Raw genomic sequence first — 72089 nt, 5'->3', positions numbered from 1 at the left:
AGCCACATACTTTATATATATGCCTTAACCCTCATTATAAATATTTAGGGATATCACATTTATTATTAAGGCATACTTAATATTTGGAATAAAACATTTTATTTGTACACTGTTGTGTAATGGAAAGAGTAGCATTTGATGAAGCTCTACAAGAGTGAACCCAAAGAAATCTAAATCAAGGCAGACGATAGACAAATCCACTTATAGGCAATGTACCATGAGTTGAATTATAGGGGCTTTGGTCTGTAGATCCATTTGGAGGAAACATATGGCAACCGAGATGTTGAGAGGTGCTCTCAATGTTTTTAACACTGAATGTATCAAGTAGTGTATAATCTCTGTCAGTCCCCAGGTTTAAGAAGTTGGCCCAGGAAATGGTTTTGGGGAAAAGGGCCAAGTTAAGTATCTTGGAAGTTATATAAGTTTTGTTGAAAATGGCAAAACTTATGCTATCGGTCCAAACATTCCATTGATTTCCAAAGTAATATCATCACTTAGCAGCCAAGCTGCTCTTTGCACACGGTTCCCGTTTCTCATAATGTCTTTGTTCTCTCCTTAAATCCTTATCTATATTAAAAATAATCAAGATATTTGTACTGTACAAATAATTTGGAAATATAGATAAGACCATAGAAACAAATGAATCAAGTAGCTCAATGCAGCTTATACATTTTGGACTATACATGATGACGTCAAGTGATCAGTCAAGTTTAGGGTTGAGTTAATGACCAGACCTGACTAAGGTTACACCTATAGGAGTATACATACACGTTCCCCATGCAACCATTTTACCATGCGCTGCCATTGGGTACAGATGAAACTTCTTTTTCATTTTGGGGGGGTTATTTTTTGATTTTTGGAGTGGCTTTTTTTCTCTGGGCCGCTGAATGGGACCCTAGGAGTTAAGTACAACCATTGTTTTTAACCCCTCATCCCGCTGGGCACTGGGTGGGGTGTGAAGTACAATATGGGGTCTGTGCCGCCTATATTTTTTATATTAATTGGGGGTTCACATTTAAAGACCACCAGCAGATTCTTTAGCATTATTACATATAGATGGAGAAGTAACCATAACATTAAAACAGTATAGCAAATATATCATAACATTAGATATACTGGTACAGAAGAGATGGGACTTGCTCATGTGAGCGTACAATCTATGTGAATGAAATATAGGGACAGGGACTTCTTGGGCGAGGATGATTTGATTGTAACAAGGTTGGTATGGGAAGTCAGAGATCCTAAAGTTAGGGAGAACGCATGGTTTCTTTTAGAATGCAGGTTGTTGGTGTCAAGAGGATAGATTGGATGCTTCTCCGAAAAGCTGGGCTCCAGGTGGGAAATTGTTACGGTACCGGTAAACTCCTAGATACGCGAGTGGGAAGAGATGATAACGGTTAGAGACGCAAGTCGTGGGAAGAGTGTAGAGGGTGGTGAGGAGAGTATTTGGAGAAGAGCAAAATATTGAGGGACAACGTGTTTGTTTTATTTATTTCAGGCTTTTATTATTTTTTTCAGGGTAAGGGGCGCTTGGAAGTCCCCCCCTCTTGCTACTTGCTTTTTTTTATTCGATATCAACTCAATTCTCCTTGCTTCAAACTTGCATATCATTATTCTGATATATATATATATATATATATATATATATATATATATAGAACAAAAAATAAGAAAACATTAGTAAGTATAATACCGGTATATGATTTGAACCACAGCAGTCATCAGAAGACTTACTTTTTGTTTTAAGTTCCCATCAGCCCCAAGACCCTTTTTTCAATTCCCTATTTAGTTACCTGTTCCTTTCCATTCCTTTCCACCACATCCATCTATTTCTCCAGCTCCTGCTGTGTTCATCTCTCGAAATCCGCTCGCTCCTCAGCTCTTTTAAATATTTTATAGTCTGGGCTGCCCCCTTTACGTGGCTGGTCCCGTCTCCTGTACTTGACCAGATGGTGGGAGCAGAAAAGTGCCTATATGCTTTTGCCCCTCTTTCTCTATATCTATAGATAAGTGGATATGTGTCCTCTAAAACACAGATTTATCCTATCCCTCATGGCCCAGTCCCTGCGTCCTTAACTATGTTCATTATACTTTCACCAAGTCCATTTCACTCTTTGTCCATCCATCTCTTTCAAATTGAATGAATTTAAATCAGAATGAATTTCATTATAACAATAAAACATACAAAGGGTTATGAATGAAGAGCACTTGTGATGTAAAGTAGTAAAAGTGATGCAGTCACCATAGCAACCTGAGGTCTAACTCACTGCCTCACTCTTACCTATTGGCATCAGCGCTGTTCTTTATCTGTATTTGTCAAGATTCTCAGGCAATACACATTTTTGGAATGATATGATTCTTAAAATTCTATGACATCATTTAGTCCTTAATTTCTAACAAACGGTGACCAAGTGTTCCGGCGTTATGGGAAAACGGGGACAATCATTTATAATATGGATGATAACTTCTCCTAATCTTCATTGAAACTGATTTAATTCTAACGGTTGCGTTATTTTCTGTCCATGTTTTCCAGCGGATGCCCGATACCTCCACGCCTCTTGTGACTCGATGAACGCCATTCAGGTTGGCCAAACCACAGCGGTTAAACCACCAGCCGCTCCTGCTGTTAGAGATGCTGCAGCTGCTCACGGTTTTGTTGTCGGCGGCACATGAAGGATAACAGCCATCATTGTCAACGTCAAAAGTACTGAAGGGCATTGCATTTTGGTTTTCTTCTTTCTTGCGACCGCGTATAGCATCGCCTGAATCAATTTAAGAAAAAATTATTCACAAACACAACTTAATTTGTTGCATATTTAGCTTCAGACTCCCACTTTAGTGAATAAACCCTATTATGGAGATGATAGTTAATGTAAACATATTTTGCTTGCTAATAAAACATAATAATACATAATAATTTAAAAAATACTCTGCTGTGGCTTCCTGCGTCATCTTGATGTCTCGTATAGTCTAACCCAAAAAGTCACAGAGAGGTATCATAGAGTGACGTCATTCCTTACTGAGGATGGCAGTGAATCCTTGTGTTTTATAGGGCTCTCTGTTTTCAGAAGCACAGAATAAAGTTTGTGTAAAGGAAGCAGAACTGGAAGTTGTATAAAGCACATGCACAGTGAAATACCATAGCCTAGGTACAGATCGATGGAGAGCAAACAAGGTACGGATCCTACTGAGATCAACTGTAGAGCCGTCCTGGGTGAAGTCAACAATCACTGTGGCAATGTTTGGTGAACAGCATAATCAGCCTATTGTTCGTTTATCTGTTGCTACAGTCAAAGTCTCAGGAAATTGTGTTTTTGCAACCAAATATACTGGTCATGGAGCTTAGGCACCTAACATACCTGGGCAGCAGTCGGCGGTGCACCAGCTGTTTGAAGACTGTTTTTTGAGCTGCCTGCAGGAAGCCTGACACGTGTGTCGGGCATTTGTGGGCCGACAAGAGTCTTAATTAAGAGTCGTGTAGTTTATGTTTTGAGTTCCTAGCTTCAACTTGAGGTCCTATACCTACCCTATACCGGATCTGAACCTGTCCCATTACCTGCCACTGCATCCTGACCTGCCCGTCCCTGATCATTGGCCCTACTACTGCCCAAAGCCTTGCCCTGTACCCCCAGCCTGATTCTTCTCTACAGACTTCTAGTTTGCCCAAGGTGCTAGATTATCTCTCGGTTTGACCCTGACCTGCCGTCTGCCTGTATCCTGAGAGTCCTGCTTGTCCATCGATTCCGTCTCCTACCCTGTAAACTGAATTTGCGACTTAATAGTGGGCAGCGCAAGGTACTGCCTATGTTTTCCAGAATCCTTGGACCAGATATCCCTTAAAAGTACCAGTCCAATCTCACGGAAAGGATAAAAAAAATGGATTTTGGCAACACGGAAATCAAACACATAATTATATAAAACTCAATAAAAATCTAAAACTTTAAACTGTGCTATACTACATTATTCTAGATTATATATATACGGCTGTCAATTCCTTGTGAAAATATATATAAATATTCTTACCCGCAGTTCCAAAATATCGGCCAACATGTATTATAAAAGAAGTCTTTTCATCTTCAAGCCAGAAGTTATTGTATGAAGCATAAGCAAACGAACCGTCTTCAGCTTCTAAGGCTATATTCAGCATGAAGCTGGTGTTTTTCTGATTTAAAATGCAGAACGTCTTCCGTAAACCCAGCCAAAATTCCCCTGAGGATGTCAAAACATTTACGTGTGAATGTAAAGAAAATGCAGTCTGGCATAATAGTTTTCCCCTCATGAAAGAAACAAATTTTATACAAATATCTGTGTACTGTTCAATTAAAGTGGATGTGTCACGCCGCCACTGGAGATGAAGCTGCAGCTTGAAACACTGCACCCTCTGTGACCCGTTTGCCTGGTGGTCCATCAGAGAGCAGTGCCTCTGTAACCTAAAGGATATTACTAAATACATTAATCACAATTACCTCTATATTATAGGTTGGGTTTTCATAAAATGTAACGCTTAACACCTTAACGTCCATTGATGGGTCAGGCACGTCATGGAAAATGGTCACTTAACGACCTATGACGTGCCTGACACGTCATGTCATTAAACAAGCTTAGAAAGTGATCAACGATCACATACCATTAGAACGACATTAAAATGCACTTGTCATTGAAAAATGACGCAGTACCCTCGCACCCTTATTGGAAGTCCCCGGGAACCAACACCAGTAGATTTTCGGTAAAATATAATATTTTTTTAGAATATATAATAATATTACTTCTTATATATATATATATATATATATATATATATATATATACATTTGGTAGCAGTTTTGCACAATGACATTTATTATTGGAACAAAATATTTAAGTTACTCTGATTAACGCCAATAACCTGCGTAATTTTAATGCAAAATAACGCCTTGAAAATGTTACTTTTTGAGAAAGTTATTCTTGCATGTGGCTTTTAAATCATCTGCGTGGAACAACCGTGAGTCATTGTTCCTAATAAACCGGTGATGAAATGTCTCGCCAAAAAGAGTGTAAAAGAAACTTTCTACTGCGCACGAAGGTGTCTGCCCTGAAGATACAGTGAAATGGGGAGCGATTGCCTAAATCCAGAGATACAACACTGTTACTCTCCATATATAATATCATTGTTATATTACAATCTGTGCACAGAGCGTCAGTATATTTAGCAGAATTTTTTTGTTAAATGTGTACGAATTGGCATTATTTCAATAGAACAAACCTACAAAGTAAGCCAGAACCGGTCATCTGGCAAACTGGGCTAATGCCAACTGGCCAGTGGCATTTACATGTACTGCTGCTTGCAAAACGATAATTCTATTAATAATAATAATAATATTATTACAACCATACCCAGGTATTGTTCTAAGAACAGAAATGTAGACTGAGATATATATATTGGGGCCACATTTTATATTTTTCCAATGGAAACTTCTAGAATATTCCAAATTCTTAGTGTAATAACATCAGTATTAAAGTGCCAGGCTTCTTCGCATACTTAAGTAAGGGAAATTGGGCGACCTTGTATGAAATCATTTGGATATATTTATTTTTCTCCTCCAATAGCACAAAAACAATGCAACAACTATATTGCTAACATGTATTTCAATAAATGAACCTTATTTTTGATACAGAATAAAGATTCGTGGATAGTGAAATATACCGGAAATGTCTCCAAATCCATCTGCGTAATCAAGCCAGGGCCTTTGGAAATTAACGGTGCCGTCGATTCTCCTTTGAATAACCGTCCAGCCTCCGCCTCTGTAATCCATATCACAAAATACCTGATAATGGTTGGCAAAAAGGAACAAAAAATGGGAAAAAATTAAATTCCCCATTTCCTTCTTATAACGTTCTTTAATTCCACCCTACTGCCCACAAGTTACGCTTAGTGACTGGAGGGGCAGGGCTAGCTGTGCAGGGAGGCGGAGTTAGCACCAGAGAGCCTTAAATGGGCTGGGAGGAGGAAGGGAAGTGGGGCGGAGAGTGGATGTGGCCAAACGCCCCTCCCCTTCCCAGAGAGAGTGGAAAGTGTCCCGGAGAGCCGGGGAAGCAGCGCTTCACACGGAGACCCCAGAACAAACCCAGAGAGTTCCCCGGAATGTGTATATAATGATATTGGAGTCATGTGATGACTTCTTTCTTCATTACCTCAAATGGAAAATGAGTCCCCTTGGGCTGGATTATATACGTTCCACTTGGAGTTTTTGAGACAGGGCCAAAGGTATCCTTAATATCTGTGCAATCGTACCCTAAATAAAACACATAACACCAAAACAAAACGATTTAAAGTATAATCATGTCTTTTAAAAGCAAAAAAAAAGGTGGGAACAGAGAACAAAATGCGACATCCTCTTAAATAAAGGGGTTTTTTTCATCCTAAAATATTAAATATTGACATCTTTGTAATGTCTGTTCTGTAAAATGTAGCCAATACAACTATAATGAGCAATTGATACAAACCTACAAATGTATACGTTGAGCTTATATGAGGCTTTAGCACTAACTAAGAAAAGAGTCGTTGTTGTTTTAGGGGAGCTTTAAGAGGTTGGAGGCAAGTGGGCTTACAATATTAACAACTGGGAGCCATATCTGTGCTGAGTAGAAATAATAATGGAAAATGATAAATCTTGTATTTTTGACTATACTATGAAGTTGTATATACAATTACATACGGAAATGCACATTTTAAGAAAAAAAAACATGTGTTTATCATCTATGACTGTGATATAAAAGACCTGTTTTGGTGAAATAAGAAAATTAGCTCGATGATTGCATTGTTGGGTTTTAAAGACCATGGCGGGCGATAAACGAAGCGTGAGATTGTCTGCCGAGCAATCATATTCTCTGTACTGCTTTAGCTACCGATACTCCGGTGAATAGCGACGTGATTAGCATCTGGATTAAACAGAAGATCGGAAGGGAGATGTTTATTGTGGAAAATAAGCCGCGCGGGCGAGTGCTGTGCTGGCTTTGAAATATTCCATGACTCTACAGCCTGGTGTACCTGTTAGATTTATGAGGTCTCTGTAGCCAGAATTTGGTGTATGTAGAGGTTATGGAAAAAAGGACATATAAATATAAAAATTGTGAATTAATTGAACCTAGAAATGCAAGAATCTTTGAAAATTGTATATAAACATACATGATATATGTAACCGTGATCTTACCGTGTGTTTGAACTGGTCTGAGGGGAAAGGGATCCATTCTCTGTTTTGAGACTTCTGCGTTCAGAAGAAGAACCTTATCGGTTAGTTCGCTCACCTGAAGGGTTAATAAAAGAGGGATTAAACACATCACTAATATACTGTGTAGTCATATAAGCTTGCAAAAAGGATTGTTCCATCATCCGAATTTGTTGTGTAACACGAGCAATATTTTTCTGTGCATGCGCATGTAGGGTCTCGTCGGACTCTCTGGAAGTCTTGTGAGACCCGGCACTGGACCTGGCTGACGGCGTTATTGAATGGGGACACTCGGCCATCGTATGCATTAAAGTTATTATTAAATGCCGCGAAACTTGTACCTTATTGGAAAGGAAATCCAGCGACCTTTGTTGTTCTTCTAACATGTTCTTCAGCATTGCCTTGGTGCTTCTTGCGTAAGCAATAAGGGAGTTTTGTAAATTTTCTGAAAGAAAAAAATGTCATCAATAGATTGATTTACTGAAGCAGAGGGGGATATTATTAATCATAGTGTATATTTTCTGTTTGGTTTGGGAGACTTTATGAAGATAAGCAGATAATAAAGATATCCCTGAAACTAATGGAGCCTGCCTGGTCATCCATGGACTGCCCAACCTTTTCAATTGTACTTAATGTATATATATATATATATATATATATATAATTAAAAGATTAATATGCGGGATTTAACATTATAATTTTATTAATCAAGTTAAAGAATCTTAGTGGTGTAATCAATATAGACCGCGCACAACCTCGGTACAAGTAAAACAAAGAAACTAAAAATAACAAGTAACCCAACATGCCGATTACCCTGACGAAGCCGAGTCTAACCTCAGCGAAACGCACGCCGGCTTATTTGCTATTTTGTTCCTTTCTTTGTTTTATTGATCCCCCACACCTAGGGAGGACCCACAGAGCTAATGTCGTTAGATAGGGAGATAGAGAGGAGCATAGCTTGAACTATTTGGATGTATCCTCTTTATCATGGAAAGTGAGAGACTTTAGGCATCAACTCCGAAACCTATTTAGCAATAGGGGGCTAGTAATTCCCGTTAACTACCTATTTAGTTCTAATTATTATTATTTATTATTGTTTTATATAGCGTCATCAAACGGGATATAGAGCGATATGGGCGATATCCCATAATGATCCCATACAAGCCGGAAGCCAGATCCCAGATTTACACCTGAAATGGCCATTGGTCCCACAGGACAGGGTGACCACAGGATGGTTACAACAGAAAATGATGGAGCAATAAACGATATGACCGGAGTAACTAGTAGCTGGGACCAGCAATAGTGAAAATACCCAGGCTGTCGATTAATTCAGAAGTGCACACAAGTAGAGTAGCCAAGTGGTAAGAAGTCCTTCCGGTAGCTTTGCCCCCTATCTTGCTTTTATAAGAACCTGAGATCATCAGATACAGTTACTACACACACACAAGTACAGGTCATAGGTTAGGGCAATGATAACCCTACATCTATTATAGTATTTCCGCTACAAAATAAGCCGCATTGTGAGGACCACAGCGCCCATCAGGACGTCGGTGCCTTGCGTTAAATCATACTTACTGCATATATAATGTTTCTTCTCTCTCACGTCTGAAGATGTCTCTTTGCACTGCTGGAAACATTTATCGTAAGAACCGCGAGGACTTCTTGCGCTGCTTTTCTTTTTCATCGGGGAGGTTACGTTTTTAAGAGTTTCTTCTACACTGAAGGGGGCCGCACCACTCACCTTAAAAAAAAGTTAGAAATATCTTTAGATAATCTAATAATTAATGATTAATTAATAATTAATCTTGGGGCATTTAAATCATTTATTGTATAGAACAGTAAAATGTAGGAGTGGGGGGCAGTGATTGATTTTCATTGTGAATGGCCCGTTTGCACCATTATAGTTAATAAACATATAGTTTACTTTATCATGAGGTGGTGATCAACACTTTCATAAAGGTTGTACGCCAAACCTACGCGAGTAAAGGAAACCTAAAAGCAAGTAGTAGACAACACCTTTACCGCGTGACTACTACTGGCTAGGCTTTGAACGTCTTGGTATGATATTGCTAAAACATGATAAATACATGGAAACAAACAAAAATAATAATGGCTTCTTGCAAACTGACAACCGCTACACATAAACAGTAAAATAATTGGCGGAGACTTCTGGAACATGCATCCCGTGCTCAAGTCACCATCTCCCCCTAATCTTTAACTTAGTTCAGTAATAATAGAGCTCAAAAAATGTTGATTGTTTCATATAATTAAAAGTCTTAAACCCCTCAATTATTCTAAAACAGTTTATTTTTCTAAAAAAGTTTATTATTCTAAAAAAGTTTATATTTTTAATCATGTTTGTATATATTCATCACTAGCATGGAATGTGACGGGCGCTCATGCTAGACCTTTTTGGTCCTTCTGAAACAGCAATCTTAATCTTATTGTTCTTTCCGCTTTCTACTTAGCCAATAAAATTTAAAGAGTCATTCAACTCAGCAACGGCTCTAAGGTGTACAGAGATGAGGATGAGCTCAGCCCACCACGGACACCAAGACCCCCAGCCATACAAGTAGAGGTTGGCGCATAAAACTAACAATGCCACTTATTTAATAAGAAGACATATAATAACTAATGTAAGTACCTAGGGTCTTTGTCTACGATAGTGTCCTAACTTTACCAGAATAACAGGGCGCTCCTTAAACACTGCGTGAAGGTGCACGGGGGGTCTAGTTACTCCCCCGCCCAAGAGTGTCTACTGACGCTTCATGCATTTCAAGGGGGGCACTGTGTAAATTTAGAGGGGCTATCATATCCATCAAAGTACATATGATGGCAGGAGTGTCCATTTAATAAATGGGTAAAAGACCAATCTTTCATATGTTTACCTATTACCAAAATATATGAAACATCTGGGTGGGGTGTCCCGAGGGTCCTCCGGCTCTATCTAATGCTGTGTCTGCCGACAGACGGTCTAGGGCTTATTGCCAATGCTTATAGTGAATATAAGATGCTCTTTGTATTCCAGATTGAATCTGTTTAAAGTAAATGTCAGGAAGTAAGCCAACGAATATATATATGTGCATCCTACACAATAAACCTGAGTTCAGCCAAAAGACGGAATACCTTTTTTTCCCAAAACCGAATCGTTTAATGTATAGACAGTGATTGAACTGAAAATTCATCTTTATGCAAGTTGGAACTATAAAAGCCTGTTTGTAGCCAGATGGACTTGGAAAGGACCCAACACAAATAATTGTAATGGCATCGATGTATGATCTTTGTTGGTGGGCCATTTATGATCAGGACCTTCAGGGTCTAGATGCGAAGGTGTGATGTGAACGTGGTGATTCAATAACACCAGCATCGGATTTACGTTTTCACACCACCCGCATATTAGCATATGTGAAAACAGAATGAAGTGAATTAGCGTGTGTGTGTGTGTGTGGGGGGGTAATTACTAATTACCTGCTAACGAGCAGTGATGTGAGTTACTTGCTATACACTAAACACTGATGCCTAGAGGATACGTGGTAAATCTTAAAAAACGATCATGCTGGGCAAAGGATGGGATTAACTTTTTGTGTTTATGGCAGTTGAAAATGAATGGTTGGCGATTCAAGTCGCTGGATAAACTCTAGGCTTGGATTCTAAACTCTGACGCCTACAAAATGTACATTGTAATCAATATAAAACCAAGGCACCTAAGTGTTTGAGATGCGCAGAGAATAGCTAGATGTAAGACCCTAATGGATTTAGCTATTGATGGTGTTGGACACCAATCAGTCATCCATTGTTCAATACCACTCAGCCACCAGCCAGCAGTATCAGGTCAGATGATCAATGAATAATGTCTATAAAAGTGTTTTTATCAAATAAAAATGCATATTAAGCCATCGTATGCTTCAGCTGGTGGGTCACCAGGAAAGCCCAAGCTGCAGAAGCACATCCGATGGCTGCAATGTTTACATTTAATAATGTTTGGCCAATGTTAACCTAGAGCTCTTAGCATGCGCCATCTACAATGTAACTGAAGGCAATGCTAATTCAGTTCTAAATCAATATCTGTGTGTAAAAGTATTTTAATCAGCAAACTTCTCTCCCACATTCTTTAGGGAAAAAGACAGGCATGCTTATACCATCATATTTCACTGTTTCCATACAAAAATAGTTGTACCCATAAAGATTCTTCTCCGGAGAACAAGAACTAAAACACTACTTGCACCTCGCACATTTTGGAACTATAAAAAAAGCACAATTATTTTGGGAAGGTTCACTAGAAATGGGTATTTTATAGTGTTAACGTACAGCACAGAACTAAAGCCAGATGTGTGTTTATCTAATCATCTTATGCAAGGATTCTAGTACTCAGAAAGAGTGAGAGATAATATACTTGTCCTTGAACATCTTTATCAGAATGGCAATGAGGTCTATGATTATGTGGTGGATACACGATATCCTCATACCCAGAAGTGGTGACCAGGCTTTTGTCCCTCAAGGATCATTGAAGCAAACATTGCTTTTTCCTAGCATCAGGGCTCAAGATTGAGAAGGCTTTTTTGACTTAGGGCCGAGTCTGGACTGGCCACCTAGAACACCAGGCAAATGCCCGGTGATGTGCTGGCTGGCATCTTATACCACATACCACCATATACTCACCCAATCTGCCTCTCCATGTGGCTGCAGAGGGCAGTCAGAGGCTATAGTCAATAGAAAGGGGCTTCCGGGGCAAACCAGGCTACTGCTTTTCTTGTTTTTGTGGATTTAAAGCTCAACACGTATAAGATACAGAGTAACACAGTAGAAGCAGTGAAGGAATGTGGCTCTTCAGAGGGATCTAGGTGATCACTAAATAATCATTCGGTTCACTCTTCTTGTTAATGTGGAATTAGCCCCCCTATGGACCATTTTAAACAGCTGAAATATCAAAACTAATATCTCTGGATCTAGTGTATGTAGAGCCCTCCTGCTTGCTTGATAACATTGGTGGCAGCTTGAAGGTTGCGCTCCCATGGCTTCCCTCAAATTCGTGGGGCCAGCGACAAAACTTACCATGCCGCTTCAGCCAGTGATGCGACTACAAGTGTGATGGAGAAAGCACCAACCGGCGATACTGCGGGGCTGGGGGCAGATACCGGGCTTGCCCCTGCCCAAGGTCAGCCCTTATGCACCTACCACCTCAACGCCCAAGGCAGCCACCTATATAGTGAATGAGTCACTCATTATCTTTAGTATATCTTTCTAATGACAGCATATATTACATATTTATATATAAAATCCAAACAAATATCACATGATTAAAGAATGTTGTAAACACAGTAAGCATTCCGACAGGTAAACTAGTGTTTTCGTGAAGTTTCCAGAAAATTTTAAGAGAAAAGTCATATACTGAGAAAATGGTAAACATACAGGATAAATACATATCATAAATACATATAAATAAGTAAATACCTATACATAGATACAGATATATTTATCTATTTTTATATAGATAAATATAGATAAATGCGTGTCCATTTAAATAAATATGCAAGGCGAAAGGATAAATTATTAATGCAATGGAAGCACAAGGGAATAAGATTGGCAACTCTTCCAAAAAGGAGCCTGAAAGGGAGACAGAAGAAAAACACAGAGAGATCTACACGTGATGCTCTACATGACGGAACACCGATTAGACCAGCAGGTCATACCGGGATAATTGGGAGCGAAGCCAGCAGACATTAAGGGGAAACAAAGAGATGCACTAACTGGACAAAGACAAAGCAGTGAAGGGATTTTTTTCCTGGTTGAACAACTGGTGATTTCTTACATGTATAATACTAAAAAACAATAAACCTGACATAACTGAATAGCAAGATGAAGCACCAGCCTATGTGTATAGGCTCAAATACTCGACCCAATGGGTCAACAAGTTCAACGATGCTGCTGGTTGGACCATTCCATTGGTGTTTATGTTGACGCTTTTCATATGTTGTGCCAAAGTCAGTCTTTATACATAACCCCCAGTGTTGGGTATAAGCAAAGCAAACGTGCCAGGTTCTAAATGCTCCAACTGGTCATTTGTGTCACAAGAACTTCCTTTTTTCATCCCAAGAAGAGTCTATGTTACTCGTTATCCGTTACCTTCATTCGGTGACTATTTCTTGCACAAGAATAATATCAGGCGACCGTAAACAGAATTCTTGTACCCATATTACAAATCTCTCCACTGGCTGAAAAACGAATGTTTCCATCACTGAGCTAATGGAATAACTGGTCGGTGTAGCTAATGGCAAGACTTTTAGAAATGGTGTAACATGCCAAACATTTACAAGCTACAATGCACCCATATATATATATATATATATATCAACCATATATCTGAATTATCCGTTCAACTTAAAACGACAAATACTTATTAGCAGATCTAAATATAATATCGGTGTGTGTATAGCGATACGCAAAAAAAGTAATATAAAAATAAATATAAAAGAATGTTCAAAATCTGTGATTTTTAAAAAATAAAGAAACCCAACACATGCTTTTCAATAAAACAAATATGTAATAAAAAACATTGCATTAATATAATAATAATAAATAATAATAAAAAATGAATCTTTTATTGTGTAGGAGAGGACAGAAAGAAATCATTACTTACCTTAGTAGTGGCTAGTGTGCAAAACAAAATATGAGCAAAAATGAATACAGCTGTCCAAAAATGCCTCATCTTTAAGTTGGAGAGATACAAATAGTTCCACAAACGTCAGGTTTCTTCCGAAAGAATAACAGACTGCAGATCCGTGCATAAATACTTCTTGGAAGAAGTAAAGGCTTAGAAAAACTATTACAGCAGCTTTCTCCCGGCTGGATTCAATAAAGAAAACGTCTCATTTACCAAGCTCACAGCTACACTGAAATCTGAATTGCATCGGTTTGCTCTTAATTGTTGTGGTGGGGTCGTAACGTTCGGCTATTGGACAGTCGCATGCAATTCAATTAGAAGAGTTTTGTGTGTTTGTGTATGTATTGTGATCCTTGGCATTCAATTCTGAAGATGTCAATGTGTTGTCTTTGGAGTAGCACTGTGAAAACATTTCTTGCATATAACAAGTTTGACTAATTTATTGCTCGTCAAATATTGACATTGTTTTCACAAATTGCAATCATGCCCCATAAAAGCAAAATTGCTACTAATCAGCTGTTCTTGTGGATTTTTTTGATAGTGAAAAAGCACGTGACTTTTTTGGTAACTGAGGGGTAGGAGGCACCAGGGGGCTCCATAATTATCCACAATTTGCTCTGCAAATTTTTTTCATACACTGTATGACCAAACGTGTTTGAGCTTGTTGGACATCCTATTCCAAAACCATGGGCATTAATATGGAGTTGTCCTCCTCTCTTGTGGGAAGGCTTTCTTGGAGCATGTCAGTGGGAATTTTTGCCCATTCAGCCAAAAAAAGCATTTTTTGAGTTCAGGCACTGACGTTGGATGAGAAGGCCTGGCTTGCAATTGGTGTTCCAAATTATCCCAAAGCTGTTCAGTGGGGTTAAGGTCAGAGCTCTGTGCGGCCACCCGAGCTCCTTCACACTAAACTCGTCAAACTATGTCTTAATGGACCTTGCTTTGTGCGGTGGGGCACATGGAATAGAAAAGGACCTTCCTCAAACTGTTCCCATAAAGTTGGAAGTATCCAATTCTCTAAAATGTCTTTGTATGCTGTAGCATTAACATTACCTTCACTGGAGCTAAGGAGCCCAAACAGCCCCAGACCATTACCCCTCCTCCACCGAACAGTCGGCACTATGCATTACGGTAGGTAGCGTTCTACTGACATCCACCAAACCATGATTTACCTACCAAAAAGCCTAAGTTATCACTCCGTAGAACATATATCCATATATGCGTGTGCTGAGTGTGCGTGGTCCAGCACGTGGCTGAGCTCTTGCTACTCCTTGACACTTCCACTTCACAAAAAAAGTACCGGGGAAGATCGAGCAGGGCAGAAATGTCACTGATTTGTGGCGAAGATGGAATCCTATGACAGCGCCATGTTTAAAATCACCAAGTTCTTCCGTATGACCCATTCTACAGCCAATGTCTGTCTATGGAGATGGTTGCCAAGGTACTTGATTCAGGTGTTCCCTGATATTCCAGTCAATTGTAAGTGGTATTACGGAAAGTGGAAGTGTTTAGGAACAGTAGCAACAAAGCTTGCATGCAGCTGCTCCTGGCCCCTGGTTTTGTGCTGATCAGAGCCGGCCTTAACTGTTCTGGCACCCAGTGCGGACTACTCCTCTGGCGCCCCCCCATCCCCTTCTCACTGCCTCCCCCCCACTATGCCCCTTCTCACTGCCTCCCCCCACTCTGCCCCTTCTCACTGCCCCCCCTGCCCCTTCTCACTGCCTCCCCCTCTTCCTATCCTTACTTACCTTGCTGTGGTGGGAGCGGAAGGCATGAAACACCGGCACCGCAATGGAGTCACGGAGAGTGAGGGGCAAACAAAAAAACCGAGCGGTCACACGTGAAGTTTTCAGCGACCGCTCGGCGCCCCTGCCTGGGACTTAAATTAAAAAAAATTCGTTTTTTTGTTTGTCTTAACTTAATTGAACATGGAGGATGTTAAATAAAGTAACCCCCCCCCAAAAAAACGATGTTTTAATTTAAGTTCCGGGCAGGCGCCCCTGTTGCCATGGCGCCCTGTGCGGCCGCACAGGTCGCACACCCCTAAGGCCGGCCCTGGTGCTGATATTAAATGCCGGTGAATCTCTTCAGCAGAGCGTTGGCGACACCTTGCACCTCAGCGCTATGACCCCCCCACTCTATGACTTTACGTGGTCTTCCGCTTCATGGCTGAGTTGCTGCTGTTCCTAAACGCTTCCACTTTCCAATAATAGCACTTACACTTGGCCGTGGAATATCCAGCAGGGAGGAAATTTCATGAACGGATTTATTGCAAAGGTGGCATCCTATCACCGTAAGACACTTAAATTCAGAAGCTATTTTTGTCACAAATGTGTGTAAATGCAGACTATATGGCTATATACACCTGTGGCAATGGGCCTGATTGAAACACCTGAATTCAATAATAACAGCCGTGTCCCAATACTTTTGTCCATATAGTGTATGTATTATGCCAGTTGTGGCGCTATTATCGTTTGCTGCCTCTAGTGGCCGCTCTTCTCGGTTTGGGCACTCTGGCTTGGGGTCATGGAATCGAGGGACACAAACAGCCCTCTCCTCTCCCCCTGTGCCAGCCTATCCCCTCCCCCTCTGTGCCAGCCTCTCCCCCTGTACCAGCCTCTCTCCTCTCCCCCTGTACCAGTCTCTCTCCTCTCCCCCTGTAGCAGCCTCTCTCCTCTCCCCCTGTACCAGCCTCTCTCCTCTCCCCCTGTAGCAGCCTCTCTCCTCTCCCCCTGTACCAGTCTCTCTCCTCTCCCTCTGTAGCAGCCTCTCTCCCCCTGTGCCAGCCTATCCCCTCTCCCCCTGTGCCAGGCTCTCTCCTCTGCCCTATACCAGCCCCTCTCCACTCCTTCTGTACCAGCCTTTCTCTTCTACCCCTGTACCACCCTCTCTCCTCTCCCTCTGTAGCAGCCTCTCTCCTCTCCCCCTGTGCCAGCCTCTCTCCTCTCCCTCTGTGCCAGCCTCTCTCCCCCTGTGCCAGCCTCTCTCCTCTCCCCCTGTAGCAGCCTCTCTTCTCTCTCCCTGTGCCAGCCTATCCCCTCTCCCACTGTCCCAGGCTCTCTCCTCTCCCCTGTACCAGCCCCTCTCCACTCCTTCTGTACCAGCCTTTCTCCTCTACCCCTGTACCAGCCTCTCTCCTCTCCATCTGTGCCACCCGCTCTCCTCTCTCCTTTCCCTCTGTACCAGCCTCTCTCCTCTCCCCCTGTACCAGCCTCTCTCCTCTCCCTCTGTAGCAGCCTCTCTCCTCTCCCCCTGTGCCAGCCTCTCTCCTCTCCCCCTGTGCCAGCCTCTCTCCTCTCCCTCTGTACCAGCCTCTCTCCTCTCCCTCTGTGCCAGTCCCTCTCCTCTCCCTCTGTGCCAGTCCCTCTCCTCTCCCCCTGTACCAGCCTATCTCCTCTCCCTCTGTAGCAGCCTCTCTCCTCTCCCCCTGTGCCAGCCTCTCTCCTTTCTCTCTGTGCCAGTCCCTCTCCTCTCCCTCTGTGCCAGTCCCTCTCCTCTCCCCCTGTACCAGGCTCTCTCTTGCTGTCTCCCACCCTCTCTCTCCTACTCCTCCGTCTCGCTGTACCAGCCTCCCCCCCCCCTTCACACCCTCTCTCCTCCTCTATGTCTGTATCCTAGTCTCTCTGCCTCTATCCCCACCCTCTCTCCTCCTCCCCCGGCTGCCAGTCCCGTTTCCCTGGTTTCCGTTGTGAAGGAAGCAGCGTCTGGTTGTTAAGATGGCGGGGCCCGGTCAGTGTGCGCTCCTACCGCATCCCAGACACACTTCCCAGCCCTGACCGTACAAAGACCCGAGCAGCCGCCGCACGAACCGTCTCCTCCTCCGAAAACCGGGACCGGAGCTTCGTTACAGGCAGCCGGGCGCCGTGTCCGATGTGAAGGAGTCTCGCTGTCCGTGTCCGGTGTCACTGACGGTGAGGGAGCCGGTGAAACGGGGGGGGGGGACCCGCAGCCCCCTCAACCTTTACTGACCCTCATACACCCGAGACAACGATCCCCCCCACACACACTGCCCCCCCATCACCGAACCTCTCCCCCCATCACTGCTCTCCACTCCCCCATCACTGAACCTCTCCCCCCATCACTGCTCTCCACTCCCCCCATCACTGAACCTCTCCCCCCATCACTGCTCTCCACTCCCCCCATCACTGAACCTCTCCCCCCATCACTGAACCTCTCCCCCCATCACTGCTCTCCACTCCCCCCATCACTGAACCTCTCCCCCATCACTGCTCTCATTTACCGTAATAGACAGAACACAGAGCTGTATCCCCAGCAGCACTTACCCATCTGCCCCCTCTGCGCTGCCCCCCTGAATGTCACCGAGTGCCCTGTATGTGGCCGTGTTGGCTTTTCACCTGTCGCTGACACTTGCCAAGTCGTAGTCAGCTGGACTCATAGCATTGTCACCTGGTTGACACATTAAGGACTCTTTGTTGTCTCCTGGAGATTTACACAAGGCGCTTGCGTTCCTCGCAGACCCTCACATTGAGCCCCGTTTCTTTATACAGCGTGCCCCCCTGCCTGCAATGAGCTCTGCTACTAACCGGCCAAACATTATCAGCTTGTCATACATGACCCGGGGCCGCGACACTCAGCACACGAGGAGAGATCTATAGACAACCGGACAGAGAAGAAGCATGCGGAACCAACACACAACGTCGTACTCGTATCCTTCCAAACGCAAGGGGACGCCGTGTATAACATCAGCATAGAGCAGACATGGCCCTAAAATCCCCTGTATAATACTTTTCAGATTGCACAGAAGGAACATTGAATATAGTCCTTTATATACATGTTACATCCGGAGGAACACGTTACATACAGCTGCATGTACAGCGCTGCATGTACACCGCCATTCAAAAGTTTGGGGTCACTCAGCTGTTTTCATGGAAAACAAGGACATTTCTGGCTGTACCATAATTTGTAAAAAGGGTTTTCTAACGATCAATTAGCCTTTTAAACTTAAACTTGGATCAGCGAACACAACGTGCCATTGGAACACAGGAGTGATGGGAGTGATAAAGGGCCATTGGAACACAGGAGTGATGGGAGTGATAAAGGGCCATTGGAACACAGGAGTGATGGGAGTGATAAAGGGCCATTGGAACACAGGAGTGATGGGAGTGATAAAGGGCCATTGGGACACAGGAGTGATGGGAGTGATAAAGGGCCATTGGAACACAGGAGTGATGGGAGGGATAAAGGGTCATTGGAACACAGCAGTGATGGGAGTGATAAAGGGCCATTGGAACACAGGAGTGATGGGAGTGATAAAGGGCCATTGGAACACAGGAGTGATGGGAGGGATAAAGGGCCATTGGAACACAGGAGTGATGGGAGTGATAAAGGGCCATTGGAACACAGGAGTGATGGGAGTGATAAAGTACGCCTATGAAGATATTCCATTAAAAATAGTTTCCAGCTACAGTAGTCATTTACAACATTAACCCCATCTGTGCTGGATTTCTGATCCATTTCATGTTATTTTAATGGACAAAACTTGCTTTTCTTTTAAAACAAAAAAGTTTCTAAGTGACCCCAAACATTTGAACGGTAGTGTGTATGTGTGCGCATGTATGTATGTATCTGTGTATATATATACATATATATATACATACACATACTGTTATTTTAATGCACAATGAAGGCGACCCCAAACTTTTGAAGGTATGTGTGTGCACTAGTTAGCACTAGTCTGTGTGTGTGGCTGTAACAATGGGTTAACAAGCTGTGAGTTTGAATTTGTTGTTCCCGTGTGTTATATTAACCTGTGAAGTATATTTGTATGATCAGAAGTGTAACGTCTCAGTTCAGATGCCACGACTGCCGTCAAACTGTATCCAGAAGTAACCTTAACCTTGACCGTTTACAAGACGTTTGAAAGCACCTCTGGGAACAGACTTTGAGGAAGAACGGCGGGTTCTGCTAGCCGAGCAAAAGATACATCGAAGGCGCGCGCAAAAATTATCAGTGGAGACAAATCGCCGGAGAAAGTAAGTCATCAGATTATTTCCCCATCAACGGGTTCCTGCCGGCGTACACAAGAGACGTCGCTATCCGACGCCATGCCTTCAGAGACCGTTATAGACCAAGTGGCACTGCAGGCAACAACACCCCCCCCCAAGTCATCGTAGCGTTAAATTCCTCAGAGCAGGTGGGACGGCAGCCTTAATGCTCGATAATGGTTTCAGTGACGCCCTCACTTGAAATATCACACAATATAATATCACACTCTGCATGATGATGATATGTCATTGATATGTGCAAGGGAGGCTGGCACATGTCGGTATAAAAGGCGCGCATGCTTTCTTACATAGCATCGCGATGTGTCGGTTCCATTTGCAGAAATTAAAGAGGCAGTGCCTTCTCTGACAGAAGCCAAACTCACCATTAATTCCCTGTTGGAATTTACATAGTTAATTGGGTTGGAAGAAAACATATAGTATAGTACGGCAAGTTAACCATTCCACGACCCATATCAGTTGATATGAGTTTCTTGACTCAAAGACAGTCGGACTCGCCCCGGATCAACCTAATCTTTACTCGTGATAACCACAGAAGCGTTTCATATCTACAGAAACATCGAAACGTTCTTTGAATGCAGTAAATAGATCAATTTAGCCCAAATTCCAGGCAGTGTATTCCACAATTTAACCGCCCTCACTGTAAAGACTTAATGTCCACGTGTTTAGGTACGATTCATAAAGAGATCTCCAAAACGATCTTTGTATTGACCTTGAAAGTAAAGTAAAGGTTTTTCTTCCGTACAAAGATGGGTTTTTTCCCCAGAGAAAACAATCCCAATTTGGACAGCCTTTTTTTCAGGGATATTAATATTTTTAGGGTTTTTTTAAATAAATTTGTATTTTGAGGAACCAAGCTAGGGGGCCACTGTCTTTGCCTCTTTTTTTCAGCCACTATGAATGTGCCAGCAGTCCTGAGAGTCAGGCCCGAAAAGCCAACAGCTGGGCCATAAGCATCATAATCAGGAATGTCCTGGCAAATTCAGGACTGTTGGCAGCAATGTTACAAGGTTTATAAAAGCAGTGGTAAATTCAGCTATTGATTTGGCCTGATTCGGCCCGGTTGTGTTTGGCTGCCGTAAATGGCTTTTCATGGTTACCATGTGGATGTTCTCAGCAGGTCAGGACCATCCCAAAGCTTTTGTCTTTGACCGCATGTGACTGCAGTTCATTCATTCGCTTTTGTGATGCCTGATCTGCTTACTTGTTCCCTAAGACTTTGCAGCAGGACACTTATGCTCCGTGTTCATAGCCAAAATAAATAACCTGCGCGGCGTGTGCTTCCATGCCTCCTACAGTCTACAGGTTATTATGTTTGTTCTCGCCGTATCAGCCGCAGCGCGTACGTCTGTGTTTATCGTCTATTTGTGTTAATGGGGAACTGCGTATCCGCACAGGTTTTCTACCATAAGTAGTAGATTATTAATGATGTCATATAATGTAACAAAATATGGTTACTGTTGGATTCATGATGTCTTGCTTCTTCTTCTCTGTTGTCGGGTTTATATTTTCGGGTAATTCCAATATAAACATAGATGAACAATTTAAATCTTTTAAGGAAAAATATCACCAAGTTTTACCAGGCAGCGGAAAAAAGGAGCGCCCACTCAGCACTTCACACTTGCTAGTGTTATCCATTCAGAATGAATAGCGAAATGAGAAAGTTAAAACTGTCCTGCCAACCATTCCGCTAGTGAATAAACCTGTGTTTCTAATCAATTGTGTGCAAACCCTATAAATATCCACTGGTCACTTGAGGCTCAATCTCGGAGGAGAAGGGGACTGTAGTAGGTGAATACCCTGCTACATATATGCGGTTGCCAATTCCTTGATCCAACGCACAACTAGTTCGTAACATAGCTATTATGATCTCGGATCGATTGCCTGCCCATCGTCCTGACCTTGGACTGGGTAATGTTTACTAATTAGCATAATGCGTTCGCATTCAGAATCTCATTCATTCGCACCTTAATCTCTGCTGTGTGCAGATGTCTGTACATTACATAGAGTAACCCCCTGCCTACAGGGGCCATTTACCACTTAGTTTAACATGACGACGTCTGCGAATTCTTTTTTCATACAGTTTATTTAGATAAATTTTGATATTATGGATATTAATAATGTTTTCTTGCCCCATGAATTCTAATCTGTATAATTCATTGCTAAAGGTTTACGAATGTTGTAATTGTTTTGAATAGAGTACTAAAAAAGAAATACCGGTAATGAATTAGTTACTTAAGATCGTTAGCCTGTAAGGTAGTGATACCTCTGGGGCATTTGTAGGTGAAGGGGGGGGGTGACTTTAGACATGGCCTATTAAAAGATGAAGTGTCGTGTGCGGCATTTTGTTACACTGGTACTTTTAAAGTGTAAACCTTTCATTCCTGACACTCGCCTGTTAATCCATTCTGGATACTAATTTGCTGTGAATGTAATGATGATCCGGATAATTCACTCATGATTAACCCCTTGTTCTCTCCATGGAAACTCATTGACAGAGATGGAAACCGGTTGAGAAATGTTATGTGATGGCGACTGTGCGCTGCGTTTTGTATACTCTGTAATAGCTCATCCACATGTACATTAGTACACAACAACGCATGACACAACAACGCATGACCTGCGCGTCCTACTGCCAATATACACTCCAGATTTCTTTTAAAGGTCAAATGTCAGCTTAACAGATTTTAGCAAAATCACCCAGAGCTTTTGTTTCTCTATAATTTAAAATTTTAGGGTTTATTACCTACAGGATGTAACGTCAATCACTAACTTTACAATAGGAGGATATAATTAAACGGGGAGGAATAATCATGCAGATCATTCCTGCACACAGGAAGTTATGACACAACATTGAATTTTAATTCAATCTTTGCTACCATGACGTGAACTTTTAAACTGTTTGTAACAAAATAAATAATTAAAAATGTAAAAAAAATAACATTAAATCCACTAGGTAGTTTAAATAAATGTAGTTATGGTAAATGCAGCGATGGTGACAAATTCAGACATTATTGGTACATTGTACGAATTAGGATATATACATCGTTATGGGCTGATTTTTATATAAATTAATGTAAGTTTGGTTATAGTCTTCGTTATGTTCTGTAATTGTGCGTATAGGACAAAAACATGACCTGCCGTGCTTTTAATATGTTTCCTACATGTTTGTAAGCGCGCCTGGCCACGTGCACGCTCTTCTTCACATAGAACCCAGTAAATAAGGAAAGCAAAACTCGCTGCCTAATTAAAACATTTTTCTCGCTTGTCCGACAGGTTATTTAAATGAGTAGGGATTACATGTGCGGCGTGATCCGCGCAATTTTGATTTATGAGGATTTCTAAATACGGCTCTGATTTGTATCCCAAACGTTCGGATTGTTCTATAATTAACTGCCGCAGCGTAATAACATTCGGATCCAAAGTAGAAACACCTATAAAAATACAGTAATCACCATTGCAGGACCAATCCATTGTCTAGGTTTAAAGGAACAGGATCCCAGATGTTGCCAGGAAGCATAGCCAAGCAATTATTATTACTATTATATATATATATATATATATATATATATAGCTTAGGCAGCGCTTAATACAATACATATATTCAAGGGGTCTGACAAGACAAGAATTGACGGACTAAGACAAACCGATACATTAGGTGGAGAGAGCATAATTAATTAATAGTGTTTTTTTAAAGTAATGAGAGATTTATTACTCGGCTGTTGCACCCGCAGACAGTTCATTTCGTTTAGCTGGAATATATGAAGATGTTTCCACTTCTGTATATTGGTTTGTATAACAGTGGTTGCTGTTTAGTTTTCTATGGTTGCTATCTGATTTATTGTGACTAACCTAACATTCTGACGAGTTTAATTGCTTGGTCTCCGCTTGCCTTGTCACTTCCAAAGATATTATTCTGCCTGCCCCTTCTCCGTCCGCCTCTGTGCTCCAGAGCAAGCTTGATAAAGGTCCTCATCTACTTAACTGTGGTAAATTCTTAAATATATGGCACTGACCTGATAATATATATATTGCCCAAACCTTCACTTTACCTAGAAAGCAGATGGAGGAACCGGGCAAATCCTCAGTAGGCTGGTGGCAGATGGAGCCTTCCGTGTACTTTAGTGCTGCTTGTGTGGCCGATCCAGTCCTTTAGTGGCCATAATTATAGCATTTATTTGTAGTTGGCCTTAAAGAGCCAGAGCCTATTGTAGCCCAGTCTGTTTGTCTTCTTCAGTATAACTATATATTCTCTCTCGCCTTTCATCGCTCCAATCCGTCCTCAACACTGCAGCTAGATTCATCTTTCTTGGTCACCGTTCCTCATCCGCCGCTCCTCTGTGCCAATCTCTTCACTGGCTCCCCATACCCTGCAGAATCAAACTTCTTACCCTGACCTGCAGAGCCCTTAACAACTCGTCACCCGTTATATCTCCACCCGCCTATCCAAATACACCCCTAACCGCCCTCTCCGTCCCTCTCATGATCTGCGTCTGTCTTCTACCCTCATTACCTCCCCTCGCTCCCGCTTCTCAGGCATTCCCGTTCCGTCAGACTTTCTCCCTCGTGCGCAACTTTCAAAAGCTCTCTGAAAACCCACCTCACACACCTAACACTCTCAGCCATCCCCCTCACCAAGCCATCTCAACGACCTCAACAGATCACCCTGACCTTATCAACTCATCTCTATCCAAGCCGTCCTCTCCTACCATCTCACTTCCCCCCTCAGCCGCCGACTAGATTGCAAGCTCACAAGAGCAGGGCGCTCTCCTCCTTTTGTACCAGTTTGTGATCGCGCGTGACTTTACAGCGCTACAGTATCTGCTGGCGCTATATAAATAAATGTGACGTAGCAGCACAGAGCTCCTCTGCTAGGTTACGGAGTATCTGTGTACAATAACAGAGCGCGGCACGTCATGTGTTTGTTCATGGGACAGTATTTGGGAGCTTAAATTAATCTCCTGTGAGCCGTCACGGCTTTTAATAATTACGTTGTCTAATAAATCGCGTCTCGGAGTCTGAGTAACTTTTGTTTGCGTTAGAATGGGTCGGTGGTTCCTCTTATGGCTTCTTTCAATGGAAATGTTTAAAGTTGGGGCTTTTCTATACTACACTAGGTATTTTTATGACATTTTGGGGAAGGCTTTCCTTTTGAGGCTGTCATTTCCGTTAGTGGAATAATAGACTACGCTAATTACTCTGGATAATTAATATTTTAACAAACTCTTGTCCCCGTCCCCTCGCATTCCTTTTCTAATTCAGTTGGCGCCGCTCCTTGTGAGTCATGGGCCGAGTCTGTTGCCTGATTACATAACGTGCCTGAGACGTCCTCCTATTGACTAATAATATAACGTGTGCGATAATACGGTGAAAATATAACCAGGAATAAAGAGGGACGATTCTCCGTATCTCGCGTCAGTCCATGGAGCAGCGTTCCTTGGAGTCATTGACCAGACGGAGGTCAACCTCTTGGCTATAGCAGCAACGTTTCCGCTCGTCCACATCCATGCGACCTGTAAGGAATTCCGCCAAATATCGAGAGGATTAGCGTGAATTAAAGGTATGTCTTTCCCATTCCATCGGGAAGGTTTGGGGCTTCTACTGGTCTTTCCCCCCCAACGCTGAGTATATTTGTGGTTTTCTGTCTGCTTGTAGACGTTGGCTTTCATGCAAGCCCTCTGATGAAGTCACGGTTCGTTTCATGGCCGTATATTTGATAAACTAGTCGGCGATGTGATATACGGTTTCTACATTTTTGATCAGTTCCTTTGATAATGGACGGTATTCTATGAGATAGTGATGGTCGGAATAACTGGGCGATATTGTTTGATCTTTATGGACTGCTTTTCACCGTTTCACTCCATTTTCTTTCTTCCTTTAATATCGCCTTTCACCGAATTTCATTCTAATTTTTTTTGTCTTGCAATGCGACTTCAACACTTGAAAGTTCAGAGGAGGGCCACAAAACCAATAAGGGGAATAGGAAGTTTAAGTTATGAAGAAAGGCTAGAAAAGTAAAATTGTGTACACGTTAGAGAAATGGCGTCTTAGAGGGGATATGATAATGTTATATAAATATGTGCAGGGCCCATACGAAGGGCCTGTTCATTAATAGAACATTACGGAGGACAAGAGGCCACCCGCTATGATCTGAAGAAAGGACATTTAGTCTCTGACAGCGGAGGGGATTTTCTTACAGTGAGGACAATAAAAGTACGGAATTCGCTGCCTGAAGAGGTGGCCAAAGCAAATACATTAGATAAGAACAAACTCAAAAAAGACAGCGCTCAAATAATTATATAAAAAATATACAAATCTTTAATAAATACATAAAACATATATAAAAAAAAACACAAAATACAAAAATAAGAGATGAATATACTATATCTCAGCAGAGGCACAATAATGACTTATTATGGGTTTTATATTTTTTGGTTGTTTAGGTTTGTTTAGGTTTGATATATGTAACCATTATTTGTATATATATCATTTCTGGCATCCCTTAACCCATTGTGGGATGGGAAGCCATTATTGTGCCTTTGCTGAGATATAGTATATTCAATCTCTTATTTTTTTGTATTTTGCGTATTTTATGTTTTTTTTATATATGTTTTATGTATTTATTAAAGCTTTGTATAATTTTTATATAATTATTTGAGCGCTGTCTTTTTTTGAGTTTGTTTTTATCTTTATAGGTTTTCTCTACCTGGTGGAGATTATATAGTTGACTAGCTGCTATAATAGGTTTCTTTCATTCATTATTTCTGTGTACGAATATATGATTGGTAAAGAATTTTGATATATATTATTACCTTTTTCACAGTGGTGTTGGTTATTTTTATATATATTCTAGGTCACTTTTAGCGCTGTATTTTCTTTTTTCTTTTTTTGCATTAAATAAATTAGATGCCTTTTAAAAGAGCCTGGATGCTTTTGTAATGAAGCAGATCATAGAGGGCTATGTTTGATAGAATGGGAATTCATATTTATTTAGTGGAGAAATTGGAAGTCAAGAAGGAATTTTTTTCCCCATTGAAAGCTGACATAAGGGTTTTTTTTGCCTTCTTTTGGATCAACAGCGGTAAACAAGGAATAGGAAAAGGGTTGCGCATGATGGACACAAGTCTTTTCTCAACCTAAGCTACTATAACCATTACATACACGTTGTCACGCGCGTTTATTTCACCATTCAATTCTCTTAATGTTTGATTGTGATTTTTCCGCAGCTTGAGAGGTACGTTCCTGTCATTTCATGGGATTTCGGCATATTTTGGTTTTTATGCTTTTATGGAGATCGAGTCTTAGTACTGACATTTATTTATTTCTGGATAGAGCTTTAGAGGAAAAACGGAGAGAAGAGGAGGAAAAGGAGCAGAAATTCAGAGAGGAGGTTCTCCAACAAAGAAAGTTAAAGCTTCAGGAAGCAACAGAAAAGTTCCAACGAGCGCATCTCGCTTCTTCGCAGCGCAGGAGAGAAGGTTAGTGTGCACTCCGCTCCTCGGAGGAGTAATGGGTGGGTTTGGTTCCTCAATCAGATCTTGATGAATGATGGTTGTGGAAGCCACTTCATTCTGTGGGACTATACCATGCCATGCTGACAAACTAAAGAAAAAGCAGTCAATAAGACGTTTGGGCTATAATATCAAAATAATGTATTTTTCTTTTCAATTTATGTACAATAAAGAGGTGACCTGCTTGCCCCTCAACACTTTTCATGACCATCGTTGTTGTTTAGGCCATCTGCGGATGTGCTGTTTTTAAGGTGGTGAGTGATTCCTCGGAACTGGAACCTATAGGGCCAGAAAATAAATGATGTGTCCTTACCTTACAACTATCACATCTTGAGCGCATACAGTTCAACTCAGCCCTACATGCATTGCGTCACAACGTGCTTTTAGGGGGTCCGGTGCGACCCCTGAGACCCCTTCTTCTTGTCTCCTCGTGCCGGTTCAATATATATATGTATATATATATATATATATATATATATATATATATATAGATAGATTTATTTTCAGCATTGAATCCAGTCCAGTGTAGCTTAAATAAATATAGACGTAGGTCCTATAGTTTCACATGGAAGCCTCGTGTTGATAATAATATCATTATTAGTATCATTATTATTTCATTGAAAAATCATCAGTGCAACACTCCCTTGGGGTAAGTCAGCTGGTATAGACGACAGGTCGCACGTCAGAAATGTAACGGAAACCCATACATTTAGCGATCTTTCTCTTGTAATCTGTGCCTAAGTGTCCCATATTTGCATTTTCTAGTAACCCAAGCTAAGTAACCGTTATTAATATAATGATGTCCTAGTTTCATGAATTATCCAGTCTAATGTATCACTAAATACGGAACGGTGTCTGTTTTTTTTTTGGGACCCGTATGGCAAAAATCGATTTAATTCTCTGGATATTTGTTTGTTGCAGCTTATGATGCGCAAAGAAAGCCGACCCCGAAGTTAGAAGATGCGCTTAACCAAATTCGAGGAACTGTTTCATCCTCGATTTATTACTTACCCAATAACAGAAGCTTCGATAACACAAGGTATGGTTTTTATATATTTATTATTATTACTTCCAAGTTCAGATGTTATTAAACATTTTGGATGATAAAGAACAGTGTAATGAGTGAATTTACATGTTCAGCGTAAATCGCAGGTCCTTTTAAACCCACTTCAGAGACAAACATTGTATCTAACTCCACTTTAACCCCTTAATGACAAAGTCTGTACATGTACGGGCTCAAAATGCATTGTTTTCAATGGGTTTAGGGACCGCCCATTGTCCTTAAGGGGTTAAGTATCTGCCAGGGAAGAAAGCCTACTCTTTAGTAACAGATACTTGGACATGGCGCATGGTTGTCCACAATATCGGGAAAGTTGCCCAGTTTTCTCGATATTGCGGACAACCGAGCACCATGTCCTGAAGAGAGGGTCTGCGGCAGAGGACGGTAGTAACTCCTCCATCTTCTGGACTAAGGACATTTTTGCACAAGAGGTTCAAATGGTCCGTTCCTAAATTGTATAAACCGATAAAATAGTGGGAAACTACCCACTTCTCCTACATGTAGAGATGTCACCAAGACATAAAGCCAAGGACTCTGTCCAAGAAATCTCTGTCTAAAGCCAACATCTGGAATCCCATGGAATACTTTGAAACGTATGGTGGGCAATGGGACACCGGATATGCATTTTGCTGACATTTAACTAAATATTAAGAAAATGCAGTGTTCTCGTACCTCTTTTAACAAAAAAAAATAATGTTCAAATCCTATATTTCTAATTTTTCTTCGGACTCTATTGAAATAAGCGAGATAACTTCACGCTAATGCTGTAAGCATTTGATCTCTTTTTTAGGAGCGCAGGCACATCCTCAAGCGTCTTGTCTGTAAATGGGACTTGGAATAAAAAGCAACAACCCTCAGCGACGTCGGAATACGAAAGGGTATTTCAAGAGTCAAAGAATCAGTTCGACAGTCAGCAGCTTTACTTCCAGCACAAGCTTGAGGAGGCCCAACGACGTCTAGAAGAGCAGCACCTCAGCAGCCTGCAGGTAAAACCATACTCAGCATATCCAATATATTCATACCCATATTTTGGAGCATATAAAAATGCTTTATTCAGCGCATATTTTAATGCAGCTGTGGAGTATATGGTCAACCTGACATAAAGTAGCCTATCGGGTTGTGTGGAACATTGGCATTAGGGGGTAACGTTAATCCAAAAATATTGGTGTGTACATACTCACCACTTACATATGATGGTATAAGTCACATATCAAGTGAATACTGTCTCCTTCATGCTGTTACTATCTTCTGTTGATCGTGAGTCCTATACCAATCACCCACAGAGTCTCAAGTAATAGTTACAGGAACCATATGATCCTTCAATGGTTTGCCTTCTTTTATGCCACATGGAAATTAAGCTTTCCCTGAAAAACTGAATGAGACAAAAACTTACATGATGAAAGAATGATGTGCCTCATTCACAATATTCGATCGGAACATGTGACACCAAATCAGGAACTGATAGGCCGTAAAATGTTAAAAAAAAAAAAGCGGTAAACAAAACGTTTTTTGTTACAATAAAGTGTTCCTGGCAAAAATGATGAATGAGGCGAAGATCACATTATTAAAAGATGGTTTCTGGGAAGGCCTAGGAGTGATGTTTCTAATAATTCATTTAGTTATGAAAATGTTAAAATGAACAGGGTAAGTATTTTATTTCTCTAAATAGTTTACTTCATGCAATCACTATAAATGGTCTCATGATCTGCCAGTAGGGGGCACTAATGTCTTGATTCTTAGACGGATGTTATTAGGATTTCTATCTCCGTAGCAGCCGCTTGATCTTAAGGCGTTCTAACTCCTGCTTTTTCATATAGTATTTGCCAGCTAAGATTTTTTGAGCTGCGGTTACCTATTCTTTTTTTATTCCTTCTATATTAGCCTTTAGCAAACAAACACTCTGTGATTCTAAACCTGAGATTGTTAAAATCCACAGAAAACTTTTGTTCCTCCCCATTACAAAGCAAACGCACCCAGGCAAGTGACAGGTGACACTACAAGTCTAGACAAAGTGGAACAAGCTGAGGCTTTAACAGTATTACTGTCTCAGCAAACCACGTGGCCTTCTATATGTTTATTTGCTGACGACACAAAGATTTGCAACAGGGTTGATGTTCCTGGAGGAAGAAGCCAAATGGCAAACGATTTAAGTAAACTGGAAAAATGGTCAGAGCTGTGGCAATTGGCATTTAATGTAGATAAATGCAAAGTAATGCACCTGGGGCATTAAAAACCCAAGGGCAGAGTATAGACTATTTGGTACTGTCCTAACCTCAACGTGCGATGAAAGGGATTTAGGGGTGATTATTTCTGAGGATTTAAAGGTAGGTAGACAATGCAGTAGAGCAGCAGGTAATGCTAGCAGAATGCTTGGTTGTATAGCGAGAGGTATTAGATAGTAGATAGAGGGAAGAGCTTATGCCGTTGTACAGATCACCAGTGAGACCTCACTTGGAGTATTGTGTACAGTACTAGAGACCGGATCTCCAGAAGGATATAGAAATGTTGGAGAAAGTTCAGAGAAGGGCTACTAAAATGGTTTATGGGTTACAGGATAAACCTTACCAGGACAGGTTAAAGGATCTTAACCTATACAGCCTGGAAAAAAGACGGGACAGGGGGGATATGATAGAAACATTTAAATACTTAAAGGGAATCAACAAGATAAAGGAAGAGAGTTTATTTAAAAGGAGAAATAAAACCACAACAAGAGGACATAGTCATAAGCTAGAGGGGCAAAGGTTTAATGGTAACATCAGAAAATATTACATTACGGAAAGGGTAGTGGACGCATGCAATAGCCTTCCAGCAGAAGTGGTAGATACAGTTAATACAGTAAAGGCATTTAAGCAAGCATGGGATAGGCATGAGGCCAAGCTAGATATAGGATAAGGGCAAGTACCAAAGGAAAGTACTCAGAGGTTGGGCAGACTGGATGGGTCTACTGGTTCTTATCTGCTGTCACTTGTCTATGTTTCTATGTCTCTATATCCTTACTATGAGCCGTCAAGTCCAGTTTATATAACAAAGTCGGTTTCGCTGGCCATGTTCCCCCGCCAACCTTCTCTGGCTTTCTTCTCTAGCAGCAAATTTGAGCCCTGCCAGCACCCATCCGTCCAGCTGCTCTGTAACCTGCTAAACGGGCAAATTAGTCATGAAGCCAAACGAGGAAGAGCTCTGCAGAGTGTTTCACATACAAGTGATCGCAGATCCTGCGGGAGACGAGATGCCGCTGATGTCCCACTTTTCATTTCACATTTTGCAGAAATAAAAAGACCTCATCTGTAGATGTGAATTGGTTGTCAAAAATGTATTCCTAGTTAAAGTTGATACCGCTGAGGTCTCAGAATCTTTTTCTGTGTTGGCCCCATAAAGGGTCCACTAAGACTATACAGTTTTTCTTATCCTCAAATCCATGCTGATAAAACATACCGTACTCTCTTGCTGTATTTGATTGAATTTAGCAATAAGGTGGCAAAAATAGTTATGGATGGATATTTTGTTTCATGGCATAAAATGTTTACCTTGTTGTGTGTTTGCAGAATTTTCACCAGAAAGTGGAGCAGCTTGCGCATTCAGAAAGTGTATTAAGTTTAGATAGTCTGGAAGATGAATTAGAGAAAAAGGAAGATATTGATATACTGGAAGAATTTGCGTCTAGAACTCCGTACACAGACCTTTCGGAAACATCCGGTTATCCCGTGACCAGGTCTGAAGCGGACACAGCGTTTATTTATCAGGAGACTGAAAATGGTCGAAGTTCTGTTTCGCCCCATCGGTTTTTACCTGCTCAGCTTCCAACAGCCAAGCATTCACGTGACGGTGACCAAGAGCAGTCACTTGGCCATACGGCAAAACAAACGGTGCTGAATGGCGTTACCGAGGACAAAGGCGGCGATTCAGATAATACGCAGGCCACCTCTACCCCAAATCCGGACGCTGTCCCGTTGGGACAAAGTACTGCTGAGAACAAAGCGACACATTCTGAGCCAGGTTATAAAGAGAGTTCAACTTCTAAGCCATCCAGAGCCTGGACCACACCTGACCCAACCCCGAGAGAAGCCCGGCCGAGCTCGGTGCCACCGGAAAACAAAGACACAATACAACACCCCGTGAGTCAGCCCCTGGCAGCCCCGCCAGTCCGTCTGTTTATAGAATGGGAACCTTCTGCCAGTAACTGTCATCATGGGGTAAGCTCAAAAAAAGATAGAAATACAGCACTTTCATTAGCTGGTATGGAGACGGTGACGGACACGCACAATGGAGAACTTTATGAGTCCAACAATGGCCGTATTACTTGCCCAGACGGTAATAACCAGGAGCTGCTGTTGCGTGAAAATTCACCTTTAAGGTCCATTATTTCCAGTAAGGATTTTGTTCCAAGTAGGCAAAATCATTCCCTTACGAGTAATGCACTTACTCACCCCGATCCCGGATACTCCGCACAGTGCAGAAGGCCTCGGAATAATGTTTGCGGAAGGGAAGAAAGCAGCTTGCTGAAAAGCATCTTAAAGAAATGCTCCAAGTATGAGAATGGATACATCCGGGGCGGCGGGGTCAGTAAAGTCTTGCGCTTTGAGGACACCGGTACAGCCGGTCTCAGGGACAGCATTGAACTCGCCAAACAGAAAGAAAATAAAAGAACAGGCAATAAAAAACTTAGATGGCTAGATGAGACGGACAAGCCAGTGGGGGGAACAGATGTTATAAACAACCATTTAACTGGGGTACAAATGGCTTTCACTGAGCGGATCGACCATCCAAGGGATGTCTTAGAACACAATCTGTTAGACGAGCGATCAGAACCTTCTGCTGGAACTCCAAAGTCTATGTTTTCCACTGGTTACCATTTCACTAAGCAAGCTTGGGTGACCTCCAAAGGAGCAGAAGCCAGCCCTGTAGATCACAACCAAAACAGCCAAAATGTACCTAAAGCAAAGACAAAACTAGTGAGGAGACCCAAATCGGCTAAAAGTCAGTATGCTGTTATGCACAGAAACAGAAAAGGGGCAATTATCCGACCCCAGTCAGCCACAGAAGCCAGCAGGGTTCTGAAATATCAGGGGAAGCTTATGATGCCGCGTCCTCCTCCGCCAAGACCAGCGTTGGACACGGTTAATGGTCAACCAGATGCCAAGCCTCAGACTGCGAGCCGGGTTAATGCTTACCCCAGTAACTCCAGCGGTGCCACACCGCCATCCAACCAAATGTCCCCGGCAGACACCGCATCAACGCAGAGTTCATCCAACTCCAAAGGTAACGTCATGACCGTCCGGCCTTACAGCGTCTCCGAGACCGCTACCAAACCAGTGCTCACGCCAACCGACGAGCAGTCCATTGCTCCGCAAGAACCTTCGCTCGCTTCCAAAAAGAGATATCCAATATACGGAGAGAACGGGCTGCGGCTGGACCACACTCCAACCGATGAAGAAATTGCTTTTCTGTGGCAAGGAGTGCGTAGTGCCTTAACTCACAAAAATACAGGTGAGAGTCAGAATGTACAGAATAATGAATACGGGGGGGGGGGGTCATTTCTGGGGTAACCTTCTTCTCACCATCCGACAGATATTTATTTGGAAGATTCTATAATGAATTTATTTTCGAGCTGTGTGAACGGTCACGCGTCCATTCACGTTAACGAGGCATTCAGAACACGTTAGCTGTTTTTAATGTTTTATCCGTGCGTGTCCACACACGTGGACCTTTTTTTCCCCGGCTGCTCTTCGGCTCTCTGCGTGTTTGGAGATGATCTGTTCCTCCAGGCCTTAAAGTCTCCTACTCCATCATTTTAATGGATATTAAAGGCCAAAGGGAGGGCTGTCAGTATTCAGCCCCAGGGTATCTAGCCAAGTGACCCAGAAATAAAGCATCCCCCGGGCGTATCTGTCAGTCAACGGGCTCAGTGTGCGCTCTCCGACAGGGAATGCCTGGAAAGGAGCATAGAAATGATCCAGTCGGAATTTAAATGCTGCCACTAAAGTCTTTGTGCCCCTTGGTGGATACATGGGATTACGTTTGGATGTTGGGTAGTGGTCCACAATGTATAAATCAGAGCTTCTTATTTGGCCGTTGCCAGTTCTCCTCTGGTAAAAGTCCAGGACATGGCCTCCATGTTCAAGAAAAAGAGTATATTTGAGGAATGGCCCTAAGGGCAGCAGTTTCAGTTACCAGAACCAATGAAAAAGCTCATTACTGTTCGGCTATTCAGTTATGGTAACGTATGAGACGGCAGATTGTAACGCGGGTCTTCTCAGCCCCTCCACCAGTGAAGCTTCCAGCCATGGTGCTACCCACCAGAACGTGGTGGACTGGCGGAACTCTCCCTTTAACCCCAATTAACCCATAAAAGGGAAATTCCGGTGGAAATAGTAAATGTTTAGTACATGACCAGCAATGCCTCCGATGTTGTGGAAATATGTAAAATAGATTTACTATATGCATAGCGGAACCACGTCGATAAATTATGTTTATGTAAAGGTTACCGTGTCGGTTTGAACCCACAGTACGGATTATTGACCGATCAACGACATTGGCGCTTCCGGAGACTTCCAACTTTTATGGATGATAAAGCAGAATAAAGAGATAATGTTTTACTGCCATTGAAATGTTGTTACAATAAATACTTCCGAGAATAAACACTCCAAGCGTGTAATATAAGCTTGCCACCTGTTCATATAACGCTCAGCCAGTTCATTAACTATAGACGCCAACGAGATGACTTGTGTTAATGGATTCATATATTTCTCCCCGACGGCGTGCTATAAAATCAGCGGTCAGTCATGCCATGGATGGGGGGGGGCTCTGTATCACGAACGCACATCACATATCAAGTGATTATCTGCACCGAGAAGCGAGTAAACTTTTTATAACTCATCCAATTAACCCCTTCAAGTGCAACGTGTGATACATGTACGGGATACACGGGTTTCCACGTGCCCCATAATACTGTTTTTATTATGGGGGGGGTGCCTTGGCATAGTGGGTGAGGTCAAAATCTAGAACGAAACCCTGATGATTACATCATGAGTCTGCCGGTCTGGTACAGATAACTGGTCATATTACATGCTTTTTTATTTTTGTAGGGGATTTCCGCCCCGGTGACCTGCCGTCTGATTCAGAGCCTGTGCGGAATAACCTGTCCCAAGTTCTCATTGATGGAGGGATGCTGCTGACCAACTGGAAACCCCTATCTAGGATAAATGGGGTTTTTACTCCCCCCAACAGCGGTAAGAACGTACACATTTCTGGTAAATTACCTTTCCTGGTCAAAAGCCCAATCTACTAGACAACTACACTACTCCTTATCATACTGCCTTGTGGTAAACACTAGAATGGCTCAGTCTTAATCGCCCAGCTGGACAGCCTGTCTTATGTAAGTTTATGGAGGAACAGACTTCATTAGCATTGCCTTAAAGATCCTTGTTGCCTTTAGTTAGCAATAGAACCATCCTGACAGCGTGATGGAGGAAAGTCTGTGCAGGAAAAGACTTCATTGTACAGGGGCAGGACTTCATTAGCATTGCCATAAAGCATCAGCTCAGTGTGGTGAATGTGCTGGGAAAGCCATCCAAAATATCACATGACCGACAACAATGGCTGCTTCTGGGTTTGCAAATAATGGCAGTCTATAGTAACAAAGTAAAATTTATCACCCCTAGAAAAAGGTGTGAAGAATAGAGCCGGTTGGCTGCCCTTTCTCATTTACCGTAATCATGTAGCTTCATACACAAGCTTTCTAGAATTCCTTTTCGGCGTACCGACCACCTCCACTGGGCGACTGATCAGTATTAAGAAAGATGCATGATAAAGGAGAGAGGGGGCAGAAATATTTAAATACATGCTATCATTCAAGTACAAGAGAATAGTTGATTCCAAAGGAAATACAAGGAGGTTTTTGTTCACCAAGAGGGTGGTAGATAAGGGGAACAGCCTTCCAGCAGAAGCTGGAAGACTTGCATCAGGACAAGGGACTAGATGGGATGAATGGTTCTTAACTGCCATCGGATTCTATGTTTCCATCAACGACACTTTCTGTAAAGTAGATTTTTTCTAAATCTAAATAAAGACTTCTACTTCTTGCACTTTTTTTTTAATTTTAATTAAAATGCCTCCCTTTGGACTTTAATTAATCCTCTTACATATTTGAATGCCCCCCCCCCCCCACATGGCTCTTAAAAGGTGATCAAATGGCTTTTACGGTGTACTTAAAATTGGGTGAATAAGCCCGAATAGAAAGTTCTAAAAAAAAAAAAAAACTTCGACATCTCTGCCCACTTGGTGTCCCGTCCGACGGTCCGAGCCGCCGCATTCTATCTTTACAATATTTCTCTCCTCCATGGAGGAAGGAGAGCAGATTGAATGTTATTCTAGAAGCCCGAGCTTCGCTGCATCTCACGCACGCCACGGTTCTAAAGTTTAAAATGTTCCATGAAAACATATTTTTTCCCCCCAAATTGTAGACTGAAATCGTGATCCGTCAGAGGATTAAAAAAAGGCTTTTCATCAATCCAAAGTACGAGTGAGGTTTATTTGTGTTATGTCTCCCAGCAGACCTTATTTCTGTGCCGTTCTCTTTAAAGGTTATATTACTCTGGCAAGAAGGAAACAGATGTCGGACAGCAATGAAAATAAACGCAGAGGACTACTGGAGCAGAGAAGAGGCAACATAAACCCCGCGGGCTTCAGAACCCAGCACATACAGGTATGAGATCGCGGACGGGGGTTCATGTATCATTCAGCCCATAGCTTGTCTTCCAGAAGCGGTATCTGTGTTTGATCCTTGGGGTAAAGGATCAAGGTGGCCCATACCCGGGGGAACTTTCTGGCTCCGGCTACCCATCCCGCTGGCCCAGGCACCACAGGCAGGAAGAAGCCGTTGTTGGAGGGAAACGGACAGGAAGTGAGACGTGCGCCGCAACAGAGTTTCCCCCGTAGTGACCCGGAGATTTCCCAGGCACTCTTTGTAGGGTTGTGGTTGTCCACCCAGCATTGTATTCATGTTCGAGATGAGCCATGTTTGTGTTAACCATAAGACGAGGGCTATGTGTAATATTAGGAGCAACCCGGGGCTAGCTGTGGTTGCACCCCCCCATCCCCCCAAGTTCTCAAGCAGTTCTCTTTGGTCCCCCTCCTCCATCTCTGTATCCGTTCTTTTTTTCATCCCGCTATCTAAGCCGACCCTGGTCTGAGTGGGCATTGGCCGACCCTGGTCTGAGTGAGCATTGGCCGACCCTGGTCTGAGTGAGCATTGGCCGACCCTGGTCTGAGTGGGCATTGGCCGACCCTGGTCTGAGTGGGCACATTGGCCGGCCCTGGTCTGAGTGGGCGCATTGGCTGACCCTGGTCTGAGTGGGCGCATTGGGCGAAACTGGTCTGAGTGGGCATTGGCCGACCCTGGTCTGAGTGAGGATTGGCCGGCCCTGGTCTGAGTGAGCATTGGCTGGCCCTGGTCTGAGTGGGCATTGGCCGACCCTGGTCTGAGTGGGCATTGGCCGACACTGGTCTGAGTGAGCATTGGCCGACTCTGGTCCGAGTGAGCATTGGCCGACACTGGTCCGAGTGAGCATTGGCCGACCCTGGTCCGAGTGAGCATTGGCCGACCCTGGTCCGAGTGAGCATTGGACGGCCCTGGTCTGAGTGAGCATTGGCCAGCCCTGGTCCGAGTGAGCATTGGACAGCCCTGGTCTGAGTGGGCATTGGCCTGCCCTGGTCTGAGTGGGCATCCCCGGTCTGAGTGAGCATTGGCCGACCCCGGTCTGAGTGAGCATTGGCCAGCCCTGGTCTAAGCGAGATGCCTGTAAGGTGATAACTCAACTGAACCTGTTCACCTTTTATTTTTCTCTACAAATGGCACGAGCGGCTGCTGTTCATGTTATCTGTGTATTTCCTCACATCATTTCCTAAATTAAATTCTAATAAAAAATAACGAGATTTGGGCATGTGTTATAAACCAAATGCAAGTCACTTAATTAACTAGATTTTGATTATTTTACAGAGAGTGTGGTAGATAAGTGCAACAGCCTCCCAGCAGAAGTGGTAGAGGTAATACAGTGTATATGGGATGGGTATAAAGCTGTCCTAAATCTTAAGACGAGACCATGGACTGATTGCGTCTTTAGAGCAGGAAAAACCAGCAGACCAGACAGGGGCCGAATGGGTCTTATCTGCCATCGAAGTCTGTTTCTGAGATGAATGGCTGGCCCCTGAGTGACTGCTGGCTAGGAGTGGGGTGTTATGTCATAAACCGGGTGAAAGTGAAGTCATCGCGAACTCGATCCAGCTGCGGTGCGGCCCGCTCATCACTCCTGTTTACTCAGAACACAAGCCTCTTGGCTCATCATCACCCCCTTTTCATCGTTGTGTAAATAAGGCAAAAGACGAGCTATAAAGAGATTAAAACGCGCTTTTCAGCCCAGAATGACCTCATTCCTCTGCAGATGTCTGAAAGAAAGAAGTTACACAACGTGTCTTGCTGTCGTAGTTCTACCTGATTTCGGACGAGAATGATAGAATTTCTCGTTATTTCTGCTTTATGCCACCCAATTTCATAATCCTTACCCAAATCTCTCGAGTTATAATTATTATTTATTGTTTTATATAGCGCCTTCATATTCCGTAGCGCTGTACAATGGGTGGACAGGACATAACAAGTAGTAGATAACATAACAATTTGACTTACAGAGACAACAGGTGAGGAGGGCCCTGCTCACAGGAGCTTACAATCTAGAGGGTTTAACCACATAGTGCCCAGTTACATCTGTAACATTAAATATGCATTATACGAGGTCTTCATGGACCTTATCCAGGTGAAGCTTATCAGGCTTGGCCCTTTGTAATGTATAGTTCATAGGGCGACATCAAATGTGTCCCAGTGCAACTTATCGACAACCATGGTTGCCATATCAGCTTTTTTTTGTATACATTTAAGATGTTAGTGACCAGCGCAGTCCCCTGCGGTAGTAGGGATGTATAGCTCGGCACCAGATTCTCTCCCGTGAGCTTATACATCCCACATACTTCAGGGTATTATTTATTGTTTTATATAGCGCCGTCATATTCCGTAGCGCTGTACAATAACACATAGAATGCATACCGTATATGCTCTGGGGAAAAAATGGCTCATATCATTTTAATGAATAAACCAAGTAACTTTACGGTGTAGCGCTACTGATCACCTAGAAGAATTATATAGAAATACTAGAATTGGTCAATTCAAGCGATTCTCATCCCACCTACCAGGACTGATGAACGAACGCGTTATCTTTCCACAAAGCCGATGATCTGTTTTAACATGTTTCGTGTTCTCTGTATCCGACAGAACCTGCATACTCTACAGATAAGACCATATCCGAGCGCTCACGGGCCGGGACAGACACTTTCCACGCCAGCCGCCGGTGAAGGTAAGCGACATATGTCAGCGTCACATGTGTAACCCGGACAGGCGCGGAGTGCGCCACTTTGCGTGCTCTTCGATCGCCGCTGCACTACGATTCTGTCGGGATATGGATAGAGTTTGCAGACTCCGGAGCTTTGCGGCTTCCAGCAGTCAGTTGGACGAGTTTGTAGTTATGTTTGTAGTTTTGTTTGTAGTTTTGTTTGTTTGTAGTTTTGTTAAGACATCTGTCAACGCGGTATTATCAGGGCCACGCGAGGAAAATCACACACCTATGTGACAAAGTCAAGGTTTCTGGGAAGGTGAACAGATGTCAGACATCTGGGCAAATGCCCTATTACAGGGGCGTCCAACCTGCGGCCCTCCAGCTGCTGCAGGACTACATCTCCCATACTCCTCAGCCAGCCCCTTAGCGGAAAGAGCATTATGGGAGATGTAGTCCTGCAGCAGCTGGAGGGCCGCAGGTTGGACACCCCTGCCCTATTAGATTGCTATATGTGTTACTGAAGCCTGTTAATTGATGTGGCCCTTAACATGTGCGCTCCACGGGACGCAGAACACGGATTATGATTCCAAGTGTTGGATTGCTAACGGTCACGACAGCTCATGTTTCGCTATCTCCAGTTTCAGAGAGCACAGTGCAGTTTATGTTGGCGGAGAATCTGGTGGAGACGTCTGCTTCGGATAGAGAGATCCTCACTGCCATGCAAGCGATCCAAACCAACAAGCACAAGTCCCTGAACCCAAGTCCCAGCGCGCTCTCTCTGGAAGAGCAGAGGCTTCTTCAGTCGCTGGATCGTCTCAATCAAAGACTGCAGAGTAAGGACGCCGGGGGCGCAGGCGATGGAGATGGCATCCTCACTCATGGAGTTTTCTCTCCACTATTAAGTAGCTTCCCCCGTTTGCTAGTTTTGCCACCTTTTGCCAGCAATTATTATTAATGGGGGAAAAAAAGAGGAAGGGTAGTTTATTATGACAAAAGCTGTGTTTTTGGCAGTTCCTCTGTCACCTTTTCGGTAGAATCCGAGTTTGGAGACTTGTTATAAGGTGTCTGTAGATGAGTGCTTAATAATCCTTCTACTACCCCCTTAATTTTAGTGGAAGGGTTTCCATCACCTTTACTGCCATAACTTATGTTATTAGTATTTCTCGTGTTTCCCCAAGCCTCAACTATTAAGCCAGTATCACAACTTCATACTGACGAGTCCCGTTAAAGACGAAACAGCTGTCCATGAGTGCTGATCTGGTTATTGCACCTCTTACCCGAGTTTTGTCTAAAGTCTGTCCTGTACAGCGGGCAATTACTTTCAAGGTATCCATGTATAAAGTGCATATAGAGGCAAAAGGTGATAATTGTTACCGTATTTGCATGTGCCTACCCAGAATCCCTTGTGGTTGTGGAAGCACCATGAGATTTCTGAGGGAAAAACAAGCCTTCTGGCCTGTCTGGTGTCTGTAGATGAGTGTTTAATAATACTTCTACCACCCCCTTAAATTTAAGTGGAAGGGTTTTCCATCACCTTTACCCACCATAACTTTTGTGAGATGTATTATAAAAAGAGATGATGACCTTTGTGATAATATTCAGTCTGATGGAACTAGAACGCTCAGCAGAGAGTCTCATCATCCAAATCCTCGAGGATGTTAAGCCAGCTTGTGTTTGCCTGGCATCTCCTCACAGTTAAAGTGCTGCCCCCTGCAGTATGTATGATGTATAAACTCACAGTAGAGGATGGGTTACCCAGTCAGGGCCGGCCCAAGACTTAATGCGGCCTGGGGCGAAGGTTAAAATGCTGCCCCCCCTGGGGGGGCGGCATTTTAAACTTCGCCGACGCCATTATCTACCCTTACCCCCCCCCATTTAAAAGTACTTACGTTTAAACAGACCTGCAGCGAGTCTCCCTGCTCTGCCACGGTGCCGGCTTGTAATGCTGAGCGCTGGAAATTGACGCCACTTCCGGCGCTCAGCATTACAAGCCGGCACCGAGACCGAACAGGGAGACTCGCCGCGGAGGAGAGAGAGAGGGGCGCCGAGCGGGTAAGCGAAAACCACTCGGCGCCCCTCTCTCTCCTCCGCTTAAAAAAAAAAGCTCTTGGGGCGGCAAAGTGCCGCCCCTTCAAAAGTGCCGCCTGGGGCAATTGCCCCAGTCGGCTCCATTGTAGGGCCGGCCCTGTACCCAGTTATACATCACACTTACTACACAGGGGGCAGCCCAGCTCCTGGCCAGCAGCAGGTGAAAATAATACGTGGCTTTGGGGGAAATGGCTGGCATGGACACACTAGACACTCGTTAAAGATACTGCATTAAATAAGAATTAAATTTAGTTTCTTGTGTGAATTTTTTAGATGTGCACGAAGTCGTGAAAACCCCAAGCGCTGCAAATGGATTTCCACTGAATTCACCTCTGGTAAGAACAAAAATAATAAGTTAAGTACACTTATCTGTTCCGAACGCAGGTATATCACAGTGATATTGGAAAGATGTATACGTAGTGCCGGTAACTGCACGTATGTATTATCGGCACCTGCGAAAAAAGCAATTTGGGGCCAAAATGGAAATAGTGATGCAGTTTTTTCAGTTACATTGAATTTTTTAAAAAAAAGTTCAAAATGTGCCTGATTTTTAGATCACTGTTTAGAGCAGGAATTAGCCCTAGCATTATCTGGGGCAGCATTATCTCCCCACTGTGAACAAAAACGTTGCAGTATGATTGAGAAAAGTTGCACCGTTACCTGTGTTTAATGTCACATAAACCCAATCCTTTTGTGTAAGGTTGCAGAATGTAAAAATGTGGGTCTTCAAGCACTTGGAATCCCTGTTAAATTCCATGCTTTTGCCCATGCATTTTCTGGCAAAATAAATTAACCAATTAAATAGTGCAGTTTATTCACTAAAAGGAGAGTGTGTATGAGAACCGTAACTCTGCCGCTTCACTATTCATTATGAAGGATCAACACTGGCAAGCCTCTCCAGTGAGGAGGCCCTGAATAATGCACAATTCAATGAGTGAGGAGACTTTGGGGGTAACTTCACTGATTTAAAAATACATTATACGGGGCCAGCGTACCGGTATTGGCTTTTCATAATGTAATGTGAAGTCAACGAGCTGAAATCACAACTCTCCTGTGTACTCTCCCCTTAGTAAACAAACCCCCGATGTCAAACACATGCCTAAGAGACTTACACCACCTACAGACTACGTTACATGTGATCGGCATACAGTAGCCTATAGCCAGAGTATAAAAAGATCATAAATGAGAGCTCTCCGGATGCAGATAATCATATGCTTAACCTTTAACATCTCGCAGAATACTCAGCAAACGTCATCACAGCCTGCAGAGAACTCGGCAGCGACACAGCGATTCCGCAGCTTCTCTGCGGACCCTCGCACGCGACTGGCAAGAAGATACTGACCCCGCAGAATCATCTCCATCCTTAATATCTGCCGTTATGATAATAAGTACAATTTTGTATAGAACGCCTCCATGTAGACATGCATAAGATAATAATTTATCGGACGTCGTTGTATTTTCATGACCGCAGTTTCATTTTCAGAAAGGGGTCATTGAACACTTTGGTTCAGGGTTCTGCATTTGTCACAATTCAACATTTTTTATTCAGTTTTTTAATACTGCATCATCATTTATCTCCCAGTCCTGAGATTACGGTGCAATATTGATGGCTTTTTCTTAGAAACACATTTTAGCGCCGAGTTCGGATAACGGCAGAATCTTTCATTCTGCAGTTTCTCAACTTTACGTTATAATAATTTTTTTATGTTTGAGCCAATTTATACTATTGATTACAAGCAAAGTATACCCGGTTTGTATTATATTAATCCTTTGTTGTTATTTTGTATCCATGTATTATAACTGTACCAGTACATGTACATTTGTGTAAAAAATAGCTAATGTAATTTGTTTCTTTTAGATAAAAGTGTGTTTAGCGCCGTTTTAAGTCCTGCGGTAGTAACTCTATTTACCACTAGAGGGCAGCGTGACGTTTGAGCATCTAAAGCCGCAACGGAGACTTTCTGGAGCCTCTAGTGCGGTTTTCACTTTTTATTTCACATTTGTTTTTGTTTTTTTCTCTACATATTTAAATAGTATTTATATTATCATCGCATGAAAAAGCTACTTCAACCTTGTAAAAGTATAATAATTTTAATTTGGCCTTTGTAACAACTGGAATGCACTTTATTATTAGATTTTTCTATTTTTTTACTTCTTAAAATACCTCATCTTGTTCCTTTTTTTTTTTGAGTGAATTGTTTACGTTTTCTGTTTCTACCAAAAAAAATATATAATTATTTTGTTATTAAAAAAATAAAATAATAAAAGCGTTATATTTTTGCCTTTATGTATGCCTATATTATATGTTTTATTTCCCCCATACAGTGCACAGTGAGGTTAAAGTGCCAGTAAAGTTTTTTCACCCCTTAATAAAACAATTAAAAAAGAGCTAGCGGGGGTGATAATCTGTTCACTGTTTGTCTTTCGGGATACTTAATCCTTGAGTTGTAGGATCCAGTATTGGAGGATTATTGTCAGTGAGAAACTATATACGACGTAGAGGGTGGAAGGAACCTAGTTGGTGAGCAGGAAGATCTGTGTCTCCTTTAGCACAGATGGCTATTCTGCTCACTTTCCATTCTACATGCTAGGAGGTACTTGTGGAGCAGAAGTTTGATGTCATAGCCTAATGCCCTGCCTTTCTACATGAAGAGGGCAGCAGGGGGCAACAAAGGAGAGGTCTGTGCCATTGGAGGACCACTTGTACATTGACCAGACCCCAGCGAGAGCAACCACTGGACTATCTACATCCTACACTCATTGAGTCATCTATATGTGGTTCTAATAATAGTCCTTATGAAGGCCATTACTTGCCATGAGGTAAAGGTATTCTAAATTATCACCTGTATTCAAGCAGAGATTTCAGATGTGATATACCAGTAAGCAGAGCACCAACTGAGACGCTCAGATATCATTAAATCAGAAGGAGACCGCTGTGGAGTTAGCAACTCTGAGAATCTGCGCATTCACCGCGAGACCCTATGATTGTGGTAAAAAATCCGTAAACTCATGATTATACACTTAAATAAACTACGCTTATTTGCGTTTCAAATAAATCAATTGTCTTTTTACTGACTCAATGTTATTCTTGGCTTCGGATATCATAATCATCTTTAGCCAATTGAAAGTTTATTCTATTTTCAGTGTTTTTGCTGCAAAAGCGTGGTAACCAGCAGATCTCTCGTACATTATTCACCGTGACTCATATACACATCACAGAGACGAACAAATAAACCATTTTATAACATTACTTCATTGCAATTGTTATAGTTAGGTTTAAGCTGACATCAACCTAAATTGGGCTTGTGTTGTCACGCAGGTCCTCCTCTTGGTACGTTCAACTACACTCACCTGTCCTTTAAAACACAATATATAAAATATGGATGAATTTCGGGGTCTGAGGGTGCAAAATCTTCAAAATAAAGACCCCAGAGCCTATGCTAAATGTGAATATTTCTTATGGAACCATAACAGATGTTGAAAACTGCGATATAAGTGTAAATACTCAAAAAACCTTGTTTTTCAGACATCCACAAATTTAACCAGTTCTGGGTAGATCACCCTTCTACAATTGAGTGTCTCTCGCCTTATGTTGGTGGCATGAGTTCCATCATCTACATCACCGTTGGTTGTATATATGGTAGAATTTGTCCTTTTGTGTTGTGAAGGGCTTCTTCCTCGTTGCTTTCTTCTCCTGCAAGGATCATTAGTCTTCATGGACTACTCTCGGATCATTTTTTACATTTTCTTCACCAATTGTGTATGTGCTTTAATTTATAAAGTGCAGAGTTTTCCATCTGAGAATGACCATTATGTGTTTTGGAGGGAAAATGCTGAAGAGGATATCAAAGCAGTTTTACCAAAACTTTAATATGTAACGTTTGAGAAATCCCCTGAACGTTGGGCTGAAATACTTTATGCTGAGTATCAATACATATAGATTGCAGGTTTTTAATTATCCTGTTATAGTGGTTTGTGTCAGCAAAAGCACGCACATCCACTGTCCGCAGTGTAACGTTGCTGGTTACAAAGGAGATTCCAACTGGTCCACTGAGCTGCAACCCACCAGGGAGGATGGTCAACCTAGAGGGACAGAGGGAAAAACAATGCCACCTTCTTAGTCCACCAAAACTAGAATACGACAGGGGATCTAGCTGACGGACGAGCAATTTTCCCCTGTGCCATATGTCTAAGATTTTGTGCTTGTTTTCTTATTTATACGTATTTATACCCTAACTAGATACCTTTTGGTGTTGGACAGGTCTGAATAGTGTCTATTAGATACATTGACTGGGAAAAAGTGTTTCAGACGTTGTTCATTGCTGGGGCATTTGGCAAGGCTTGTCCCTGAACTGAAAGCTGCATGCCTTCCCATGATCTGTACCAAACATTCTGAGCATCTAGAATTGTTGAAAAGAACATAACATGGGAGCGTAGCAAGAGGAAGGTTGAGAAGCCCGTCAATAAAGAATATCAGGGTGTTCTAGAAGTGTACAGTACAGCTATAGTTCCAGTGGAAGCGCTTCAGTATTCGAGAAGCCTGCTGCGGCCAGCTGTTCCAATGGATGAGAGCCAACAAGGAGTTTGTAAACATCCCGCTTGGTTTGCATCAGCAGATGACATTTCTAACTAGTTCCAGACAGAATAACGGGCGGTCGAGGGCTGCAGTTACGACATGCCTGATGTTGCAAGCTGCAATCTTCCGACAGTACGTGCAATTATATGTGTCTAACATCATCCAATGATGGGTCATCCAATGATGAGGTCCAAACAATATCAGGACAAAAACAATTCTGAAAATCTGAAATGTACGGCTTTTATTTTTAATATTAATACTGTGGATGAGACCAGTAAGCAATCACATTTTTCTCGTTGCTATAAATTTTCAGAAACAGTCTGTTATAGTGCCACGCAGCATTGCATTATAATGTCAAGAAGCAGACCTATAAGACAAAGGAATAGAAGTTTGACCTTTGGGCTTTACAGGACATCCTTTTTTTATTTTTATTTTATTAGTTGACTATGTCTCTGGATAATGTTTCTATATGAACAACTATGTCGATATATCTCTCTTTTTGTTTGATCTTGTTCACACAAAGTATGGGTATGAAGGGTATGTCACCTTCAGCATATCGAGACATTTTGGACAATGCTTTGTGAAAACAGTTTGAGGAAGGCCCTTATCTATTCCAGCGTGACTGCGCCCCGGCAATCAAAGCAAGGTCCATAAAGACATGGTTGGATGAGTTTGGTGTGGAAGAACTTGACCGGCCGCACAGAGCCCTGACCTCAACCCCATCAAACACCTTTGGGATGAACTCGAACAGAGATTGTGAGCCAGGCCTTCTCATCCAACATCAGTGCCGGACCTCACAAATGCTCTACTGGATAAATAGGCAAAAATTCCCACAGAAACTACAAAATCTTGTGGAAAGCCTTCTCAGAAGAGTGGAAGCTGTTATAGCTGCAGGTTGTGCCCGACACAGGACTGTTTTCTTAATCCCGCTCCCACTGACTTTCTGACCATTATTGCCCGCTCCCGCAACGTGTGTGTTCCACTCCCACCCGCTCCCGCCAACATTATTCACAAACATTCATTCACTCACTCATATACTTCATTCCCTCATTCACAGATACTAATCATTCAGATACTCATTCATTCCCTCAATCACACATACTCATTCATACAAACTCCCCCACCCCCCTTACCTGCAGATTTCACGCGCAGTCCCGCAAAGGCTGCCTTTGCGTTGCTCGCACACAGCATCTCTTCTCCCGCCCGCAACACCCAAAAAAAGGCCCTCGTCCGATGCAATCCTCTAGATCCAGGTTTGCGTAGGTAGGACAATGTTTCTCCAGGATTTTCTTCAGTTACCACAGGATACGTTGAAGGGTTTGTACGCATTTCTCCAGAAATTAGCAATGGTGACACAAACTTTCTTATAATTACCTTAGCAGAAGACGTAAGCTCCAGCTCATTCTCTAGAAAACAATCATGGAAGAACATCAAATTTATCTCTTCATGCTTTGTCTTTAGTTTTGGAAATACTTAAATGAAGATATTCTTATGTAACTTTAAATATGAAACAGGTTAATCAATTTGTTATGTCGACATTTCATTGGCAACAATACGGTCCTGGACAGTCTTACATTTGGAACCCAATGAAACAGATTAATGTAACCACATTCCTGAAGGATTTAATAGTTAATTTTGACTTAGAATTATACTTGTAGCCACTTATGAAGTAAAGACACAACTTTCATTGTTTCTTGAGTTTCCAAACAGAGCTCATGCCCTAATCAGCTAAATCATAGAGAGTAAACTTGGGGTTGGATGGAGAATTTGGTTTGGCTGCATTGATCTGCTCTATAATCCAACAAAATACAGAGAGCCAAACACTATTTAACCATATCAGAGGGAGTAAAACTGGAGAAAGTCCTCATTTTACAGGGTATCAGATTAGATCAGGAACATTTCCTTATTTATGTCATTCATTTTAAGGTAAGTATCAGACTCTATTTCCATTATTTCATCTTTTTCTCAAACCTACATCCAAGTATGAGGATCGCATATAATGGGTCCTATGGAAACTACAGATTGCGGTTTTCTTGTATACAAAATAAATAGCAATTGAATAGGATTTAGACTCACGACATGTGCTTTATGTCAATGGAGACTCAACATGCAAGATCCGTAGCAAGTCTCAAGTTTAATTCCAATGTTGAAGGCTCTACAGGGGAAAAGCCCCATTACGGGGTTGGTAAGCAAAGCGGACAGGCGAGAAATCACTTATAACAAATATATAAGCATCCATAATGTATTTTCAGAGAAAGAGAATTCATAAAAGATTCTCGAAGACATTTGTCCAGAGTCCTATCTGTGATGGAGATATTTTTCAATCGTGCGAATGAACCCACATGAAATAGGGCTTGAAATGCCTGGTTCTAGAAGGAAGTCAAAAAGCTGGGATGCTTAGGTTTCAGTAAGTTTGAACAAACCACATTTGGGGTCGTGTTACCAAGGCGCGGGTTATCCTAATGTTATTAAGGAGAAGTGGGAGACAAAATCAATACGGTGTCAGTATCATGTGTCTGCAATACCTAGAGACAGCTTTAATGTAATTCTGTTGATGATGACATTTCACAATTGCATGTAATTCTTTCAGGTGTGTACCAATTCAAGATCCATCAATCTGTTAGCATTTCACCCATCCGTCAAGAGGACAGGAACAGCACGTAAAGCATCTCTATCTATATATAAAGCAATAATAGAGAAGAACAAATAGATAAAGACCACTGAGCACTACCAAAAACAATGAAAGATATGGGAGACATCATGTGACTTATTGCCTATACAAGGGGAGTCTCTTCAGGAATACAATCATCCTCTCCGGGCAATGCAGATACTGCCACAAACATGCAATATGTGTCCTTGAAACAGACATTAACATTTTTCAAGGGTTATTTAAAATAGTGTACATTTTGAGCTTTGGATGCAGTTTCTACCTGCCTGGCCTCAGACTGACCACCGGCTATCTTGACCACTTTTTAGTCCACCAAGACCTTTGGCTACCTCGACTGTAATCTGCTTGTCCTCACTTATCCTGAATACTACAAATCTCTCCTACCTCAACCACAGTCGTGCCTCCCATCTTGAATCCTGAACACCATCTATTTTGACTATGTCCTGACTACTGTAACCCTTGACCACCATACTGTCTAGACCACCGATTATCCTTACCACATCATATATATATATATATATATATATATATATATATATATATATCAATGGAAACATCCTTCGTCATTTGGCGGCAGAGAGCAGTACCCTTAAGCTGTACAGTTAATGTGCTTCCAACCTCAGTAGAGTATCCACCTGGCAGGGAGACCTTGAATTATAAGAAGGAAAGTGGCCTCAATTAAAAGTCCAGTGAAATCTTATAATAAGTTGAACTTGTCCCATCGCTGGCTTTGTTCACCTGTGTAATAAATATGTTTCAATAAACCCCCGAGGCCACCTCAGGAAACCAGTACAGGAAGCTCTGAGAAATATTCAAGATATTCCTGTTTGACTTGTTGTTACTATGTTAAAAAAAACATTCTACATCCATTAAAGGATGCTGACTAAAGAATAAGTGAGTTATTAAAACCAACCCAATGATCTAAATCATACACGGGAGGTTTTGAAAGGGAAAGTTTTCACAGGGTGACTCCAGGCGTTACTGGAAAGACAACTTGTGTAGGCGTATTTAATGGGGATACAGGTGAATTGATACTCCGGATGTGTGTGTAGAGTTCATATGACGTACTAATACTGTCAAGGATCACAAAGAGGGTCCATCTGGATGGGGGGGTGCACTTGACCCCACACTGACGAGGATTTTCAACCAGTAAATGCCACAAGAAAAGCACTTTTTAGAGTCACCCTCGGCATGGTAGGATAGGGTGACCAAACGAGGTTCCTGTCATCTTAAACCTAAAGGTAAAATAAATGTAAGAAATAGCCCACTTTAATGCATATTTTATGAGTTTTCGTAGGTCCCCAGTGTAAATGCAGGGAGGGGGTTCTTTAGAATTCCTACATATGTACTTGCTTCTTCCCCCATGTGGTAATCACATAGCGGCACGCCGCTCCCGCTCTTTTTTAACTTTTATAGCTACAGTGGATATAAAAAGTCTACACACCCCTGTTAAAATGCCAGGTTCTTGTGATGTTAAAGAATGAGACAAAGATTTTCCCACCTTTAATGTGACCTATAACGTGAACAATTCAATTGCAAAACAAACTGAAATCTTTGAGAGAGGGGGGGGGCTCACAATAACCTGGTTCCATAAGTCTGCACACCCTTAAACTAATACTTGAAGCACCTTTTGATTTTATTACAGCAATCAGTCTTTTTGGGTAGCAGTCTATAAGCATGGCACATCTTGACGCGGCAATAAATGCCCACTCTTCTTGGCAAAAGCGCTCCAAATCTGTAATTACCCACATTTGTGGCTACATGCACACCCACAAAACATATTTATGTCAACCAGTGTTGGCTAATGTATGGGTCACATAAAGGACATCTTCTGTCAGCTGTGTGACATTATATTATGCTTTATTTATGATGAAAATAGGAATTATTGTTGTTTTCCCTCACTTAATTTAGTCACTAATGTTTCGTAGTAAATAATCCTTGCTTTAAGAAATGCTAAATCATAAATTAAAGAGTTTAGTATTAATAGAAATGATAGAAATTAGTTTTACTTGTTTTTTTTTTATTCCACTCAGTTTGTGCTTGGGCATCTTCAAGAAAGGAATGAGAGCCGTGGCGGGCAAGGTATCACTTAAAGCGGCAGTGATGCCAGGGCCTACAGGATTCCTTTGGTGCCCCATAACTAACACACATACTACCATATAAACTCACTCTAACAACCACTCACTAACACTATACGTTAACCCACACCCTTAATACCAAACGTTAACACACACACGCTTCTCAGTTATGGTGCCTAGGAGTGATGCCACTTTTTAAAACAGCGCATTGGGATAAGATGTGAGAGTTTCAGTATCCTACATCCTAGAAAACTTGATTATATGATGGTGTGTGTTTTTTATGAGTGTAGTATGTGGAGTGTGTGCGTCACTTGGGGGTGCTGTGTTGGGTTTGTGTCTGAGCGCTGTCTGCATGCCTGGCTCTGAGTGTTGTGAGGTGTGTGTCTGTAAGTGCGGTAAGTGATACGTGTGTCTGCGAGTGATTACTGTATATCACTGTTAGATCTCGGAGTTGCGTTTCTGTGTGATGCCTGTGAGTGATGCCTGTAAGTTGTGTGTGTCTTTGAGTTGTGTTCTTGCCTACTTGTGTCTGTATTTGAATGAGTTGTGTGTCTGTGGGGACCGTATAGAAAAGAAATCAAAGAAGTGTGACCCTCTTTTGTAAGGACATAGTAATAACAACTATTAGTAACTATGGAAACATAAGCAAATCCTCACAGGGTCACAATGACCATAAGATCAACAGGCAATGTGTAGTAGTGAGGCAGATTTGGACTACAATACCAAGAATGCTCAGCCAAGCCAGATGCTGGATGATTTTACTATAGCTAGTTGTTAAAAACATGTTAGTAACATTAATTTACTCCTTGGTCACAATTTCACGTGTTTTTTTTTTTTTTAATTTACCATAAAAAGCATGTAAGGTCTGGGACAGAAACAAGTTTTACAGACGGAACCTTTCTGTGGTCACCGCCCTCCTTAGATGAGTCAGGAAGCTTTTAGAAAGCTCACTCGTTACCTAGGAAACGGAAGACGCTTCTACAACAGGGAGACATTGATTGCGTAACTGATCAGGATGTCGCTGGGGAATTCGGAGACCGGGGCCCCTAAATTCACATTTAGTCACCTGCCAAACAGGACATTTAATTCACTGGAGAACAGAGACACCCGGGAGCTGCTGCTCAAATGGTAAATAACTGCGGTGTGGGGGAAACTTTATCATGTAACACATGGGCCTTCAATACTGCCCAGCCACACTCTTTAGTGTTATGTTTATGTTCACACCTGGGAAGTCTTAGGGTTTTTGCCCCAATCTCAGGGCGAAGGGGCAGATTCTCAGGGTCACGCAGACTGGAGCGGAGTCCTTTCTACTCTCCTGGCTGAGATCATATATAAGATACGCAGTTGGTGCTTTTGCGACCAGTATGTTATGCTTGATATCCCTGCCTGAATGCAGGTGGTGCAATAAAGTATATCTTTGAAATAAGTGAAGGTTTCCATGAGTCATTTCGGTTAGGACACTCGATGAGTCACTATATAGGGTCTGCATGACTGATCAAAGGGTTAATATATTAAAAGTCTCGGGGTCAGGTCGTTTCGAAAGGCCGACCAGGTACATTTATGTTAGATTTCCGCTAGATTATCTGCCAACAGATCTCGTATATGATATGTTAAAGCGTGCGTTATGGTTCTCTATGGTAAGAATGCGCAGAGCTGTAAATGTTTATACTAAAAACCCGGTATGATTAATGCGATAAAAATCAGGATAATCTACCGGGAACTAATGATTTAGGGACAACAAACTTTCCGATTCATCCGCAGAGGCTCATAAACATGGAAAATATCAATAGCTTGACTTGCCATTATTTAAAGATACATGTATTTGAGTCACCTGCATTCAAGCAGGGATACCAACCATAAAATACCGGTAGCAAAATCACCAATTGGGAGTCTTATCTATGATGATAGCGGGGTAGAAGAAGGAGTCCGCTCCGGACTGTCACCCCAAGAATCTGCCCCCTTCACACTGAGACCCTGAGACTTCCCAGGTATGATTACTACCCTATTGAATTTAGGGGGAAGAATTTCAAATAAAGTAATGCTCAGCCAGCTAGCGTTATGGGAATTGTAGTCCACAATTGCATGTTCGCCTTTTCCACAGCAGAGAGGGGTCATCCAGGTAATAAGGTAAAAAATAAAACCCACATACATTAATAACAATTTTTTTTAATTCATTTCATTAATATTTTTAGATTTTTATTACATTAGTAACTAATATGTCATTATACTGTCTTGGGTAGATGGAAGAATTTCTACCACAACGCAGACCGCTGAAGTTCACTTAAAATTTTGCGCTGATATTAATTTGTGTAATTGTAAAAAATGCCAAAATTGGATCAGAAAAAAATCTGAAAACCATCTTCAATTGATCAATAAAAAGTCATATGGATGTAGCTTTCTGGCTATATGACTTAGAAAACCTGTTGACCAGCGAGTGTGATCTGATATTCCAATGAGAATTGCCATTATGGATCTGGAATTACTGATTTAATGAAACCTCTAGTTTTGTGAATAGATCATCTTTGGGGGAAACAGTTTACTTTGTATCACGTTGGTATCATTTTGTTCTATTAGGTCCATGAACGGTAGACTATTAGCCCAAGCCTTCCGATATGACCAGTATTTCCAGCCCTATCAAAAAGATGATTTTCTTCTGGTAAGTTCTATACACACATGTTCTTTAAATATGCATACACTCCCTCTTTTCGTTTCGCTACTGATGTTTTATTTCATCTACATTTATATATATATATATATATATATATATATATATATATATATATATATATATCTTAGTGGTTTGCATTGCCATCTCTGGGTGGAGGGGCTCTATTTTCAGCATAATAATTTTGTGAATTAGCATAATTCAAATGCACTTTAGAAGCTAATTATATAGCTGTCAAAGACATCCCAAAACTGGAATGATATTATGTCCTTTAAGAACCAGACGTGACATCTCTAGGGGAAAGCGCTCGGGATGTGGATTTGGCACGAAGGGCTAGTAACAGAAACATCAGCCCGCTGTTACACTTTGTGTTTGTAAAACCCACATTCACATTGAAAAAGTGCTATCTTTAAGCACGTATATTCTGGAAAGACCCAAAGTCTTTAAAAGACACAGAACTTGGGTATGAACATAAGATAAAAATTTTAAGAAAAAAACCCCAAAACCTGGCACTTAAATGATTGCTTGATTTTTTTTAAATTTAATTTTTTGCAGTGAAACCTGCCGATGCCATTAGTGGCACGCTTACTACTTGTAAACCTGAAATTGGATGCAAATCCATTTCTCCAATGCCAGTGAAAAGCAGTTTGGGTCCAGCAGACATTACGTATGTTAATACCTTTTCCGGATATGCAATGTGGCACTGTCTGGACCAGCCTTTCAGTGAACACTGCAATATAATTCCTATTTGAGAGATTGTGATTTCATAGGCTAGCACATTGTATGGAACAAAGCGTACGCCTTTTGGAGACGAGCATTTGGGCTGAAGCCCGCGTCGGCTCATCCAGCTGTACACGTGAAAGTAGCCCACCCTATCTGTAGCTTTAGTACCACTCATGGCCTCTAAGGGCTGTCATGTAAGTAGTGCAATACGTTGGGGGAAAAGAGGTCCTTTGTAGACCCTAGTAATAGGGATTGCTCAGAGAGAGGTACGTTACTGTAATGCTACAACTATAAGGTCTTCCTTTAGTTTGCCTTTGAAGTCCTGGAGAGTTGAAGCTTGGTAGTGCCCAGTGGTACGGAGTTCCGGAGACATGGAGAGAGATGTGTGATATGTATGGGGCATGGAATATGACGGATGGCAGATATGACATGTTGGATGAGGATGAGACCTGGAAAGCCTTATAAGTGAGAAGTAGGATTTTGAAGGCGATACATTGCTTTATAAGAATTAAGGATACTAATATAGTCTAGGGGTAAGTGGTGTTCTGGTGTAGAGGACCTAACTAGACTTTAGGCTGGAAGCCAGCTTTTTGTTGCATCGGGTAGGAACTAAACAAAACTGGATGCTTTTTTCCCCTTCTAACCCCTAAATGAGTGCCAGCTCTTCAGTATACTGATTATCTAATATCACATTTTCCCGCTCATTTATGTTTTTACTTGCAGGCCTTCTTCCAAGATCCAAATGTAGTTTCCCAGCTGAAGTTAATCTCAGACTCCTCAGGACAATGGAGGACGTTGGGTAAATATCTGTTGGCGCTTGTAGCGAATGCGTGTTGTATTGATTCCGCAACACTTTTTTTTTCTTCTCTGGAACCTAAGTATCTTATTCTTTTAATATATTTTGCATAATCAGCACAAACGGTCCGAGATTATAAATAATGGGGTCACTTAAAAATGTCATGTAATAATACTGCTTAGTATGATGAGCTGAGGCCTTCATTCCCAGGAGCCAGATCCATAAAGGTTGCTTTGTTTGAGAATAATAGAATCGTAGCCTATGCATTTATAAAAATGACAGTTCTTGCCATTGGTTGGCGTTCTCTTTAATACTGTTCATTCTTTCACATGATGTTGTGCTCATGGGCATAGTGTTGTGGGACCACATGAAGAGGACTGTGGGGGCACACTTCTCTTCCAGCAGCTGTATCTATGGATTTTACTCTCTTGTCATATCAGGAACAGACAGCATAAAAATCAATCATGGAATCTCTTGGGCAACATAGCGTTTCACCAATAGCAGAAGTCCGTAGCAGAATGTACAGATGCCACACATTGCCTCATTCATTGGCATCTAATTCTTATTATCATACCTGGGAACTTCACCAGTTTTACCCGAAGTCTCCGGATAAAGTATTGCTTCCCCGGGGCTCTGGGTTACTATCTTCAATCACAGGGCATTCGGTCATATGGAGTAAAAAAGGTCCTACTTGCTATGCATTGGCCAATAGCAGCTTGCATGCCATCACATTCCACTACATAGTAACTATTACAGGATAAAGAAAGCTTTCGGCCCATCTCGTCTGGCCTTTCTTCCTGATGTAAAGACTCATACGGTAATCAGTCCTTGGTCTCATCATAGTTAACTTCCTTACATAACATCTAAACCTCCGAGCGTCTAGTTTTAGACTATGACCTCGTTCTAACACTGTTCTGGGCATTCATCGATTCCTTCATCTATTTCCCATGATTCATGACAATGTAACCCGCTTCATATTTTGGGGTACCCTGTGACTTCTGTTCCCTGCTTATAAATCAGCTGAGCTCCACACCTTTTGGTCTCCTACCTCCTAAGTGATTGATGACTCACGTTGACAAGATCTCCACCCTGATGTCGCAATTGTGCTCTCGAGTGCTAGGAACCCTAAGGCCATACCCTCCCATCCGAGACAATAGATAAGGATTATCAGCCAAGTTTCTGTCTATCATTAAATTGTCGCCTCTTTGCAAGTAAACTTTCTCAAGGTCTCATGCTGTCATTTTGCCAGGTGTGCTTCCACGTGTATTTATGTGAACTCGTCTGTCTTATTAGACTGTCAGAGCGTTTGCCACGCCGCATGTGAGCTCTTTGGATCGGTTTCATTTATTGCATTAGGAAGTTTTGTCAAACGCAGTGTCTGGGTCCACTGAGTCACTCTATTCACTAAGGAAATCAATTGCCATGGGAAATACCCCAGCGAGCTTCACTGATGTCCTACAGATGCTTCTGCAAAGTTCAACAAAGTGCCACCTTCTGGTTGTTCTGCCACAAGTTAGCAGCGTGTACATGTTACCGGTACATGTTACCGGTATTAGAAGGGTTCACCCAATATTCTTTAATTTTGAGATACATTGCTTACATGCTTTCAAAATCGATGTGTCCTAAAAAATAGAAACCCTGAGGGGTATGTATGAGTAACGGGGCAACAAAGTGATAAAAAGATGAGTAATCGGTGGGAATGCTCCATTGGTTGCTGTGACAACTGTACCACATTTATCACTTTGCGTTAGAATGGCTCTTATTGCTCATATGAACACCCATTCGGCCCATCTAGTCTGCCTGTTTTTGTTTTTTCTTTAAAGACTCTGACCTTAGTCTGTCATTTGTTTCATCTTAGATTTAGGATAACCACGTGCCCATACTGTGCAAGTTTACATTCAGTCACTCTAATACTTCTGCTGGACGCCTGTTCCATTCAGTAAAGTAAAACTTACTCAGATTTCATCAAAGCCTATAGTTTCAGATTACGGACCCTTATTCTAACATTTCTCTTCCTCGGTCACATCTCCCCTCTCTCTTCTTTCCTCCAAGCGATACATATTGCGATATACATTGCTCGTCGGTGTTGATTGGTTCAGGCAGCCTTTGTAAGGGTTGGGGAAGGAGAAGGGAGAGAACATAAGGTAACAGATCTCAGCTTCCATTAAGTTACCATGGAAACGAAATATTTCCAAAACGGATTCTGCTGAATTAAAAAATCAGAAGCTAAAGGTGATTTTAATTCATGAACTTTAACTTCATGGGGTTTTTCTGTAAAGATACATTTGTTAGTGTATTTGTCTATGCAACATATGGGTGATTATATATATATATATATATATATATATATATATATATATATAAATATATGCATTTTTGGTTTAAAGCCATGAGAAATAAAGGAAACATGCAGAATATTTTTTCATAAAATATTAATATTTTTTTTTATATTGTGCTGGTATACTTAATGCACTTAAGCGTGTGTGTGTGTGAATATATATATATATATATATATATATATATATATATATATATATATATATAATCGTTTTTCTCTCCATTTTGGGGCTGGGAAACCTGTTGTCACTTGGCTATAACTCGTGGCAGAGAGAAGAGCGGACCTGTTTGTTATTTGGAAAAAAACACCAACTTATTTTATTTTTGAATCATTGTCAGTTGATTCAAAAACTTTAAACAAATAGTTTAGCGCTCATTATAACAGCCTCTTACTTTTTTTTTATACTTTTTATTATTTCTTTTTTAAGTTTTAGCCAGCAATCTGAATATCCCATCTGCCAAAGTCTGGGCAAGAATGCTTTCAAAGGGCCTCTGGGAAACATATATTTTTCTCCAATGTTTTAATTGGCATTTACCATGTTTTTCTTATTTGAGAGCATTTCAGGCTTTGAATATCGTTCCGTGCATGTTAGATTCTAGAATAAGCAGGGCCGTTTTGGGTTATGAAGGGATCTATAAAATGATAATCCCGCCGCCTCTGGTTATCAGATCTTGTAGGCTTTAGCTAGAAGTAACTGCTAAAGTCGTTCTATTACGTTCTGCTGCAGTCATCATTTCTATTCTTAAATCAGTCTTTTTTCAGGATTTTTTTTGTTTTATAGACCCCTTTTCTCAGATTTTACTGATAGCTATGGATTTAGTACGGTATATTGTTATTGTATGTAAAGTGGCGTCCAAGCCAAGTTGGGTGGTGGATGTAGAAGGTGTTTCTGTGGCTCAATGACCACCTCGTCATAAGCCTGCAAAACAATAGGCGAGAAATTGTGGCTTTAATTTTAAGAGTATATTTAAAAAATGGAGACTTCATCAAACTAGACCTCGGTTCTAATCTTATTTTATCATTTTTAGACGCAGAAGTGAAGAAAGTTGAAGCCGAAGAAATTCCTTGCCACCAGCTCTCGATGGCGTTTTTCGATCCTCTGTACGCGGAAGGAATCGTAAGAGAAAGCGGGCATATTTCGAAATGCCTTGATGAATTCGTTGATGACTTTACTATATCTGATGAGCTAAGAAAGGTAATCAGCCTATTTAATATATATATATATATATATATATATATATATAAAGACCTTTCTTTAAGCAGAATACATATTTAAAGTACACTGGGGTGTCGCTTACGGAAATGGACCCAGCAGTCACCTGTCCGGCATGATGAGTTGCAGATCATAGTAGGACCAGGAAGACATGAATTTCTGGAAATGGGGCCTATTAAATGGCTCTGTGTATTATATGTGCGTACTATATGTGCCATGACCTCATTCATAATTAATATGTGAATCAGACTCTTAATACATTTCATCATTTTGTAAGTCGGCTCTTATTTCCAATGGAACGTTTTTAGCACGCGTTAGTTTTTATACCCATTGGTGTTTTTTTGTCTCTTTAAGGTCCTTGTGCTGGAAGACTTTGATAAATATGACATTTTTAGCCAATCAGATCGAGGAGAGTTCCTTTTCCTGCTTTTTAAGCATCTGTGCCTCGGAGGAGCGCTGTGTCAGTTTGAAGATATGATTGAACCTTACATAGAAACAACAAAATGTATTTATAAAGACCTTCTGAGGTGAGACTTAAATATTTTACTTTACTCAAAAACCTGCAACAGCCCAAAAAAAAGCAATGTATAGAAACATTCTTCTGGTACTGATGATGGTATAAAATGATATATATATTACTGTGTCAGCGTAAAAGCTGTTGTGATCATTGAATGATAGGAGGGGAATCCAACCAAATGCTCCGGGTAATAACGCAGCCCAAAAGATATTTGTCAAAAAAACATGCTTAACCCCTTCACGACCAATGACTTCACGAAAAGATCTCCAAACAGGACCCATGATGTACCTGGCATGCCATCGGTTAAAAGCGCTCCCTCGATGCCGAGATCTCAGGGGGAGCCACTCCTAGTCTACAGGTGACCCCACGTGACCACTTCTACAGCCAATCACATGCGTGGATACAGTCAGATGACAAAGGCAGTGAGGGAGAAAGAAGGAAATAGAAAAACCACAAAAATTGCTCTGCTCTTGTAGTGTAAAAAATAGCCTTGGTCCTTAAGGGGTTAATGTCTACAACCCAATCCTGTCCAAAAGACTCAACAAAAGGCAATTTTATAGGAAATCCATAAAAGTGCCACAACTCTGCGCATGCGCAGTATCCATTCTCCCAGACACCAGAGAATGAAATCGGTCACTAAATCCCACTGTCCCGTCGAGCTCTACCTCTGTCCCCAAAAAAGCGGGACAGTGGAACAGAGAGGCAAAATCAGGACTGTCCGGTGCAAATCAGGACAGTTGGAAGATGGGAGCCTGAGAGTGGGAGTGAGGTACAAGTGTGTAGGATACCCAGATACAGAACAGAATGGAAAACTCCTGAGTGATGTTAAGGGTTTTTTCGACTGAAGATCACATGACGCTGTATGTTGAGTGCGGAGTGTAACGATGTTTTTACAGCGGGGGGCTTTTGTGTTCTGTATGTATTGTGTTATCAGTGTCGCGGTGGGATCGATGTAATCGGATTCCCCACCCTTACAGTATACCATCAGAGCCAGAAAAACACTCTATGGGCTCCTAAGGTACCAGTATGTGGCCCTTCCCATTACCCTTACATAGTGGGCAATTACTGTTTACATGGCCGGGTCCCCACAAGCTCCTCGGGGCCCTAGGCTTGGTTGCCTTGTGTATGACCCTGACACTTCGTGACACTTCTGCACCAATCGCAGGGTTAAACATGATTGACATGCGTCGCTTTACAGCCTAAATTAACCTTCATTACCGTGTAACTTAATACGTCCTGCAAAGCCAGGCAAGCGAGTTCCTGGCGGCTGACACCTTGTCATTATATCCCTAAGATCTCCTCTGTGACAATCCGTGCTACAAGTTATAGCTGCACAAAAAAAAATAAAACATATTTTTTATGTTTATTTTTACTCCAAAAGGCTCATTTAAGACCCTTAAATCCATTTTTTTAAAAAAAATAATAAATTCCCTGAAAAGAGAAATAAATATTATTTTTCCCCCCGTAACTTTATTAAAAGAGGAAAAGGAAACAATCAATGCAGGTTTTGTATGCTGTCTATTATCCCGCGTCGGCCCTGTGCACATTCACACGCAGTCTTACGCATAATAGCCTCCTTTCAGCTAGAATTTTTCCCAGACTCGCAGGGCATCTGCACTCCATAAGCCTCCTGAAACAGCTCTCAGTTGGCCGATACGTACCCGGACCCGTGTAGTCTGCTGCAAATTGAAAACACATCAAGCAAAGTAAACCGCAGCACAATTGCTCTGTGTTTGAAGGTCATTGATGACATGCCTTTCCTCAATTTGCGTTAATGCAGCATAGCCCAGTGCTCGCCTAATCGAAAAGGATTATACATTCTAAGAAAGAAACATGCAAAGCGTTAAATAATAAATGTGTACGGACTGCTAGCTCTATTTTCATGCCAAATACAATTTACATGCAAACAGGTGCACGTATTATCTATTTATCTGAATTAGAAAATAATTCAGCTTCTCCTTCATCAGCTCCTCTGCATTGAAAGCAGAAAGCATACTTAAGTATGCTTCCTGTACATTCTCTTCTCGGGGGGATAGCGGCAGCCAATTGCATGGATGCTTGCTGAACATTGATGTCCGACTCATACACACGATTGGCTGCTTCTGCTTCCTCTGATTTCGATGGAAGTCCTAGAGTGAGTGTGTGCAGGAAGTGTACCTAAGTATGCTTTCTGCTTACACTTTCTGCTTTGAAAGGAATTAAGTGACGCAATGACTTTAATAACAAAAACATTCATTTACCAATTTGCATGCAGCAAAAAGCCTTGGAGTCTAAAAATGAGGGGACTAGACTGACCCTTTAAATATATAGCTAATCGATAAAAAGTTATTTTAAAAATGTGTGTGTATATATATATATATGTATTACAGGCTGTTATTAAAGAGCAACTATTGTTGAATCCAATACTGCAAACCAACTATTACTTGTATTTAAGCAGCAGCAACATGGCGGCTCTGGCATTCAGCACAGCAAAAGCACCGGGAGCAAATAGAGGTTGGCATACTTGCCAGCAGATTTATTTGGATAAATTTACTAAGGGGACGAGGGATTTTAGGAATATTATTTCGTGTACGTTACTATGTTTGTATTTTTACCGATATACAGTATCGTGTGATAGGAGGCCCGGATTGATATCTATAATAGCTTCATTTTTCTTGAAAACACACTATATGAATTCCCCCAGTTAGACTGTAAGTGGTGTGAAGGGTTGTCACCTTAATGGAACTACAGCATATGATGGCACTCAGAGGGTTAAAGGAAAGGTTGGATGTGCCTGCTATATAGTTGAGTACCAGCAAACTAGTAGGTCAGAGGTTTCAGTGTAATGTAAAGACATTTTACTTCTTTATATTACATCTAAATATAGAACGATGTCTCTGAGAGCGGGGGAGGGTGAAGATCCCGTGTGCAAAACCGACAAACGGGCTGCCCAGCAAGACAGCCATGTTCTCTTTCTACCATTCTGGAAGTTTTTTTATTATTTTTTTTACCCGCACGCGAGGCTGGGGTTGGATATCTCTGCTCCTGCGGCTGCGAACCCCATAATCCAGTAACTCAGTAACTCTGAGCCTCGGCTTTTCCTTTCAAGCAGGGAACCATGCAATTCTTACTGAATACGGCATGTGACTACGTAAGGAGCTTCTTTATCGGCTGATTCTGTCACGTGGCAGGAAGTAGGAAGCTACCATTACCAATCATACTCCAGCAATAGACCCTATGGTGCATGTTGGATCTCATGCACCAAGCGGTCCCCTTTCTAGGCTCCTACGATACCCAGCACGCCAAGCATTGTGTTCCTGGGCTGAAGGCAAATGTATAAGTAACACCGGAGCAGGACACCTTGCCCTCTGCCAGTTACCTCCCATGCTGGTTTACATACGAGACCCCCTTCCGCATGCGCAGAAACTTCTGCCGTAACATGTGCCACTAGGTCTATTATGTGCATACTGCACATACACACACACACCCGCAGACTCGGGTAGAACATTCCTCCCTCCTATATATTTGAATAATCCAATAAAAATATGAAAAGCTGTCCTAATCTTCGTGTTTCTACCCCAGCCATGGGCTGTCTGGTCGTACCGGGTGTGTGCCGACGCCATGCTTGTGGTGTATAACCGATTTATGATGCACACGAAGAGGTGTGTGGTCCAGTCAGGCGGTTATTTATACGCCCGGGTGGCGTGGTGATACCCTGCTGCGTGTGTCTTGGGTGTGTGGGAAGTACTGGTTTGGCTCACCCAGGCAGAAACCGGGCCGGGGCCTCGCTTTTAATTCTCTTTCCCGTTTGATAACACTCACACACCCTCAGCCAAGGCCACCATTCATGTGTTTTTCCTCTTTCAAGAGCAGAAAAAAGGCCTTGCCTCGCCGTTGGGTTAATTACAGGGTAATTAAATGTTAAAATATATAATACTAGGAATTATTTAATAAAGTAGATAATACCGGCAGCCTAGGAATATTTAATTTAAAGATGAATGCATTCATAGGTGCAGCTCAGCCGTGTTTTTTTTATTGAACGCGTATCGGAGTCCTTTCTGAATGGGCTCCAAAGCGGTATTTTATGGTATGAACTTTTTATTTATTAAACTTACAAAATAAGACTTCCCTCTCATTTAACTTGATACATTTCTCGCACATGCTCAGCCAATCACGTGCATGCAAACTGAATGCCAACGTTGTGGTAGCAGGCATGTGATTGGCTGCTTCTTTCTTCCTGGTTTCAGTAGAAGCAGCCAGTGAAGAGTTTATTAAGGCAAACGTCTAATTTTCTAACTCAAAAAACATTCATTTGTGGACACATTTTCCTGCAGTAACATTAATTTCAACGGACTCCCAGGATGCATTCAAATAGAAGTTCAGAGACTAGACTCTGATTTATTTCATACCGATAAAATTAGGGATACACCCCTATGTAGGCCCACGAATTAAGAAGGATTCCTCAATGGGTATGGGACAAAATAAATAAAGCATTACATTTTAGGAGAAGCTGCAGCTCCAGAGGGGAGCGATCCTATTATATTCAATGGAACGGAGAGGCAAATGCATGCAGGAGGGGGGTTCTGCAGAATTACAGGAACACCGTTTTATATGAACTCACTACCTATACGTTTATATACAATGTACCTATAGGCTGTATATAACACCACCGAAAAAAATCCTAAAATAAACGGCCCGGCCCTCCCAACACCCTCCCTGAGCTCCGAATGGTTAATTTCTTCTCCCGTAATGTGCAGCGGGATATGCCGTTCCTTTACTTTGTCCGCCTGTCTTGCTTTATTATGTTTTTCAGGCTTCTCGTATCCCAGTTGTGGCTTGAAATGCCTTTTTTATAACCCGCATAACACAGGATATTCCCGTTACACGAGATCCGCTCCGCAAAAGACACAAAGCATGGCTTGTTCTCCGCGTTTTGGATCTAGGGAGACAATTTCATATTTGTGTAAAAAGACTCTTTTTGTGCGGCTCATACCAGGCTCTGAAAATATCTGCCGGTTTCAGGATTCGGCCGTGCGGATTATTCCCTTATAGACACATTTAATGCAATAAAGAGGGATGGCAACAAAAATAATCTGTCGAGAAAACTTGTGGCCCTTTTGGTCCAGATATCTCTTGTTTCTTCCTTCCCCTGGACACATTGTAGGAACTTTGGAGGTTGTGTACTGGCCTTCTCTTATGGTCTCATACCTCCCAACAGTCCCGGTTCTTCGCTGGACACCACTGATTTTGGGGCACTCCCTGTCCTGGTTTTGCAGGCAGTGGGAGATCATAGGTAAGTTTGGGAGATCCTCTCATAGGCCCTGACTGGCCCAGGAAGCTGTAAAATGAATGGAGATCAGCACAGACTTCCATTACATCTCCAATGTGGCCACCTCACTAGATGAACTATGCCTTTTGTAGGGCCCGCTCAGCCCATCTTGCCACGGAGGTGAGACGTGAATAAGCTGCTTTAGTTAATAAAGCCCTTAGTTGGTCCGCATTCCGTTGAAACACAATCAGGGTGATGTCACATTCTAGGAACCGGTCACCAGTTTTCTCGTTTGTGACATCATTTATTTATCCTGGGATGTTGATCGCTGTGGCTCTCAGGAATTACACTTTAACGTTCCCGATTTATCACCTGAAACCCAGTAAAACGATCTTTATTGATATATAATTTGTTGAATCATAGTAGGGCTCGGTTCACGCAATTAGATATTTGTCCAGCTACACCTCCTTTTACAGAAAATTGCATCTTTCATATTATTTCATTCCTTTTATACATATCCACTTCCATAACTGCTCTAAAGAATTAAAGGTGCTGTGCTACTTCGACAAAACTGCACTCCGCAGTTCACTGCAAAAAATATACTTTTATTAATTTTATCAATGATTAAATGATTTACGTGATTAAAGGTGTGCATGTTCTAACCCTGCTTTGTTTTAGCCCAGTCTACTAGACAAACACCCTGACTCCTTATCATACTGCCTGGGGCAAACAATAGAATGCCTCAGTCTTAAGTAACCAGCCCCAGTTTAATGAAAGTCTATGGAGCAAAGGACTTCATTAGCGCTGCCATAAAGAATCAGCTCAGTGTGGTGATTGAGCAGGAAGTCAACCAACTTGTCACATGACTGGAAAAGATGGCCGCCTCAAGTTCTGCAGATAAAGAAAGTTCTTTGGAACAAAATGTACCTTTATGTACTTTTTCGTATTCTTTTTGGGAAGGATACTAGCACTCTTGCTTTTAATGTTTTTAAGCATTTTTAAGAAGATATTTACATTAAAACCTGACCTTTTGCCTGTCCCAGGTGGACTTGGTAGGAGTCATCTTTGTAGGTATCCATCTCCTCATTCTAATATTGTAATTGTGTTGTAAAAAATCCTATTAAGAACAGAGCGGAAGAAGCTTGGATGGGATTTTGCACTTTGTAAACCTGAACATCGAGTTCAAAAGTAGTAACTGGAGTGAATCTGCTGCCGAAGTTTGCAGGTTTTCTAGCGATGTCATTGCGGGGTGAGACTCTTATATGGACAATTAAACACATCGGCACTATTTTACGGGAGGAGTGCATTTATTATCGCCCCCAGGTGTTTTTTGATGCTTTCAATGGTTTCTTGTTTTTAGAGAGTAGGTCTCCGTAACTAGCTAAAGATCTATGGCCAACAACGGAGACAATAATCATGCGATCTACAAAAATACGCTTTAATGGTGGTTGACTAGCCCACCCTTTAACATACTATTTAATTCACTGAATGTCTACAATTTAAAAAAAGGTTTTTAGGTCAAGATATATGACAGGTTTCATATTCAGATGTAACGTACGTAAGGTTCTTAACTAATTGGGCAAGTCCGCACTGGCCATCTGACAACATGCTGGCCAACAGGGCCGCACACTCATCCGATCTGCTGCACCAGCGTGCCGCCAGAGGCTGGATATGCCCAACCCTAGGCTACGTGAGCATGAAAGCCTAGCGTGCAACCGCACACATACAGCTGTTGGCCACACTTATGTCCTCAGGTGGCCGCTGGCCATATTGTGCCAGGGCCGCCCCATCATCGCCAGTCCGGTCCTGCTTCTATGGTTATTCAAGCAGTGGTGTAGGGTATCTGTCCATGTGTTGCTCGAGAAGTCTATTCTTGCTTCCAGTTTGTCCAAAAGCCAAGCAAATACCCCATGCTGTCCGTGATTCCATCCACACCATTTAAGTTTGGCCCGGCTGAGACCTTGCTGCTGGGGGGTAGTCTCACTTTCCGTGTACTTACAGACGTCCATGTTGCAGACAATGTGCTTTCTGTGTGTGTAATGCCCATTGTAACACGCGTCAGGTCACCTTAGGCTAATACATATCAAAAGATTCCATTCTTTGTACAACAAAAATAATGGAGACAGACCAAAAAAAAAGTCTAAAAATGTTCTTTCCAGGCTATTAAAGCGGCTCTTGTTTTCGGATATGATTTCCCTCGGCGATCCAGGTGCTTTCTAACACATGTGCATCCATACTGACCTCATTTAATAGATTGAGAACAGACATGGATCTGCTCTGCGTGTCGGCCTGGAAGAACGGCTCCGCTTAAAAGCACCTTCTGTTCCTATACGTGGCCGGCTGTAAACCTTAATCTTACTTTTATGAAGTGTTAACTGGTTATTTCCCACACAACCGTCCTTCATCGATACCTCCCATCCACCAGCCGGTTGGGATGGGATTTGAACCCTGCTGCCGTCGCTCTAATCATTTTGCTTGCATACTATTAAAAAACGTGTTTTCGGTGACACCATCGATATTTACCAACGATATGGAAGTTACAACGACCAATGTTTCCAGGACACAAACACACACGCATTTATATATATATTTATACAGTATAAATATAGATATATTATTTTTAAGCTATTTATTCCCCCCACATACTGCAGGGCATTACTGATCAGTAACATGGAAAATGTTTGTGTAATTTGGGGAAAAAATAGTCAATGTATGTCACCCAGACAAACCACCGCACAACGACTCAACCAGGTGTAGGCACCTATATCGCTCGTGGTGGACATTTAATGATGGGCCTTCACAAACCTTGCCACGGACACTTCACCTATCCCTGGAAACAACCAATTTGAAGTAGCCAAAATCTGGGTTTTTCATGTTTTTTTTCCTTAAAGTAAGCTGGTTTGATCAGGGCCCTCCTTAGCTTAAGTCTATATTGCCGTGTGGTGCCATTGTTCTGTAACACGGACGATCTCCTTTGGATACCCTCTGCCACACTTCTGTAGTATGATTGAATCATGCCCTGTATGTGTGCATGCGCAGACCAAATACCTACCAGCGAGGGGAGGAGGAGACACGCGTCCACAACTCTTTTAAATATCGTTTTTATTCATCGATTTATATGATTTCATGGTTTTTTTTTAGTGTTCAAAAAGATCCTGAGAGCAAAAAGATCAATATTATATCTACTGTCTTCAAAGTGACTGCCTATGTAAGTATAAATACCCTCCTGGGGCATTTCGACTTGTTAGAACATTTTAAAGAAGCGGCGTTTGTTCGCGTGCTATGGGAACTTGGCTTTAACGCTGTTCTTTTTTTTTTATTTGGTTGTGTGAATTCTATGAATAAACCCTAATTACGCAACTTATTAGAACGCTTCCGTAACTTTGTTGTATTGTGATGTCAAATGAGATATATCGTGTCGTGTTTGAGTATGTTCTGTCTGGCGGCGCGTGTAAGAACGCAGGTGGGGGCTCCTCCTTAAAGGTGTAGCGCAGTTGGGTGACATCACGCTAGCTGCTAAAAATGGACAATCTTTTCTTATAGCGACAGATGGAAAGTCACTGAATACTGACTGAGCTTTATATTTTTGAGAAGCTGTCTAGCAATAGAGAGATGGGATGTCATAAAGTGCAGTCTTAGACAGTATCCATTGCCTAGCCTCACTAAAATCCATATAGTTTATCAAACTGACGGAAATTATATATTTTTAAGGCCATCTATGATATACATATATATAAAATTTCGATTTCGTTTTTTTTATTATAGTTTCCCTTTAAATATGGGCTAATGGCTTACTCGCCACCTTCCCCAGTCTTTTCTCCAGTAAACCAGAATGTATGATGAATTTGTGTTATTATTAATATTATTATTATCTTTTATTTATATAGCGCCAATAATTTACGCAGCACTTAATACAATACATATATTCAAGGGGTCTGATCATACCTGGGAACTCTCCGGGTTTGACCCGGAGTTTGCCGGGTGAGCGCTGCTGATTTGTGAGCCTCCATTTGTAGGTGGGTGGGGTGGCACGTCCTGTTCTGAAAACCCCACCCTCATTAATGGTAACCCCACCCACAGTCAGCTAGCCCTGCCTCCTTTCACCTCCCTCTGCCCCTTCCAACTCCTGCATTCAGTGGGGGGATGTGTCTGGGGCAGCAAATTAGGAAAGGTGTTGATGCACTTAGTTAGGAGGCTTTAAAGTTATTGGGCTATAAAGTTGCACAAACAACAAAAAACTTAATATTAATTTCCTTTTTTTTTTCTTCTTAGGATGAAAACGGAATGTGCTATCCATCAGTCAGGCGTCACGAGCAGACATTTGCGTATTTAATTGTGGACCCGTTGAAACGCCACATTAATGTGTTGTACCATTGTTTTGGTGCTGGAGCCTTTTGAGGCCATAACTCACATCGGGACCCTGATGTGAGAACTTTTATGTAAAACTGTGTTTCAGTTTATCATCATAACAAGTGATTTGCCTTTGCTGAGATTCACAAAGAATGATGTGCCGCACCAAACCGTGTTTTTTTTTTTTTAAAACATATTTTTATAAGTTCTGGTGGCAAGAAGATTCCCTGCAGGATTCACGTAGAAACGCAAAAATCCACTTATAAATTATGGAAATATTTGTTTCAAAAAATAAAATAGAAAAAGGATTATTTTTCTTATTTGTAAAATCACAACGGAGAAGTCGCTGCTCCAACTGCTCATGTAACTCTGCATTCAGAACTGCCTCGCGGCCAAGGGTCAAGAGATTTGTAGTCCAAAGCAGCTGGCTAACCAGACGTAGCCTATTATGAAGGAAATCTTGAGCACTTTGTGAGGCATCTGAACTGCAAATGTGTTTATTACTAGCTCTACCAGTATCGGCATGCACCACTTGACTAGTTGAGTAAATATTGTAAAGACCGTCTTTTTTGGGAACCTTTCTATTTTTGTCCACAAAGCCATCCATTAGTTATGTTCCCTGTGATCTCTGCATTAAAAAAAATACTCATCCAAATCCATTCAAGGTTGATGTCCACAGGCAAAGGGTTCTGCAAGATGACAAATACACGTTAATAAATATTACCATCAACACCAGAGCTCGTCATTGGAACATAAATGTGCAGGTTACGGCTTCGGTGGTCCTTCAAAGTGAATCATCTAGAACTGGGATATGGATGGTCCTTCACATGCCATAGAGAACCATTGGTGAACAAATGCATAGATCTCGGTGTTTGAGGAGGCTTACTCCCCTTCCTTCAGGGTGGGGGTATACGCATTTAGTTAGTTTTTTTATTTTTAACAAAACAAACATCATTTAACGTTGTAACATTAAATGAATAAATAGTTTCCATGGAATAACATTTTCTGGGTAGATTAAAGTATTTATCAGCACAACATCTGTTCATGTAAATTCAGATTCCACGGAGAAAGCTTGTTCTTGAATGTAGAAGCATTAATTGGTCAGATCAATAGAAAGTATATTATAATATAGCTAAAGTTAAACAGCAGAGCTACATTTGGGCCGGATTGGGGAGATCAAAATCCTCCCGTGAAACTGGCCCATTGAGCGGTGGGACCGTTAGGACTGAGTGCCCAAGAGGGCAATCTGTCCCCCGGTTTGGCAGTAGTGGGAATACCGCTGTAGACAGGACCGGCCCTACAATGGAGCCGAGTGGGGCAATTACCCCAGGCGGCACTTTTGAAGAGGCGGCACTTTCCCGCCCCAAGTGCTTTTTTATTTTTGAAGCGGAGGAGAGAGAGGGGCGCCGAGTGGTTTTCGCTTACCCGTTCGGCGCCCCTCTCTCTCCTCTGCGAGCCCTCTAGCTCGGTCTCGGTGCCGGCTTGTAATGCTGAGCGCCGTAAGTGACATCAATTTCCGGCGCTCAGCATTACAAGCCGGCACCGTGGCAGAGCAGGGAGACTCGCCGCAGGACTGTTTAAAGGTAAGTACAAAGGGGGGGGAATAGGGTAGATAATAGGGAGGGAGGGTAGATAATGGCGTCGGCGAAGTTTAAAATGCCGCCCCCCCCGGCGTCGGCAGTGGGGGGGGCGGCATTTTAATCTTCGCCCAAGGTGGCATTAAGTCTTGGGCCGGCCCTGGCTGTAGACCTAGTCAGCCTAGGCCAGGATATGTCACTACGTTGAAGTTCATGTTTTTTTTTTAATTTGCTTTAATTTATCTTTTTTTGCATCCCCCCCACACCAAAAAAAACGCAGACTAGAATTTAGAACTGCGTAGTCCTTTAATCTCTGACCACGTATTGAGTTAAAACTAATTAAAGATTAGTCGGTTCACTGAATCAAGCCCAGGCTTTCCGAACAAATTAAAAATAAATAATTCCAGCCAAGACAAAGCATCAAACTTTCATTTTCTACTTTGAATCACTCTAGCCTAACAAATAACAAACCTGTATATGCCCTTTGAATCACCGGCCTGGATAATGCGAAGTTTATTTGCACAAAGAAGCCATAACTTGTGAAATAATGCCGCAGAATTGTTTCTTACGTGTATTTCTCTTCCTTATTGTGCCCTGGTGCGTGGCTCTTTATTCACGTCCCTCCTGCCCAAGGCAAGGTTCTCCTGCGCTGAATTGCCGGTCTGCTTAAAGAAAATAACAGAGTAAGTTACAGTGAATAGTCTCATCAGCATGGGTGGCCAAATGAGTGAATGACTAGCCCTTTCAAATGGTAGGTAGACAGTAACCGTGCCTTCAGGGCCCATAGATTATAAGATAACTGTGACCTATCCCAACGAAAAACATCCAATTAAGGCAGCTTACGGCGAGATAGGCCGCTCTCTGGAGGGATTTCTTATTTGGTTCGTTTTACCCCGTAATTAAGATAGTAGGAGTGTTTCCGAATTAGTATGTTATAGCCCAAACCTGGTAAAGGAAGTGAGGTAATGATTTTATTTCAGGTCTCAGAAACTTATGTGAATAAAGGTTTTACATTTTTATAGCAGGGAAAAAAACAATCAGACTAGTTTACTATTCTTTTTTTAGTTATATAGCGGCCTCATATTCAATGGGGTGGCATGAATGGTTCTAATCTGCCACCGACACCTTTCTAGGTATTTGGTGCAGGTAATGCTGGATTCCATTGGTTGCCCATGTGCCCTTTAGATGTCTTCTTCTCATGCCCCCGATCTGGTTAAGTGATTTATATGCATTCATGCGCACGTAACACCAACACTTGGCGAACGTAGGATGAGTTACTCAACAAAACAACAAGATCTTACGTGAACATGTCAGTGTGCCTCGTTAGTCCGAATGCCGCAAATGTATAACTAAATATTTATTGGTGACCCAACAACAGAGGTGTTCTGTCATTCTGTTGCCTGGCTATGGCATT

At 42.0% G+C, this 72089-nt stretch overlaps 3 protein-coding genes across 3 annotated transcripts; 2 read left to right on the top strand and 1 right to left on the bottom strand.

Annotated features, from left to right (window-relative positions):
- Positions 1-2442: 2442 nt before the first annotated feature.
- On the bottom strand, positions 2443-8889 carry ANGPTL5 (angiopoietin like 5). The gene is made up of 7 exons (XM_053456090.1): positions 8781-8889; positions 7547-7650; positions 7191-7284; positions 6172-6272; positions 5684-5804; positions 4024-4209; positions 2443-2762 (listed from the first exon to the last, which is right to left on the bottom strand). The coding sequence occupies exons 1-7, from the start codon at positions 8887-8889 to the stop codon at positions 2443-2445; spliced, it is 1035 nt and encodes a 344-aa protein (XP_053312065.1).
- Positions 8890-18388: 9499 nt separating this feature from the next.
- Positions 18389-43419, top strand: CEP126 (centrosomal protein 126). The gene is made up of 12 exons (XM_053456512.1): positions 18389-18532; positions 19740-19859; positions 27222-27367; positions 28322-28439; positions 29251-29446; positions 32003-33944; positions 35543-35686; positions 37040-37161; positions 39778-39859; positions 40477-40671; positions 42200-42261; positions 43163-43419. The coding sequence occupies exons 1-12, from the start codon at positions 18504-18506 to the stop codon at positions 43265-43267; spliced, it is 3261 nt and encodes a 1086-aa protein (XP_053312487.1). The 5' UTR covers positions 18389-18503; the 3' UTR covers positions 43268-43419.
- Positions 43420-52226: 8807 nt separating this feature from the next.
- On the top strand, positions 52227-69406 carry CFAP300 (cilia and flagella associated protein 300). Its single transcript, XM_053457886.1, has 7 exons — positions 52227-52376; positions 53823-53904; positions 55360-55435; positions 58799-58965; positions 59338-59510; positions 67890-67956; positions 69021-69406. Exons 1-7 carry the CDS (start codon positions 52264-52266, stop codon positions 69144-69146), a joined length of 804 nt encoding a protein of 267 aa, XP_053313861.1. The 5' UTR covers positions 52227-52263; the 3' UTR covers positions 69147-69406.
- The last annotated feature ends 2683 nt before the right edge of the window (positions 69407-72089 follow it).

The sequence above is a fragment of the Spea bombifrons genome, chromosome 2, assembly GCF_027358695.1.
Source record: "Spea bombifrons isolate aSpeBom1 chromosome 2, aSpeBom1.2.pri, whole genome shotgun sequence".
In the NCBI taxonomy this organism is placed as follows: Eukaryota; Metazoa; Chordata; class Amphibia; order Anura; family Pelobatidae; genus Spea; species Spea bombifrons.
The sequence above is the reverse complement of the archived record's forward strand: the minus strand, read 5'-3'. Positions and strand labels throughout refer to the sequence as shown.

Bases quoted from the DNA above. Each gene is read 5' to 3' on its own strand.
- ANGPTL5 (XM_053456090.1), bottom strand. From the start codon at position 8,889: ATGAAAAAGAAAAGCAGCGCAAGAAGTCCTCGCGGTTCTTACGATAAA. The intron at 6,273-7,190 runs GTAAGATCACGG...TGTTTTATTTAG, and splicing joins CAGACCAGTTCAAACACACG to GGTACGATTGCACAGATATT. The intron at 5,805-6,171 runs GTAATGAAGAAA...AACCATTATCAG, and splicing joins GGACTCATTTTCCATTTGAG to GTATTTTGTGATATGGATTA.
- CFAP300 (XM_053457886.1), top strand. From the start codon at position 52,264: ATGTCGCTGGGGAATTCGGAGACCGGGGCCCCTAAATTCACATTTAGT. The intron at 52,377-53,822 runs GTAAATAACTGC...TTGTTCTATTAG, and splicing joins CGGGAGCTGCTGCTCAAATG to GTCCATGAACGGTAGACTAT. The intron at 53,905-55,359 runs GTAAGTTCTATA...TTTTACTTGCAG, and splicing joins AAAAAGATGATTTTCTTCTG to GCCTTCTTCCAAGATCCAAA.
- CEP126 (XM_053456512.1), top strand. From the start codon at position 18,504: ATGCGGAACCAACACACAACGTCGTACTC. The intron at 33,945-35,542 runs GTGAGAGTCAGA...TTATTTTTGTAG, and splicing joins CTTAACTCACAAAAATACAG to GGGATTTCCGCCCCGGTGAC. The intron at 42,262-43,162 runs GTAAGAACAAAA...AACATCTCGCAG, and splicing joins TTCCACTGAATTCACCTCTG to AATACTCAGCAAACGTCATC.